At 37.5% G+C, this 72089-nt stretch overlaps 2 protein-coding genes and 1 long non-coding RNA gene across 6 annotated transcripts; 2 read left to right on the top strand and 1 right to left on the bottom strand.

Annotated features, from left to right (window-relative positions):
* Nucleotides 1–16178: 16178 nt before the first annotated feature.
* Nucleotides 16179–28211, top strand: POU1F1 (POU class 1 homeobox 1). 4 transcript variants are annotated; one of them, XM_085239841.1, is made up of 7 exons: nt 16179–16320; nt 18478–18627; nt 19794–19911; nt 21232–21473; nt 23584–23748; nt 25168–25228; nt 27788–28211. In XM_085239841.1, the coding sequence occupies exons 1-7, from the start codon at nt 16179–16181 to the stop codon at nt 27999–28001; spliced, it is 1092 nt and encodes a 363-aa protein (XP_085095967.1). In that variant the 3' UTR covers nt 28002–28211.
* Nucleotides 28212–32548: 4337 nt separating this feature from the next.
* On the bottom strand, nt 32549–44399 carry CHMP2B (charged multivesicular body protein 2B). Its single transcript, XM_085240828.1, has 6 exons — nt 44233–44399; nt 41184–41275; nt 38045–38239; nt 35671–35773; nt 34541–34647; nt 32549–34373 (listed from the first exon to the last, which is right to left on the bottom strand). Exons 1-6 carry the CDS (start codon nt 44264–44266, stop codon nt 34260–34262), a joined length of 645 nt encoding a protein of 214 aa, XP_085096954.1. The 5' UTR covers nt 44267–44399; the 3' UTR covers nt 32549–34259.
* On the top strand, nt 43289–48609 carry LOC146545515 (uncharacterized). The gene is made up of 2 exons (XR_014887567.1): nt 43289–43728; nt 43799–48609. It is a non-coding gene; the product is annotated as an uncharacterized LOC146545515 (long non-coding RNA).
* Nucleotides 48610–72089: the final 23480 nt, after the last annotated feature.

Raw genomic sequence — 72089 nt, forward strand, 5'->3', positions numbered from 1 at the left:
TCAGAACAGGATTCTATTGTTTGTCCTGCCTCCCCTTTCAGGAGGAACAGCTCTCCACAGGACTTAGATATGAGCAATACAAGCAAAGATTACCACTCTGCCTAGAAAAGCAGGTAAGCATGCATAAGGAATATCAGGCAGGAGGGGGCACACTGCCAGCAGAGCTGTGTAGATCAACATAGATGCATTGTGCTGTAGTAGCACCAATCACATGGCTGATGCTGTGGCAGGAATCACAGTACCCTTGTACTTCTCAGCGCTTGGCAGGTAAGAGGTGTCTGCAGCTATAAAATGCTTCTGGTCTGGCTTAGAGCATTCAGCATCTTAATTGATTTAAGAGGAGGGGAGTTAAAAGGAAGGGATAAGGATGACCTAAGGAATGCTGTGCACTCTCACCTGTATTTTAAGAGACCATGGGAAGGCAAATCTCTCTCTCCTGCACTGAATGTGGATGAAGTACCTTTGAAAGTAGTCTAAATAGCTACCACTGAAGGCCTAAAGCTTCTAAAGATTGTATATATCTTAGTGTCCTCCTAAGAAATGCATCTCACCAGTGAAATACAGTCATCCTCAAGATTTGGTCCCAGGCCGCTAAGCTCTGGAAATAAGTGACCCACATTTAAAGGCAATGAATAAGGCTATTCAGAGAGTTGAAGCCCCCAGCAACCCACTCATGGCTCAAGAATTGCCCTTGTAGCTTATTAAATCTAGTAGTGATTTCTCAGCTTTCAGAGCAAGTCAATTGCTCCAGGTGCATGTGCTGCATGTGCTCCCATCTAGATAGGTAGGAGTAAGCCCAAGTGCACTACACTTTCTTGAATGACAATTCATTTGAATTAAAAATCATAGCTTTTCATTCTAGGATCAGAAATAGGAACAAGAGATCATAGTTGTTTAAGATGGTAAAGCTTATGTGGAAAGTGGGGCTGCACAAGAGTGGCAGTGGCATGATTTATTCTTGCTCACTGCTAATATGACGTAATGCTTGTCCCTGCTGTCAGCAGTGAGGCACAAATTGAGAATTACCACTGGATAAGCAGGAGAACCTGAGCTACACCATTAAGCCTCTTTGTTTGTGGCTGAAGTTTGTAACTCCACTTTCAGACTGGATCTCCATGAGAGGAGCATTCACATTGGTATGTGTTATATTGGGATAGAAAAGGTGAGAGACACTGTTAAAACAAGAAGTCGGGAGTTTGGGTGATCCGAGTTACCATTTCTGACTGCCATTTTTTGATGGATGATGATCCAAATTCTGTAGAGAAGCTCGCAACAACTCAGGGCTGCCATTTCAGCTGTGTGGAGTCAGTAGATGCTGGCATGGTTAAAGAAGCTTATTACTTATATCTGAAATATTAAGCTGAAATAAAATTAAAATGAGACCAGCCTGTAACTAAATGTTACATTATCTGATTGGTTTTGAGCACTGCAAATTTACTAATTGTTTTATCCTGTTTTTCTAAAATGAACATGGAAATGTTGCAAACATACAGCTAAAATCTCAGTGGCTCTCTATAAAACAAACAAACAAAAAAAACCAAACACAAATAAACAAACAAAATAAAGCCTACATAGAAGAGAACACTGAATTTTCTATTAATGGATTGATGTATGCAAAGCTTTAATTTGGCTATGGATAAAAAATGCCTCCTCTAACAAAGAAAATGCCTTTGATATTTGGTGTGCCAAAAAACTCAAGCCAATGCTATGAAAAGGGTGCCATGTAGAGACTATAATATCTGATTCATTTTTATGCTATTTTGTTTCATGGAAAAAATTCAGTGTGTTTGTAAAATTTGGTATTCAAGACATACCAAATGATGCCAGCTACTTCACAGTATGAAAGACAGATCTCAAGTCAGTTTTATTGCTCATTTGTTATTCAATTACTAAGAAAAAATACAGGCAATCTTTTTTTAATGCTTCAGTTTACTTAATTCAGCCCTAATTAACACGTGTTTTTGAAGGTATTTGGTGTGAAGGTTTATCTTTTGCACACATCCACTCATCCATAACCTCTGTGAAGATGGCCTTTTACTGTAGTATCTGAGCACCTCCCCTTATTTTATTGACTCTTTTGAATAACTGGTGGTGTTTGTGGCTATTTTATTCAGAATATATATACATATGTATATATAATATAACAATTGAAGATTTGCAGTGTTTCTGAGAGCCTAAATTTAAATACAGGTGCCGTTTACATTAGAAAACTGGAAGTAGGAGGATGCTAAGTAAATATGGTGAGATCTGTGATCATTCAATCAGTAAGGAAATCTTGTATTCTGCACAGTTCATTCAAAGGTTGCACTTGGACACCAAACCAAACTTTACTTTTTCTTTTAAATATACTTGCAGGTATTGTTTTTAAAATATTCAATAGCATTCACTGTCAGAAAACGCAGAAATATGGGTTCAAATCCATATTAACTCTTACAAAGTCTTACATCACATTATATTTTCAAAATTTCTGGTGAGAGAAAGTTGTTGTAGACATATTTAGGCAATATTAATAAAAACAGGAAAATGTTTAAAAGCGGTCACACTGTTCTGCAAAAAAACTTCTGGGCTCTGCAAGACATTTCTTCTCAGTAGGAATCCAGGTTGACATCTGAGGATGGTGGAACTAGCTGATATGTTTGAACCAGACCATTGTCCAGCTTTTACGACATTCACTTTGTTCTAATTGATCCAAGGGGGACCATTTGTTCCATATTTAAATACATGTTCCAGTGTTAACCTCCCCAAAGTTTCCCAAAGTGTAGGATGCTGTTCGAGGTTATGTGAAGTTTGGAACAGACTGTAGACAATCCCACCTGCAACTGGCTAAAATGTGGCAACTTTACAAAATGGAAGATTTTAACAATATTTTTCTGTATAAACAGAAGCGAATGACATTATTTCAAATTGTATTCAAGAAATCCTAATTCTCAAAGAGGCTGTGTGAATACTGAGAAGCTTTTTATTTTAGTCAGTGATAGAAGCATACAATCAGCTCTTTTTTTGCAAAGCAAAGCTGAGAAACGTGTGTATGTATCTGTATATAATCAAATATAATCTATAAAATTTTGCTATTTTTGCCCCAGGATTTTCCATGCTTACTTAATGATTCCTGATCATGGAAAAATTCTTGTCTTGTGGAAGTTCCTTTCTGAAAATTCATACGAAGAAGAAATCAGGTCCACACTCAGCACCAAGAATGTCACTGTAGTTATTATGAGGTCAGTCATCTTACTTTTTAACACGTGGTTTAATGTGGTAAAAACACAGCAAATCATACTGGGTTGTTTATGTTTGTGAATCCAAATAAGTAGCAAAATAATATCTTACCTATTTCTAACTTATACAACAAATAGTTTCCTATCTGCACATCTCCTTTCTATTATCTTTCACTACAGTTGATTCTTTTGAAGCAAACATCACCTGATGTTACGCTGTGATGTTTTATATTATTTTTAACCATTGAGAAAATAGTGAAAATTGAATAAGCAGTCATTAGCTAAGGATGATTATTTAAAGCTAAGCTATTAATAAAATCCTTGGACAGGTGGAGGCAGTTAGTAATATCAATTAGTTCTCTCTTGAGATATGAAGTATTCATTTTATAAATTTATTTATTCTCTATATAAAGTTTATTGCCTCTTGAAAAATGGCTTGGTGTTGGGAATACGTCTTGCTATTCATTTAGAAGAATGTTCTGCTGTTGACATGGACGTGCTTTCAACAGTTTGGGGAAAAAAGAACGAGTGGTTATGTTTTGCAAACATGAAGATGAGCCTGAGTGTTGGATTAAGAAAAAGATTAAGAGATGGCTTTGTGGAGATCTTCTGCTCAGGTATTGTGCTTGCTGTGTGGAGATGATAGGTTAGCATAGATATTAATAGCAAAGTATGTTTTTTCTGTAATGCCATATTTCTTAATTACTTTTCTTTGTTAAAGGTGTTTGTGAACACACAGCTAATTTGTTTCCAGGTACTATAAAACAGTTGCTGAGAGTGATAGAATTTCGTTGTAGAGGGTTAATTCATCACACAGGTTGCTTGTCTGACAGTCTCTATGAAAGCTGTATAGCAGAACAAGTATCAGGAGCTATGACTCATGCAAGGATAGGGATGCTAAAGAAGCAAACCTGTTTTTTTTTCCAATGCTTTTGGAGAGTCGTCTTGTGCTCGGTGCTCTGGGACAGACATGAGCACTCTGATAAAGGCATCTAGGCAGGTGTGCTCAGGCAGTAGTTGGATAAATCACCAGTTTTTCTAAGCAACACCAGCTAGGCTGGAAATTGAGAATTGGTATTTATTCAGATGTACTGAAGCCTGTGGAGAAGGTAGCTATTTGGTTGGGCTGAGACAACCCACAGGAAAGTTCTGGAAGAAATAAATTTATTGTTAATAAAACCAACAATAACTAGATTTTGTGTTGCTATAATATGCTTCTGGTAAATGCCAACTAGCAGAGAAACTGTGGTAAAATTGGCTATCTTTTAGATATGTCAGCTCCTTATTTTATATACTATACTTTTTTGCTTAGCTAATAGCTTTAAACGTTACTGGACAAGAAAATGATGCTGCCCTCTGAGGAAAGTGATTTTGCACAGTGTGCTTGAGTGAACTAAGTGGAGGCAGCTTAGAAAAGCAAATTGTTAGCAGTTCCAAACTAGTGAAACCTTGAAAGATTCAAATTAAATTAAAAAAAATCCACTGTGGAGATGCACAGTCTGAAAAGAGGAGGCAAACAATAAAACAAAGTCACAAGAAAACAGAAAAGGGAAAGATTTCCTCATCCATTTGGTTAACCAAAGGGTGTTGGGAAGATGGACTCAACCAGATTGCATTTTGCAGGGTAACATATTTAACATAGGTTCATGGCTTGTGGTGTTGCTCGTGATGTATACTGGATAATGTTACAAAAAGGTCAACAAAAATTGCATTTTCCATTTCTGTTCTTCGTTTAATTGTTGGAAGTCCACAGCTGTGGCTGTGAATATAATTCATAGTGGGGATGCAGCACTATTATTAGTGTAGTACTCAAGACCATATTAAACTCAGACATGCTGTTTTCGTACCTCCTTTTTTGTGCTTGCTTCAACTTTCCTTCTGAAAGTTTCCATTTCACAGAATCATAGAATCATGTAGTTGGAAGGAACTGTTAAAGGCCATCCAGTGCAACTCCCCTGCAGTGAACAGTGACAACTGTAGCTCGGTCAGGTGCTTAGGTGCTTTGTTACTGCAAGTCCCTAAGCTGTTTTATAGTGCAAACTATGGATATCTTCTGACTTACAGCATCTTTAAGAAGAATGTCCTAATGGAGACTTCCTTAAAAGCTCAGTTCCTGCAGCCACTGTGCAGTCCCAAGATGAGCTTGGCAGGCGAAGAAAAACAACAGCACCTGCGTGGATCCTACAGGTTCCTTGCAAGATTCTTGCAAAAGCTGTGGAATTATAGCCTGGGGAGTGCTTGACTCTTCTGGATGGGGAGAAATCCACCTCTTTTGGCCCAAGCATGAAAGAAAGTATGGATTTCAAACATCAAATATTGATGAGCTAAGCTTAGGTTTACCTTTGCCTGGAGTTATGCTCTATAAGGAAGCACTGCCACTTCTGCAGTCACATACAGGTTTGAGTTACGCTTGTTTAACACTTGGAAAGTGGCTCAGTATTTTGTTTAAATACCTGCTCTTTCAGGCAGCTCACTTGCCAGTACAATGAGAAGCCTCTCTGCAGATGTTATACATATCTACTGTCAGATTAAAATGCAGTACATTGATTTAAGAGGAAATTTTCAAGCCCTGTTGTGGCAGCCTCCCAGCCCAGAAACACTATTCTTCTTGGTGGAGATTTCAAAAGGAAATCTGGGTGATAGTTACCAGAGCAGTGATTTTGTGATAAAGCTGTTAACATAATTCCAACCAGATGCATTAAAATGCTCACCATAAAGAGAAGGAAACATATTTGAACACTTTAAGAGAATAAACAATTCTCATAGTCCCATGCTGTTTGTTTATGCCAATCACTTCACCATTATTGTTTGAGTTTAGTTGTGTTTATTTTGGGAAAATTTTCACTTTCCTACTTTTGCCTGAGCAATAATTAAAGAGGGGCATATGAAGGAGATCATTTTATTCCCCACCTAACAAAAAAAATCAAATTCACACTTACAAGTGAAGGCAGAACAGGCAGACAGATCTCTTCCCTGCCAACTCACGTGGAAACTGAACCAGCCCATAACTTAGATGATGGCTTCTGAATTTGGAGGCTGGACAAACATGGTCCTTTTCCCGCAGTCTCATGGACTACATGGAAAATGTTAATGGAATTTTTGAATACTTGTAATGACTTAGGAAGCCATTTCAGACTTTTCCCTATGGCATGGAACTACATTTAAAAGCTGTACAGTTTTATAAGTAAAGCACAGACCAAAATGTAAGTTGACAGATCTGGCTGCTGTCCCAATGTTGGCCATTGATTTTACTTAACACTTCAGCTTTCTCACCTATAAATTTCAAGCAACACCTCTGGGGACAATAGCTAAGACAATAGACTTTAGATAAGATGAGATATTGAAGGGTGAGGTGGTGTTTTACCATAATGGTTATTCCTTTACCATGAAGGTACACTTTCCAGGTTTATCATATTGGATAATGATTAATCAAGTTGTATGGATTAATTTTTATTGGGGGTTATTATGTATGTTCCAGAAGAGTAATGAATTTTAAACATTATTTGAGATTTCAGAATTAAAACTGTCTCATATTTCAAATAATTTCAAATGACCTTCAAACAGAGCCAGTCGGTGGTTTGAATATGCTAATGAAATCACTTTGCTTGCAGGATGTTTTGTTTGGTAATGAAACTCAAAACTACTGACCATGTTGAGCTGATGATGTTTGTCTATCTAATGCACTAATATTCATCAATGCAGTGTGTGCAGGCAAAGTTCAGATATGAATATAGATGACAAGGATTTTCTGGGAGTTCATATAATAATCTCTTTTAGGTATTGATTTTTTTTAACAACCTGATGTCCTTTATTTTACACTGATATTGAAAGAAAGCAGCATTATTTTATCACTTGGCTCTGTGAATGCAGAGATAATTGAGTTCTCATTACTAATCATTCTAGAAAATTAGAAATTCCAATTTAGAGCAGACCTTTCTGGCTGTACTTGTACTGAGTAGTGTTTCCTGGAGTATTTTGGGAGCATTTACTGCTTAATGTGCTCAGGGAGGATATAAAAATCTGATCCTAATTTTTTCATTTATTTCAGAGTCCAGTTTTGCTTTTTTGACTTACTTGTATCCGTCATTTTAATGAGACTGAACTCAGCTGAATATATATAATAATAATTTTTCGGGATGAAGCATGACCATTATAGCTATCTTAGTACATAAGAGAAAAATGTATTTGTGTAAACTGTGAGCTAAAATGTTAGGGTTGTTTTAAAAAATAAAAGGTAGTACCTTGGAAGATTCAAATTAAATTTAAAAAATCCACAAACTTCACCTTTAATTTGATTTTATGTCTTTACTGCTGTAAGTCTTACTAACACTGGAATCCTATCAAGACTACCCAAATTATCACAAATTTGGATTAATCCCAAAAGTATGAATGTTTGATGTTACAGTTTGTATAGGAAACTTTCCTGCTACACTTCATTCCATTTAAATATATTATTCCATATACTGCTGATTAAAAAGATCTATAAATACATTTTCTAATGCAACTTCCAAAAATGTTAGAAAAAATACAATCTGAAGTATTTATGAAAGATTTTTGCAGATGCCCAGAGCATTAGATGAGGCCTTTAATATAATTGTTTCTGAAACTCTTGGCGACTCTTCATTAAAGCTGATATATTCCACATAAACATACAAATTTCATTATGAGTAATAACTGAAATAAAGGAATTTGTTGTTATATTCAAAAACTGTTGGAATTGAACATGCTATCATTCTGGTTTTAGTTTTGAAATGACTTTATATGTGAAAAGTGTTTATCAGTTTGTTTGTCAGCCATTCAAACGTAATTGGATGTAAGTCATAGGGCACATAGTGAGGAGGGACTGCAGAATAAGAACAGACAGCACAGGGTGGATGAGGGAAATGGGTGAGCATATCAGAGAGGGATTGAAGAAGAAAAAATTGAGACTCATTATTCCACACATTTCCCATTACTTTAAAATTGTACTTGTGCCTGGTGTCCAGCAACACTGAGCAACGGACAGAAATATTAATCAGACTAGCAGAATGTAATTTCAGTTGTTATCTATTACAGTCTTTTCACACTAGAGAGACATGGGTATAGGAGGCACGCCCCTGGCTGTATATCATGTGATATTAATGGTAGCTTACAATAAGCGTCTAGACCACTGAAGTTTGTCTGGAATTTGGTTTAATTTCATTAACTGTAAGGAGTCACAGATGATAACTCATAAAGAAGGTATGCTAAAATACATTCTTTCACTATGTGATGTAAATTAATTGAAGATGATCATGAGAATTGTCTTCCTGTGGCAGAAATATTGCTGCGATCCTCCAACAGCTGCAGTTGGGCCTAAACCACTTCATGGAATACACCATCCCAGGAGAAGAGAGGAAGTTCAAAGAAGGTGAAAGATGTAATGTTGAAGGCATATCGCTTTGAAAAGGCTGCCCGTGGAGGCAATGGAGTCACCATCCCTGGAGGTTCTCAAGAAAAGTATAGATGTGGCACTGAGTGACATGGTCTTGAGTGGTCACAGGCATGGATAGATGGTTAGATTAGATGATGTTATTGATCTTTCCAACATTTATGATACTGTGATAAAAAGCCAGGAAAGAGCATTCAAAGCCTTCGGGATTACTCTGATCTTTTCAGAGTATTTGACTTCTAGATGAAAATTTCTGAAATCCTATCAACAGATAGCGATGCTAGTCTTCAGTTACTTCTCTCATTATTAAAAATACTTAGTTTTGTTTTGGAGATCTGGGAAGTGAAAAATTATTTTGAGATAAATATTTGGGGATTTGTTTGTTTTCATTATTTATTACTCAAAAGCATAATATAATACTAGTTACTGAAAAAAGTTCTCTTCAGTGGATTTGTGCACTTTGGATAGGGGAAAGCTTTGTACTGACAAGTAAACCACAGCTTTTCTAATAGAGGCTGTAATAGTAAAGTGTAAATGGATTAATTTATAGTGAAGCTGCAGAGATTAGATTAGATGACATGATCTTGAGACTTAAGTAATATTTGATGACTTGCAGTACTACATCAGTAGATATTTGAATGAAAGATATGGGGTATATTATGGTTCCAAAGCACTTTCTGGAGAGAGTTTAATTAATTCAGGGATCTGGGCTAGCAGATTTATTCTGGCAAGATTCCTCTGTTACTTCTGACTCATTTAAAATACATAGTTTGCTCAAATGTACTTCAGCTAGCCCTTTTGCACTTAATTGCTTTGTCTCTTCAGGGGATAAAGGGACATGTCTATAACATTTCAAACCTAGACATGATCAATTCTGCATCTTTTATTGTTCTTCTTTGGTGTATTTTTTATTTTGAGTGTGTGTTTTTTTCTTTGTTTGTTACATTGATTTTTTTTTATTTTTTATTTTTTTATTTTCTGCCTTTTTTATTATTAACTTTGTATCTGGGAAGAAACCGTTTTGCTAGTGATATATAAACTAAGAAGCAGGGGACATATAAATGTTTCATTTGTACTAAAGCATTTTGGGATATATGAGGAGACACTAAAGTACAAGTGGTTAGAATTCATTTCTATGCTGTATACCTTTTAAATGTTAGGGTTTTCCAATCATTTTACTATCCAGCAGGCACAGATATAGGTATCTACCATATTCAATGCATGTATTCAAAAAAGCTTTTGTGAAAACAAAGTTTTGTATTTATTTGGATACATATAAAAGTAACATATTTATGTTTAAGTATATATATAAATTACTTATAAATCTAAAAAAGTGTCATACTTAATATATCTTATTTTAAAAGGATAAAATGTTTTGTACTACAAAAAACAACACTGGGAAAAGACTAATGATCTTCATAGTGTAGCAAAGGCCTGGTTTACATGATAAGAGCTTGCTGGTATTACAGGCATGCTTTCCAAAATGATGTAAGAAAATTTGAAAAAAGTCACTTGGAAAAGGAGTGCTCTCTTGAAAATGAAAAACTTATCAAATTAAAAACTACATGGAAAGATAGACTTTTGCTACTGAAAAGGAAGTTGGATGTAGTTCTGAATTAATTGAAAATGAGTCAACCATTATATATCTGAAATCTAAACTTGACCTTTAACAAATGTTAAATTTTTATTAGTGGTAGTACATTAATTATTAAAGATGTTAACTATCTCTTCTTTTGCACATACTTGGCTAAACTGATGGCTGGTATTAGTCCACTGACTGGGCCCAGTCCTGGCTGTTTGTAGCCTGCTGCCACACTGCTTTCACTGAAATTACAGTGTAAGGGACATGGGCTGGCAATATGATTTAGTACTTGATTTAGAGGCTGGCAACCCTGCCTGTAGCAGTGGGGTTGGAACCTGATGATCCCTGAGGTCCCTTCCAACCCAAGTCATTCTACGATTCTATGATTCACTGCCATGCAGCTGCAGGGTTTCTCTCTGCAGTAACCTGTGTGCAATATGTGTAATATTTTAGGTTAACTGGGAGCAGAGAGCATACCAGTGGAACTTGTGAATCTGTGTTATTTAAGTTTGCATGTCTTACCTGCCAGCCTAAATGTAGATTAGGATGCTCCCTAGTAGTGTTCAGTTGTTCTCTGAGAGCCGTGGGAACACCGCCACTCCCCGTAGGTAACAGATCATGCCTGTGCTGCACGTTCAGAAAATCTTTTCAGTGGGGACGAACTAATGTAAGGACAGGTGGCTTGAAGAAACAAATAATCTTACTTTCTTTTTGCTCTTTAGCAAGTCACCTCGCTTGCTTTAAATTGGTCTTCAAGGCTATTGTTTGCTGTAATGCAATTACACATGTTTTTCACTCAGACTCCAGTGAGCCAGAATTTGGCAGCAAGACCTGATAAGCCTTCTATGTATCTTTAGAAGTGAATTGCTTTGTGCTAGTCCCTGGGAAAGTGTCTTCCATGATAATTTGTAATCCTTCCTCCCCATCATCTGTGGATGAAACCATCCATGGCGTGTACACTGACAGTCAATTGACATTTTAGAAGATCTTTTTTTTCTATGCACAGGGTTTGTACTTTCTCATTTACTGTGTGGGAAGTAAGCCTCGAATCTATGATAGCCTTCTTTCTATTTTGTATTTTAACGGCATGTATATATAGTGATTTCACTAAAAGATCTTTCTGGATAGTAAAATTCTGGGGAAGAGCTGTGTAAACTTGTAGAACTGTAGAGCAGTTGTAAACTATTGAAAGTATAAAAATATTTCAAAAATGCTGAAGTATACATGATTATATCAATGAAGTTTGTTTGTATTCTGATATATTAAATGCTTATAGTCCAAGGTATGCTGAAATCTATTACAGGCTCTCCTTTCTGGTGATGCTCAGTACTTCCATCTCCCACTGACACTACCTACCATTGGCATTGCTCATTCCACAAGCAGAAAGCTCAGAGGTCAGGTGATCACAGTTCCCGAGTGGACGCAGGGATAGGAGGAGATGTGCCTATGCTGTCCCAGTATGGATCTTTCAGAATCTATGTGCACATAGAATGGCCTCCATTATGATGTGCTCTTGCACAACATTTTGTGCAGGCAGAGTTTGAGTGCAGAACAGTTACACCAGATTTTTCATCTTAGCATGACTGCTGAGCAGTTCAGTGATTTAAGGAAATACCCTATACAGGGATAGGATACAACTGAAAGTTCCAGAAGAGTTGGAATTCTCTGAAAATCTGGAACACAACCAGAGAATGCCCAATGCAATTTTTTTATTGCATATATGCAATAGATTGTTACTGGCAAAATAGAAACGAGTCAGAAAGTATTTTGCATTATAATTTTATCCAACTCATTGGAAACTAAACATGACATTATGGAATTTAAAGCCAGGAAGTTACATACTCTGCATAAAAATGACAGCAATTTTTGCATACAAGTACATTGTGAAAAAACATGCAGGGCGAGAAGGATGAAAATTGTTATAGCACTAAAATAGAAAGAGTTAAATTGTTCTCCCACCAGATGTGCATTAAAAGCAGAAGTGAAGGTTACTTCCCAAAGAAACGGAGTTTCTCAGGAATGCATTGTTGATATGTGTACATGTATGCCTCTCCATAGTGTAAATATGCATATGGGTGATTATTTGAAAGGATCATGTTTCAAGTCTGGGATATTGTCATTAAAATCTTTATTTTCTCTAGTGCTCCTTACAGAAATAATAGCCACTCGGAAGACCAGTTTCAACTGCAGATTCAGAATAGGGCAGATGGGCTTTACTGGAATACGTACCAACATCTTACCAAAATCCTGTTGGAGAATGAGGTCTGTATCTCAGGACATAGACTCTTGGTTGGTGGCTGCAGGTCTGAAACAGCTGAATGATAACTCTTTCATTTTTAAATCCTTGATGACAACTCATAAATGAAGGCCTCTCTGGGTGATAATGACTTCCAGGTGTATTATGTAGTCCATTTTGGGGTGTCCAGAGAAGCCTTTCTTATTTATTAAGCACTCTCTCACCAGAAAAGGACACATTCATTTAGTTTCCATAATCTTCCCAAACTTAGGTTGCTGAGTGCTGAGATTCAAATGCTGCTTCAGATTTATGAGGATAATAGTAATTCATACAGTTCTATCTTTCACCTTGAGATCAGTCCAAAAAATGCAGTTTGGAGAGCAGACAGATGTGAGTGATATAATGAAGTGAGATGAGGTGTTTCTGCTCTAAGACTGTCACATTCTGATGATTCTGAGAAGAAAAGAAAGTGCTTTGGGAAGTTTTTACAGTCCTGTGAGATTAAGATTGAAAAACAAACTAAAAACCATGACTCTGTGTCTTTGATTTGTGTTCTACCAACCTGGAAGAGCTTGGGTCTTCCATGAGTGTAGTCAGAGGGGAGAAACTGCTCTCAGTTGAATCTTGGTACTTCCCTAGCCTCAAACTTTTCTTCCTTCTTGACACAGGAGAGAAGCCCTGTATCATGCCTTTTGCTTATTATTAGCATGTTCAAGGAACATTTAGATGTTGTGTTGAGGAACATGTTTTAGTGAGAACTGTTGGTGATAATTGGATGGTTGATCTGGATGATTCTGGATCTTTTCTAACCTTGATGATTCTATGATTCTTCTGGCCAGAACTGACTATCATAGAATCACAGAGTGGTTTGTGTTGGAAGAGACCTTGAAGACTATCTTTTTCTTATCTCCCTGCCATGAGCAGAAACACTTCCACTAGACCATGTTACTCAGAGCATCACCCAGTCTGGTCTTGGACACTTCCAGTGGTGATGTCATTGGGCAAAACCCTGGCACAGTTTTCTGAAATGTCATTGTGGCAGTCAGGAGGCCCTTTTCAGATCCAAGTGATCCCATAACCTCCTTAAACTATCAGAAGAATATCTGTTACTGCAGATCCAGATAGGAGATGGACTAGGAACAGCAAATACTGGCAAAACACATCTCCTGTCAGAGAGAATTTAAAGCTGACCATGAAATTACAGAGTCATAGAATAATTTTGTTTAAGTGAGTTTGAAATTCAACCAAACAGCTGAGCATAGCCAACATGTTAGGGCTTCACCATCAAGGGATTCTTCTTGGCAGAACAAAAATAGTAACAGACTTCACAGCTACAACGGCAGAGAATTGTAGCAAAGCTTTAAGAGAGGTTCTATTTTTGTTGGAAGTGACTTCTATTGCTCTGTGTGATGAATGTAAAATTTGTCAAATACCTAGTCTAGCTATTCAGGAATCTCAAAAATGCCATCAAATAACTAAAGAAAATATGATTAACGGCACAATCTTAATGAAGAAATTAAAATAAAAATAAGGAAGATGTTGGATGTAGCGAGAAGTAGGCAATATGATATGAACACATTATAGAAATCCAAGTAATTCCACATTATGGAACACAACACTGTGGTGAAATGGCAAATTTATTTGAGAAGGTGTTTGGGTTGATGTTACAAAACAACTCTTTACTGTGCTCTAATGGTAAGTTCAGTTTCTCAAAATTGCTGGTTGCGTATACTTCCTCTTTCCAGGTTTGAGTGGGTCAATACCTCTCATGAACCTGCTGACATCTCTTCTAACAAGCTCTGCATGTCTCTAAAGATCAAAGACTAAGTAGGTTTCCTAATCTCAGGAAGAAATGGAAATCTGGCAGTGAGTTCCATCTTACACCTGGCTACAAGCCACAGCTTCTCTGCATCTATCTGTGAGTTTCCAGCAGAAATTTTACAGTTTATAGACTTTCTGTTATGTATAGCATTTCAGTAAGTGTGCCAAGATCTACCATTGGAGCTAAGAAATTATTTATGTCATAATAGGAAAATACTACTTCAGAACTGTTTGTAAGGTGTTAAAAACAATGTCTGCTCTGGTTGACTTTGCCTTAGTTTCCTTCTGTGCAATGCCCTGATCTGAAAATTTCATGTGTTTTAAATACATGCTCTGCTGAATGAAATGCTAGACTTTAAGGCTCAGTTCTCCTTCACTAGTCAATGTGCTCATCAGTCCACAGACTTTACTATACATAGAGCCAAGCCCAAACTAATACAAATGGCATTTCATTTCTTGGCATTATCTTCCATAATGTCATTATTATTACTTCAGAGTTTTTGTAAATTTTGAAATGTAGAAGTGCATATGTGAATAGTAGTTATAAACTTAGAGCTTCACCATTGCTAAATCACTTATGTGATTTGCTATATGCTGTAATTCTGAAATTTCTCAACACTCATAAACACAGTCTTTCCAAAAATACATTTAAAGATAATATCAAGAATTCTACCCGAAAAACAATAAAATATATTTTCTCTCCTATGCAATATATGTGAAGTCTGTTCCATTCTGTTCATTCTGTTCCACAAGAATCCTAATTCAGGTATTTGAACCAGTTTGGAATACTAAAGAAGACTTACACTCAAAGTATTGCCATCTTTATGTTCCAACTATCTTTAGTTTAAAAAAAAAAAAAAAGGTACAAGAAAATAATTCAAATCAATGCATTTTACCTCCTAAACAATAAAATAAATGAAATGGACCATCTGCTTCATTTTTTTAGCCTGTCATACACATAGAATATGTGACTCTGGGGTACTGCAGTGATTTTTCATCATTTGCAGATTAATATGAATGCTCTTTACTACTCTGAAGTCATTCCAGTCTCATGACATCAAATTACTGAAACAGTGATTTATTTTTAAAAAAATATTCTGCTTTTACTCATTATCTAGTACAATAAAGGCCAGAACACTCTGGATGAGACTGTAGATGCTGTGGCAATATAAATTAACAATAGGAGCTGTGAATGAATTTTATGTATTACTATGGGCTTTTTCAAGAGTTTATGTTAGATAAATATTTAGCAGACCTTGCTTAAGTAAAGCTATCTTCTCAGAAGCTTTCTCTTGCCCCATATTGTGCATCTCTTGTTTATACTTGTATGACAAGACAAGTGATCACTTTGTAACTGTTGGGAATAAAGTTAACTTGGAGTGTTTTGCTATCACTCTTGACTTCTGCAGACTTTTGATTGAGCTCTCAGCCAGGTTGTCTTCCACACAATTGTATGGATGAGATTCCGGGGGCAGGTGTTAACTGTGGAAACCTACTTAGTATTAAACGTACCTGTCTGATGGCTACCGACTTTGGAGACAAAGTTTTTATATATTTTTTTTCTGGTCATTGTTCTTTACAAAAGACCTAATTGAATATATTTGTCAAATCATGTCTCTGGTTTCCCTCTTCTTCTCCCCCTGCTAATTGGACATGTATTGTGTTTGTGTGGGAAGGAAGGAGGCTCTATAGCAGGACAGCAATATTGCTGGGAAAAGAACATTAAAATGGATAAAGGGATTTTCTAGTGGTATAAATACCTGCACACGACCTCCCTGTTCTCTGGAGTCCTTCTGTATATGTATATACAAGTGCAAATACTGGAATAGAGTTGGAGCTGCCATTAATCGCTCAGGACCTGATCAGTTAGAAAACAGGGAAGGGTGGCTCTTTGCCTTTCACCTGTTTGAGGGCATGACTTGCCAAGCATTTGCTTCATCCGACAATTTTGTACCCTTGAATTCTGACTCTTCTCCCTCCCTGCCTCTGATAATGCATCACAGCGCAGCAGAGTGCCTGCCCGTTTCTAACCATGCGACCAGTGTTGTCTCCACAGGTACTTTTTAAAAATAATATTGCTCTCTATAACGCTCATTTGTAGTGCTTTTAGATGATATGTGTGCAACGAGTTTTACAATATTTAAAGTGTTTGATATCAGTGTTATGTGAGTGTTATGTGAGAAACTACTTCAGAGTGGAAGCATTTTCATAAAGCTGCATCATGCGTAAATCAGGAACACTCTAAATGATTGCATTTCAGTCAAATTTTAGCATTCTCCCAGCTTATTAAAATATTAGGCTAAAGTCAGCTGTCACTAAAATAACTCAGAACAGGTTTAATGCTGACATTTTTTTTTGTGCCTACATAGTCTTCAGTAGTGTCATGTAAATAATTAAAAGTTTGTTTTCTGCGCAACCACAGACTTTGATAATATAAATTACTTTAGACAGAAAATAGATTCAAAACAGGTGTAATATTAATTGTGAGAGCTTCCAAGAAGAGGGGAAAAAAAAAGCAAATTACCTCCTGAATAAAATAACATCTAATGTTCAAAACTGGTGACAGAAATCTCATCTACATTTTGGAAATTTTTCTTTGTGTGTGTAATCCAAATAATTGCATTTAAACAATAAACTGTCAGAGATAGGGAGACAGTTTTTTTGCAGCCTCAGATCTTCAGAAGTGGTATTCTGCAATACAGAAGCTACTGAAAACTTCCAGGAATATAAATAGCTTTGTTTTATTTGAATCTACATAAAGGTAAGGTAAGAGCTTTACTCGAAATCCCAAAAAGAATCTGTTTGCTGAAGCGCATTGGAAATAAAATATTTTAACAATATGAAAAAGCATGTAAATAGTGAAAACTGTGCATCAGTAATACATAATACAATCTCATTTTCCAGGCAGGAAGCTCAAAATATCCTAACACAATTGCTGGGCAGCGGTTGCAGTAGGGAATAACAGAATTAAAATTTTGTTTGAGGCCATAATAATTTATCTGTATCACAGCAGTATTTTGTAGATTGTTTATTTATTCATCTTGTTCTCATCTACAAAAAATATATGTGGTGACTGGCAGAGCTACAAAAAGCACTCACAGGTGTGTTTTAGGTTTTCCGTACTTTGTAGTTAAAACTCAGGGACCACTGTTATCAGTGGAATTCTCTTCACAGCCTCACATCTAGCGGTGACCATCTAAGAACAGAAGTGATGGAAGGTGCTGTTTACAATGAATAAGCTTACAGAATTTCATATGTGGATCCAGAAATTGCATTAAATAATGCCATTCTGGTGGAAACAGATAAAGAAAACTTGTGCAAAACAGTAGAAACAGAAGAATTTTGAATAATGACATAACGTACATGTAAAAATTTATTAAACAGCGTGCAATAATCCTGTATTCTTAAATAAGGATGAGTATACTTCTGTTCAAGAAGTATACTGTATCATATAGCTAATATTCTGCGGTATCCTCTGCAGTTAAGTTGATATTATTTAATTCAAATAGCATCTTCCTCCCTACCTTGTATTAAATCTTTATTAGTCAGTTGAAAATGGGAATTTTTAAGCATAAAAATTGTATTGATTATGGATTATGAAATAATAATAGAAAAACAAACACCTACAAGTAAACTCCTAGATATTATTTCAACAGAAAAGTTGTGTTGCTCAACATGCATGGGTATTATTAATTCAATCTCTCTTTTGGATGAACTTACAGTTGTACAGGTATGACTGTTCCAGTAGCATTTGTATGCGTAAATGTGTAAATGGCATTTTACAGTTCTGATCACTGTTCTGAAAAACAGATACTTACCCCTAATTAATCATATTGTTCTGAAAAACTAGAATGTGTGCTCTAAAGTTCAGCTTTTCACGTTCACAAATATGAATTTACAATATTACTCTTTACAACAGTTGTTAGAGGGTACTGTACGTTTCTGCTGCCTACTTACACAAGGAAAACAACCATGTACCTTGCATTGAACAAAAAATTGCCTGATTCTTCAGGCACTGGGAGGTTACTGAGCAAAGACCTGAAATACCTATCTCTTCATCTTACTGATCTACACACTACTGACTTTTGCTTCCCAGAGATTGCCAGATGGTTATATCCTAGAGTTAATATTTGCAGGAGAACTAGATACGAGGATACTGTCTACCTCTGAACTGAAAGGATGTATCTTGAATCCTCATGCGTTTTCTTACCAGTCCCGTCTGTTTTGTCTTTGATACAAACTCCTAAATGTTCCCATCTCCATTTTGCCATGATGACTTCGGGAAATGTGTCAGCAGGACTTCACTACTCTGTGCCCTCCTGTCACTATGGAAATCAAACCTCTACCTATGGAGTGATGACAGGTAAGAGGTAGCCTCATCTGAATGAGCTATTAGCATAATGAGTTTGGTCAGCTTTCCTTTAGAGGAATAAATTCAAAAGAGTTGCATAAAGACAGAACTGGAGTTAAGGCGCTACAAAAGAAGTTAGCAAAGCAAGGTTCAGTGCCTTAAACTCTCCATCTCTCAGCACATCACTCTGTGTCTTTCTTCTTTCTTTAAGATGGGGCAGTGCTGCTCTTTTTGCTTACCTATGTCTACTTTTCCTTTTGAGGGATTAGAAATGACTTATCTAATATATGGGGGTATTACCAATATCTAGGGTCCTGGAGCCTACTATTTCTTTTGTCTCCAAATACCAGCATCATATGAGAAAAGGCAAAGCAATGAATGTACATAGTGTTTACTGAAGCTACTGTTAGCTGCCATATTTCTGTCATGAAGATGTCAAAGCAAATATTCTGTACCTAAGATGGCTTAGTGTGCATAGAATCATAGTGTAAGTAGTATCAATGAGTATTAACCTTGTATTTAATTCCAACAAAATTTAGGGTCAAGGTTAGAAACAGAGAGCTACAATCAAAAGTTCTTTTCTTATTCTTATACTTTTTACCAGTTTAAAGACATTGGGATAGCCTTTAAGGCCAGAAACACTTTCAGTATGATTTTCCAAATCCTATAAGGAAATATAAATTACTTTCATACAGATGATCATGTGTTTTTACATTTAAAGTTTTTACACATATGTAGCATCCCAGTCACATCCTAGGCTAAATTAAGTTACTCTGTGCAATTTTAAGTAGCCTTCAGTGAAACAGTGTCAAGAGCCAAATTAACATGCAACCCAGAAGATAAATGTTACTCAAAGATAATCCAGATCAAACTCCACGTTTGATTTCACTTAAGATTGATGACAATACTACAGTAAATCAGCATGAATGAATATATCTGCATAGAGACTTCTTAGAGACAGAGAGTAGTGCAAATATTCAAATGTTCTCATCTCATGGATAAATTCACATCTGTTGCAATGTTCCTGGCATTGTTCAGATCCCCAGGTAAAATCCATAGGTGTTAAACAATAGATATTAAAAACAGGTATTGCTCAGAAGTTTATTTTGTTTTGTTCCAAAATAAATGCATCTTCATCTCACTCCTTTCTTTCCTTTAATATGCTTCTTTTGCTCTAGGCATCAAGCCTGCAACTCCAGAGATGCTATCAGCAAGTCTCTCCCAGAGTCGTATCTTACAGACATGCAGCATGCCACATCCCAATGTGGTAAATGGTGTCAGCACATTGCAAAGCAAGTCTTTCTCTTTTTCTTGTATTTTCTCTTATTCCTTGGGAAAATCTCTTTTGTGGTTTTCCTGTGTGAAATGTATAATACATTTCAATGGGGTAGAACTTCTAATACTAAAGACAGCTACCAGAGCAGTAAAGAAAACAAGTAGAAGAGGAAAGTGGAGGGGTTGCTAATGAAGCTCTGGGTTCTGCTGCTAATGTTTGTGTCATTTAGAAAACTGAGGATTTCCTGGGGACTTAGAGATTATCATTCACTTCAGGTAACACTAAGGAGGGTTCATACTTCTAGTTTCTTCTTAATAAGTATGCTTTATCTCCTTTAAGTTAGAAATTCTTTTTACATAGGTGCAATACCTAGCAAAAAAGGAGCTTTCACTCTTACTGAATCTCCTTGTTAAGACTGATAAACATGAACAAAAAGTAGCACAAGATAGCTTTATCCTTAAGCAATATATTTTTAAGCTTGAATGGTCATTGTTTTTCTCTGGGTTTTCCTCAAAAAAAATCTTATATTAAACCTTAACCAAGACATAAAGGCTGTTCTGAAAGTAATGTCTCCTGTTTTATTATGTTGGCCCATGATGTTAGAGGCAGATGTTGATGGTATGGCAGTAGAGGCTGAACTTTCCCACCATGTGGTAGATGGCAGCAGAGGGAAAGTATAACATAATGATGTCCGTCTTCTCCGAACATTTAGTCTGCATTTGGAATCTTTTGACTTCCATCTGTTTGGGTTGATGGAAGATGGGCTGCATAGACAACATTTTCCTAGCAATGACATCATCAGAGCAGCTGTGAAACAGTGGGTCACTTCTGCTGGTGCAGATTTCTATTAGTTTGACATAGAGGCTATTGATCAGCACTGGAGAAAATGCATAGCTAATGGAGGTGACTATGCTGAAAACTAGTATCTTGTAGCTGAGAATCTGCTCTACCAAGTAGTGTTATTGTGCTCTGTTACAGTGTCTGTGGAAATAAATAGGAGGCATTTCATTCAGTTTGACCTACATAGTATCTGGTCTGGACGTCTTGTCTGGATTAGTATTTGTTGGAGTCTGGACTGCCATCTAGTTTGATTATGTCACAATTTGCCCATGCAATGGAATGGCTGTGGGATGAGAAAGTAGATGTTGTTCTGCTTTTGTATAGGGGGACAAGAGAAAGACTGGGTCTTCTCGAAGATCCTTACCCTCTCTCTTGAGTAGCCTTTCACACGTGTTACAAAAAAAATATTACAAGCTTTGGCTATGAGATTACAAAGGTACTTTTTTTATAGTGTTGCAAAATAACTATATTTAGTTTTCTTTTTGGTTCTGCTCAGGTAGCCTGACTCCTTGCCTCTATAAGTTCCCTGAGCATGCCCTGAGTGCCAGCTCTTGTGCCCTGGGCCACAGCTTCACACCAATGCACCAGACGCTCCTCAGTGATGATCCCACAGCTGCAGACTTCAAGCAGGAATTCCGCAGGAAAAGCAAGTCTGTGGAAGAGCCTGTCGACATGGATTCCCCTGAAATCAGGGAACTGGAGAAATTCGCTAATGAATTCAAACTGCGGAGAATTAAACTAGGTATGTGCTTTTAGCCAGCCAGCAAAAGGCTGAAAATTTCCAAGGAGATCCCTATTATTTTTAATTATTTTATGGTCTGGGCCAAGCACTTGTCTCATCATAACTTTAATCCTCCTGGTCTGACTAACTTTCTCTATTCCTAGAAAACTTGCAAAGAATTAATAAATTTCAGCTTTTAGCATCTTAGTGTGCCAAAGGTAACTTTAAATATTCCTTCTTTATGAATTATTTGTCTTGCTCACAAAAGCAAACAAAATTTATTCTTGTTCATTAAGTTCCATTCAGTAGCAGGTATGTTATTTCATATAGTTTCAGATTTTCTGCAGCTGAGAGCAGCCCGTGAGCTAATCTTTCATACCCGTTCCTTTCTCCATGAAGAGCTCCATCACACAAGGTGGTGCAATGTCACTTCAGTATGCAAGACAGATGACATCCATGGCAAATATTTCACACCAGCAGGGAACTTTTCTTCCTGTTTTATTTTCTGGTGCCACAGCGTATGTACAGCAGCAATAGATTTCTTTGTTGCTGCCTGATAACTAGCAAGGATGATGTGAGATGAACTGCATCGGTGGGTCTCTGGTGACTGAATACTGGGTAGTCCAAACAAAATGCTGCAATTTTGATGTTATTGCTTATAAAATTATATTGTATCATTACAATTTTAGGGCATCCTTCTACAAAAAATTACCTTTATAAATGTGAAAAAAAGTTTACACATTTGTTACAGATATCTATGCGCTATCTCAGCCACCAGAAATCTCTTGTGTTCCACTTTGCAGTATAAAAATAAGGATTAAAGCAGAAATTTATGTTTTAAAATAAAATCTGTAACCTAGGTAGTTTTGTTGTGTATCATGTATTTAGTGTCAAATGCAATACAGGTAAGATTATCTGGGCCCCACACTATTAATCACTATAATTATTACTGCATCTTGATGCAGTAATTTGTGAGGGAGCAAAAGTTGCTCTGATGTAAACAAACGGCTCTGAGGTGGTGAGGCTGAGCTTAACGTGTTAGTGGGAAAAATGTAATTTGCAGAGGAAAACTGATCTGAGGTTGAACTTTATGAGAGAAGACAGAGTTAAAATGGGCTGTGGATCTGGGACCGAGAAACACGGTTAGTGCCCTCAAACGGGAAGCAAAAAGGAACCCTGTGAGAGACATTTGGCATCTAAAGAGATTGTGTCCATCCTGGCTCAGATGTAGGCAGGCAGAAAGACAAGACAGATTGATCGGTGCGCTGAATGGGGTCCTCAGTGCCTATGAGTAACGTATAACAGGAGACCAGCAGGGCTGACAAGGAGTTGCTTAATGCCACACCGCATGACCTACAGAAATATATGGGATCTGGATATTTCTGAGATCGCTAATCACAGAGATGTAAAACTTATGAAATCAGCAGAAGGCTGGGCACAGCCTAAGGTGAGATGAAAGTCAGCCCAAGACCTCTACAAAATGATCACAGAATCACAGAATCGCTAAGGCTGGAAATACCAAGATCACCCAGTTCAAGCACCAACCCATCCCCACTGTGCCCTCTAAGTCTCTCAGTGCCACATCCACATGGTTCTTGGTTGCTTCCAGAGATGTTGACTCCACCACCTCCCTGAGCAGCCTGTGTCATCACCTGATCTCTCTGAGAATAGATTTTCCATAACAGCCAACCTGAACCTTACCTGGTGCAACTTGAGAACATTGCCTCTTGTCCTGTTGTTGTTACCTGTGAGAAGAGGCTGACTCCCATCTTGCCACCACCTCCTTTCAAGCAGCTGTAGAGAGTGATAAGGTCTCCCCTGAGCCTCCTCTTCTCCAGACTGAACAATCCCAGTTCCCTCAGCTGCTCCCCATAAGACTTGTGCTGCAAAAACCACCCCACCCCACACCATCTTTGCTGCCCTTCTCTGGACACACTCCAGGGCCTCAAAGACTTGTAGTGAAGGGTCCAAAACGGTACACAATATTTGAAGTGTGACCTTATCAGTGCTGAGTGCATACACCACAGGAACACCAGGTTCCTAAGAGTCCACAATGAAGGACTCAGTGGCTCAAGAACAGTCACTGTCTGTAGAAAGATCCAGAGTGACTTTTTCCTCTTAATTTTGACAGGTTATACACAAACCAACGTTGGTGAAGCACTGGCTGCTGTGCACGGCTCCGAATTCAGTCAAACTACCATTTGCCGCTTTGAGAACTTGCAGCTAAGCTTTAAGAATGCATGCAAACTGAAATCAATACTGTCCAAGTGGCTGGAAGAAGCAGAACAAGTGGGAGGTAGAATTGAAATCCTCTACGTATTTACTGCAAGTAGATCACAATCCTATAAATACTTTGAAGGACTAATATCTGCCTTCCATAAACTGAGAGTTTTGCTTTACTAGCTTTAGATATTAGGATATGTTGATGGCATGTATTAAATTTTGGTGTCTTTTTTGGGTGAGCAAAAAATATTTGGAGGGGCAAACTGTAAGGAATGGAGACTACAGAACAGCAGAAACACCACTTGCTTGCTGGAAGTCATTTCCTTCAGTCTCACTGCAGTGAGCTAGTTCCATTCCTGTACTCATAGTCATTACCTCTACTTTAGGATCTGCAGGGCAGCCCATGCAGCACTGAGCTGGATTTCTTCACTAGCAGAGGACTTCCTGTAAGTGCCTAGCACTTAAGATGTGGCCATGGGTTACAGAATTCATGTTCAGCTGAGGCAGTGCTCTTTAAAGCCCTGAAGAAGAATAGTATGGCATAGAGATATTTTTTTTTTATGTGATCTTTTTGCTACTAGAGGACTCCCTTCCTTTTGCCCAGTTAATTTCCACGAGTAGAGAGTGTTCTGAGGTTCCCAGGGCTAAGCTGATTGAGAACAGGTTGGCTGATATAAAGGAAACAGGTCATTTTAAGGGACAGTGCCTTTTCATCTGAATTCATTCAGACTGAATTGAGATGCGGGGAAGTGTCATGACTAGAGGTGACCGTGAAAGCCAGGGCTGCCGCTGTGCAGCACTCACCCAGAACAGGAAGAAAGAGATTTAATACTGCCTTTTGGATTTGCCATTATATTCAGCAGTAGGAAACATTGTTAAGCAGCTGCTTCTGCCATGCAGTTCAGTTTTCTTTGAACCAAATGAAACCAGAAACTCTCCTAATGTGGTCAGCACACTGTAAAGATTACCTGTAAGGTGTTTGCAGTGTGTAGCAGCTGCTGACTCTGTTAGCAGTGGTGAAGGCGTAAGTTGCACAGTAAGGAAGTGGCTTCTGGAAAGCAAGGGTGGGGAGGATGAATAAATGGGATGGAAGGCAGAGCTGTATTTCTGAAGACAGTGGGATAGCTGAGGGGTATGGAAATGGATCCAGGTTTCATCCTGCTGATGATGATCAGGAAAGTATGCAAAATCAGTGGTGTGACACGTCTCTCCATGTACGTGGGCATAGAAGCAGAGCCAGTGCTATTGCAGCTTTACCACTGGCATGCTGTTTTTGCTTATAACCATTTTCAGCTGGAGTTAAAATGACCAAGACTCTTAAAGAAAAAAGTATAGCTCTGTGGTGCACTCTCCTTATTCAGTAGTATTATCTGTTACACTTTCTTCTGTCTTCAAACAAAGGCAAACTTTTTTTTCTAGTGATGACTGCAAACAGTTTCCATCCCCTGTGGAAGTTAACTGCTCTTTTGGTTTTGTTTTGTTTTTAATACAGCTTTATACAATGAAAAAGTTGGCGTGAATGAGAGGAAGAGGAAGCGCAGAACCACCATAAGGTTATACATATTTATGGGGTTACATGTTAGAAATGCTTCTAGCTAAGAAGTTTTATTTTGGGGGGTTGAAATCAAAGTGTTGTTTTCTATTTGTGAATAGTTAATGAAGGATAAACTATTTTGAAACATTTCAGTGAAAAATAAAAACACACCTACCTCCCTATGAAACTCCAATGGGCTTCGAGTACAATACATTTCCCAATTAGAGATTTTCAAAATATGACAACATACTTCCATGTGAAAAAACATTCAGTTTCTGACCCAATTTTACAATTTTGGTATAGTAAATAAGTACAGGCCATCCTTATTTTTTTATTTATGGAAAGTTCTACATTATATCAAATGAAATTGCATAATTTTTCCGGGAAATTAATATCTGGGACATCTGAGGGCATATTTTACAGGTAATAGTGGATCTCCACCTCTGTTCTCTGCTGCTGGATTCCTTAGAATTCCTAAGTTCTTGAGCTGTATCAAAAAAAAATAAAAAAAAAAATAAAAAAAAAAAAAAGAAAGAAAAGAGAGAGTTGAGTTGCTAGGGAACTTCCTTCTCCCGTTATTTTTTTCATCTCAGGTAGCCGACACCTACCACCTGTCTAGCCTCAAATCCATACAGAAATTAAGTAGGTTGGTAATTCATCATAGAAAAACAATTACCAAATAAGAAAAACAAAGAACATGATGCAAGAGATGGTGAGGTACACCATTTTCTTTTCAGTATCCTAGACTCTTGTAATTGTTGGTGAAGAAGAATTCACTCAAGGGGGGGCCTCCAAGTAGCTGCAGCATTCTTCCACAGAAAGGGGATTTGGCCACTTTAGGGTGCAAACTGTCAGGCCCTACCTCTCACAGAAAAGTGCCACTTCTTTGAATAGCAATCATGTCCTCTGTGCAATGCCATCTCCCAGAGATATAGGCTGCTCTATGGCCACTCAATCTGAGCCCCACAGTGACAACTCATACCTTCTCCTCTCACACATTCAACTTGAGCTTTGCTTTTTTGAATTATATTGCCTTTGATATAAGAAATAAAATGAAGATATGAATTCTTTCTGTCTTTCAAACTCAATATTCCTCTAAAAGGATGCTTCTCAGCTAGGAGTGAACAGGGAATGTAAAATGCTTCATTGCTCATTTACTAATCACTGCACCTCACTATGGACAAAACTTTACTCATGGAAGGCCATTCTTTTTTTCCTCAGTTTCTCTTCAAGTGAGAAAAGACTGTGCCAGATCCTTACCCACTATGACCTACATAGCTGTGATTTTAGAGCAACTCTGTTCAGGTGTTTCCCAAGATCTAGAGAAGCCTCCTGAAGATTGTTCCACTAATGTTATAGGATTTGCTGTTCTTGATTTATCATAACTGCTGAGGAAATCAAGCTTATTATTATTCTGCTTTTATATCTACCCTCATTACACTAAGGCTATTAAATATGGCAGACTGTCAAGGGCACAGATCACTGAGTGGAAGCTCAGGACTATACCCAATATATTAAAACATATAAAATGTTTACTATTCCTTTGAAGGCATGTAGGACATCAGTTTGAAGACTTGAAGGACCTGGTAATTTACAGTTGTGGAAGCTATTTAATTTTCTATTGTTATTAGGAAGTTTAAAAAACTTCTAGTAAAAAAATAATCATAGAATCACAGAATGGTTTGAGTTGGAAAGGACCCTTAAAGGCCATCCAGTGCAACTCTCCTGCAATGAACAGCTTGATCAGGGCACTCAGAGCCCCACCCAGCTTGACCTTGAGTGTCTTCATGGATGGGGCATCCACCTTCTCACTGGGCAACTTGTTTCAGTGGCTCACAACCCTTACTATAAAACACCTTTTCCTTACGTACAGTCTAAATCTCTGCTCTTTTAGTTTGAAACCATTTCCTCTTGTCGTATCGCAACAGACCCTGCTAAAGAGTCTGCCTCCTTCTTTCTTACAATCCTGCTTTAGATAATGAAAAGCTGCTACCAGGTCTCCCCAGAACCTTCTCCAGGCTCTCCCAGTAGGGTATCTATACATCTATACATCTGTGTGTGTAGAACATTATGCTATTAATTAGGTGGTTTTGGTAATATTGCTAAATATTGTAAAATGCACACACAAATGAAAGACCACCAATGTACTACAGTTGAAATAACAGGAACTCCAGCAGGTATTTCACACGTTTGTGCATTATTTCCAGTATAATGCATAAAGCGCCCTCTTGTGTCTGAAGAAATTACAGCTACTGCTTAAGCCAGCTTTGGTTGCATTCTGTTGTGGTTATGTAAAAATGTTGCAGATACTTTCATTTCTGAGAACACGTTAACAAAAATAGGAAGCAAATTCCATCTGGCACTACGCAAAGATAATAGTCTGACCTTTTTTTTGGTACTATTCAACTTTAGTAATTGCTGATTGAGAAGAACAGGTTATGGCAGATATTTGATTTTTAGAAAACATGATAACTGCTAAAACACTGCTGTTGTCATCTCTGATTTCCAGAAGTACAACAGAAAAAGCCTGAATGTATCAGAAATGTTCCTAAAAGTGATACTTTGTCTCTTTATCCAGTATTGCTGCCAAAGAAGCCCTGGAGAGGCACTTTGGAGAACAAAGCAAACCTTCTTCTCAGGAAATCATGAGGATGGCTGAGGGGCTTAATCTTGAGAAGGAAGTTGTGAGAGTTTGGTTTTGCAACAGAAGACAAAGGGAAAAAAGAGTGAAGACAAGTCTGCATCAGAACGCCTTTAGCTCTATTATCAAGGAGCACCACGAGTGCCGGTAAAGCTTTTTCATGTGTAGCTGTGGGTTCCTGTTTTGCTTTATTTTAAGTGCTTTGTTGTTTAAAAAAACAAAACAAAACAAAACAAAAAAAATGGTAAAACACTTGATTCCTTTACAAGCTAGCCAGCTTCAGATGCAATTTGGTATAGAAGGCCTGATTTCATTGTAAAATATTGGGGGAAAAAATGCTATTGCATATATCTGAACTTTTGAAGGCCTAACTTCAAGGAACCTATTAGGCATCACTCAACCAGAAATGCTTTAGAAATAGCACATGTAGTTGCAGTTTCCCTGTGCTATGCCTTCATAGTCCAAATTGTACTGAATGGTTAACAGAGAATCCCTGTTGTAGGTACAGGCATGAGGAAACAAATTCTTTGTGTTACTCGTGAAGAAAGGTTACAAAGCTTGGTGTCAGCAGCTGTAGTTCATGAAAGATTTTTGCCTCAGCCTGTCTACACATGTGCCATACCCCTAGCCCTTCTATCTTCATGGTAGCTATCTAACTGAACTAATCTTTATGAGATGATGAGCCATTAGGCACATTACATGGTGCCACCCCCAGCATTGAACACTGAGTTCACTAAATTAAACGTTGAAAAGAAATTAGAACTTTGAGGAAGAGGAGAACATGAAGAAGTGATCTTAAGCTCGCAGTGTTGATAATGTTGAGTATCTATCTATGGCCAAAGATGGGATCCTGGAGGACTGTCACTGGATGTGAGTGATCCAGGAAGGCAGTAGAGGAATGCGAGCTGAGGACTGAAAAGCTGCCTTCCAAAAACTGGCTGATATTCAGGGACAAGCTCACAGCTGCTGTACATCTCCGAACTGAACTACTGCAGGTAGTCTTGGGTCTTTTCAAGGTGAAGATATGAAAGATGTGCCATAGCTACTGTCTTTATTTATGGTAGAATAAGCTTACCAACACTGAAGTGTCAACATGGCTCCTCACGTGTTCTCGGTTTCAGTGTACCACTGCCTTAAACAGGTGGCAAGTTGAAGTAACATTTTCCAATGCTAGTTTATCAAAGGTATTTTCTGCCAATTCACTGCATGCCTTAAGGTCTGATTTGGGTAGGTTTAGCTATTACCTTAAGAGTTTATGGCTAGATGGGAAAAAGTAGTTAATTATTACTTCAGGCTTTCTCTGCTTTATATTTTTTTAAGATTAAATCCTTTTGTGGACACACTTAAATGAGAGAGTGTATTAAGTGAAAAAACAAGGCTCTTTTGCTTTGAAACAAGTAGCCAAAGCATTTATTGCACTGTACGTTCCCACTCTCTTACACCCCAACAACTGAGAATAACCCCTTTTCATCCTGTAGCCTGGAGAGAAAATAAGGCAAAAAAGAACAATAAAAACTAACAAAACAATCCCACAACAATAAGCTAACAAACAAAAACCAATGACAGTGCCAGAGCTCCACCTATCAGAAAGCCAGACACCAAGAAACCAAATTAAGGACTTTAGTACTCACCAGGGACAGATTATCAAGCCATCTCATCAACCCTACTTCTTGTTATTAAATAGCCCATTATCATATATGTGTTTTACACTTTTCCCAGGACTGGAATTAAGTGAGTACAAGCAAGCAGTAATGGCCTGATAAATTTTATTTTTCCATTAAATAGACCTGATGATTTAGAAAACGTCTAAATAATAGGCCCACAGAAAGCAAAGAGGTTTACTGTTCAAGATCACTTAGAATCAGCATGGACAAATCGTGTTTTCACACTCCTGCATATTAAATTGTCTCTGACACCTATTACTGTGACCATAAGCTTATTCAACTGTGGAAGTTTGGCCTCCGGATTAAGGAAATATATTTTTATGGATTAAAAGCACTGCTACAACCCCTTAATTTAAAAGCATATGCTAATCTAACCATTCAAATTGGAGAAATTATGCTATATACCCTATTCGGTTAGTTCTCAATGCTAGCATAGCTCACCCACAGCAGCAAAGACCACGCCTCTGCCTTTACCAGTTGTGTGTGTGTTGACAGATCATGAGCTTTCCAACAGGATAAAAGATAAACACATTTGAGAAGATTGGCACTCAACAGCATGCATTTTTGTACTCCTGACATTACATAGTCTAGTGTTGTATGTATGTTGAAACTACTGACAAATATGAATTTTATTTATATTGTAAGTTATTTTATTGATTATAAAAGGCTTCCTAGTGATGCTGTAAGACTCTGTGTTCTCTTTCTCCCCAAATAAAGTAATCTTACACATAATTGTTTGTAGTTCTCTTTCTGTAATACTTAACTTTTTTAGCTGTGAGTTGTACAGATTTGTTTATTCACTTTAGCATGCTGTAAGTCAATTCAAGAGAAATTCATGAAACTGTAATTTCTTGTCTTTCACAAAGTCTCACAAGTGAACACTAATTGCAGAAACTTAGCAAAATAAAATGAAAATTGACACATAATGCCATTTATTACGGAAGAGTGGCAAAAAAACTAAGTGGAAGAAGCAGTCACCACCCAAACACATCTAGCTGTCACCATGGAAATACTAACATCTCAGAGCAGAATTGATTTAAAAAAAGGAAAAAAACAAAAAAAAAAAAAGCCTGGATGAAATCAATTTAATGTGCTGCAGCTGTTAGACTTGGAGAAAGTGGCAAGTCAAGAGTTTTCTCTAGGAACAACTCATTCACTGGCTAATTGCCATCAACTATTCTTGATTGAGGGAAAAGGCCCTAGATCAGGTGCCTGAGAGTTAGTTAGTCTTATAAGCCTGCAAGTAAGTTTAGGTAGCTCCTTAACAAATATGTGTTGTGCCATTTTTCTTTGAAGTTTTGAGGTGTTTTTTTTTCTTTTTGCTTTGCCAATGGTAACTGTAGGTAACTTGTTAGAAGTATTAGAACAGAAAACAAAACAAGACTTTCTGCTAATGCCTAAATCTGTGGTTCACCTGTCTCCTGAGTGATGTACGCTCTTATCACCCTTATCTGAAGTAGACAGTATACTTAGAAAAGGACCCAGTACCAACAAAGCTATCAAAAGTAAGTAGAATAATTAAGCTAGATTTTTATCTCTCTTTGAGATGTAACATACATTGACTGTTACAGTGATCTACTGAATTACAAGCTGTACAGAAAAGATGGAGACAGGTTCTTCACCACCTTGCAAAATATAAGAAATAAGTCAACGTGTAAAGTTAAAAAGAAAACATAAAACAGTGATTCTCAGTGTGGTAAGGACTAGATTGTGAAATTCCTCTACAAGAAAATGTGAATGCCAAAATTCATTCCTGTGACTAAGCCTGCAGAAGAGAAAGCCACTCAAACTGCCATATACAGTAAAATTATGTACCCTCTGGAAATAACCTAACTTCAATAGATAACTCCTAATCTCTCTTCCAACCTTTATTTTCTTTATCTTGTTCATTTTCTTGGTCTTACAGGCACCAGCAGAGTGCGATTCTGTGTGACATGGACTGTGGTCTGCCTCAGTATAGCTGTTTTTAAGTGCATCAAGCAATTGTGTTGTTCTTTCTGGATAGAAGACTTTCAGTTCCTGTTAAGGTGTAAGCGAGGATAAAGGAGTATGAGGGACTGAGTTGGTTTCTTTGTCATTTTAGTCTACTCAAAATAATATTAAAAAAACTTGTTTCTTAGTAGGGAGATATAATTTGGTTACAGAGTGCTACAAAACATGTAACTATAGAATTGAAATAAATGTAACTAAACCTGCAAACACTTTATTCTGCTACTGAAAGATTTTCATGTTAATTAGGGCTGCAGAACTTTAGATAACTGTCTCCAGAAACACTGCACAGATCTTGATGACTTCAGATAAGCAATCTTTCTGATGCCAAATAGTAATGCCTTCATTACTGTACTTCACGGACCCTAAAGATACAGGAAAAAGCTCATCACTGAAGTTTTAACATCACCCAGTTTTAACAACTGCTGAAAGAATAAAGTATGCACTTCACTCAGAAGGGACACAAGTCTTGGTCTTCAACCAAAATACAATCACTAACACTTTATACCTAACTTTGCAGTACAGTCTCTCCTTCAATGCCTAGGAGTAGAAACTCCTTTTCAAGAAGGAAATGCAAACTTAGTCAAAATCTATACTTAATGTTGAGCCAAAGGCCCACAGACAACTTCTGAAAATGCTCAATAAATGTTATGCTTCTTTATTGCTTGGGTGAAAGGTAAACTTATGTTTAAGAATGGGGCTATTAAAAAAAAAAAAAGTTGTGTAATTTGGATAGCAGGTCAGTCAAAAGCTTTGGACCTTACCTGCTGTCTTTGTGACAGTAAGCTTGGATTTTAACACTTTAAAAGGCAAGAAAAGGAGAGATACTGAGAAAGAAAACAGAGCTGGCACTGCATCAGTGGTTTTTGCTTTTGTAGCTGTCGATCCCAAAGAGCTCCCCAAACACCCCAAAACCAAAAGTAGCAATGGTATCAGAAATCTTACAGGTGCTGAAAAGTCAGGGGCAAGTTAACTGATCTAACAATGCAAAGAAAGCCCACCAAGAGAAGGATGTTTAGGACTAACTTCTAGAGGAAAGAACCACTGTGGAATAAAAAAAACTTTTATTAGATTTTTACAAAATAACTTGTTTAAAAAAAAAATTATTTCAGAGAGATAGGCAATATATAAACTTAAACGTTCATATCCACTGCCTCACAAATTAATATCATGTCCCTTACTTTCCCTAGTTGTTATCAACATCCATGTTAAAAAAAAAAAAAAACATATGAAGATTCACCTATGCTTTTTTTCTCTGCTGATTTCAAACGTAAAGCAGATGGTGTGACAACAGTAGTTTCACAGAAGTTAATGTTTCCTCCTGCACTTTCTCTAGCAGCAAAGTGTTTTTAAGAAACTTGTACCTCAAAGTTTTTCTGTTTTCAATCTTAAGAGGTATTTTACTTTCTTCTTTGTAACAACAGTGCTTTTGTTGTTTCTGTTTGCTGAACAGCCCCACTATACCAGCACAACCAGGCAAATAATATACAGCAGAGTAAGGGCCTGAGGAACTTTATGCTATCTGGAAAGCTGTGACTGGGAACTGCATTCTCAGACTTAGTCATCTACGAAAAATGTCAAGTTTTTATTTCATTAGTCAAACGTATTCCACCTAAAGCCAGAATCATGCTGATACAGCTAAGAGACCATAGAAAAAAAAAAAACCTTAATGGAAACAGAATACTTTTATTGTAGTGTTTTGACAAGTAATTATCATGTATCATTCAAAATTGTCCTCATAACTGAGAATTAGATTTAGCTTATCATCAGTGTACTCAATTGTATCTTAGTAAACTCAACTATGCACAGTTATCTCCCATTAAGAAATACTGTAAAATATATATACAAATGTTTCAGGCAAATGTCCTTTTTGCAGATGCAGAAGTAGCATTTCTGAAAAGATGCATCTCTAAACATCACTGAGCATAATCAGAGCTCTTGCCATAAAGTTTTGTGAAAACTATCCTTCTTATGGTTTACCCTCCTTTCAAAGACTCATCCTAGAAAAAAAAAAAATCAAGAGTACTAGATTTATATACATAAAGGCACAGAAATACTGTTAGGTTACAGTACAATAGAGTTCAATCAGTGCCTTTCATGCATTGAAGTTCACTAACATCTAAATCCCTTTCCAGTAGAATTAACTGCACGACTGTATCCTCCTTTGATAAAAAGAATAATCAGCTATTTAGTCAACTAAAAGTTATTGCAGAAACTTGAAAGAAGTGCATAAACTGCTTTTTCTTTCTGCCTAAATTGCTGGACTTTCAAGGCTATTTCTCATCAAAACAAAATAATTTCAGCTAAGAGTAAAGGTGAAGTTTCCTTTCTGCCAAGATGACAGATTAATAATTCTTCTATAGGAATAGATTTATAAAAATGATATATTTTATACAGGTGCTATCCTAGGAGATAACACCACCAGCTACAGAACTGCCAATTCTAAGGACAGAAAAGGAACTGAGAAGAAAACTTTGAATTCAACAGAGAATGAATTCAGACTGTGTATAAATTTATCATTAGAGCTACATCCCTCTTCAGTCCACTGCTCAAGACAATGGCATGCAACGAACACAGCAAGTGTAATTCTCCCATCAGTTGATTCAAAGTGGTCTCCTCCCTCCAGAGTATCAGTTTGAAGATGTCATTTCTGCAGCTTCAGAGTTTTCATAGGCATCAGTTGCATTGAAAAAGTATTTGCACTTTTTACATTTGTCTGCAGCTGAATAATTAGAAGACAGACTATTGCCATCAAGTTAATCAACTCCCAAAGCTTTGAGCTGCCGTTCAATCTCTTCATCTGATATGGTAGCAGCTTTTGATGTTGATGTAGATGGCAAACCTCTGGCAGCAGATGGAGCTTTGGCCATCTAGGAAGAGACAGAAACTTTCTTTAATCAAATGAATACAATTTATGAGAACCTGACTACTAGAACAGGACTTTAAAATAAAGGATGTTAGAAAAAAATACCTGGGGCGGGTGGGTGGAAATCAACAAAAGGGAAGAAATATGTGAAATAATTCAAAATACCCATACCTTTCCAGAGATTTCAATTCCTATCTCATCAAGCACTTGGTTAACAATATCCTGGCTTTCCTCCTCTTCATCAGAAGCATCAAAAATATCATCTAAAGTATCATTAACTTAGAAGAAAAAAAAAAAACACCACATTATATTATGCAAAGAGACTACAAAAATCTACTGCTGTTTTTCTACCCTCCAAAAATACCACTGAATAAGATACCAGGAAAAAGCAACAGTATATTAGAGATGGTTTTCTTATTTCTGCCTTGCAAAGCCTGCAAATGTGGGGAGGTATAACATGATACAATTATGACTGCTTTTGCAAAAATGTTTGGTTTCAGTGAAATAGCTCAGTTGCTCTATTACTACTCCACTATGTTTTAAGATATTTTTTTTTCAAAAACACCATCTACAGTTCCCTAAAAATCCCTTCCCTCTTCCAAGTAAGTTGCAGAATTGTTACCTAATTTTGGCATTGCAACAATACAATTCTGGGAAAGTGAAGTGTTGATATCCTGCTCAACAATGTTCTTTTGAGTTCATGCTATGGTATTAGGACCAATACAGTGACAAGGATTAGCATGGCAAAGAAAATGTGCTAGCAACACTGAGAAGTTCTGTAGTCTAGTTGGTAAAGGACAAAAACAATCAGAAACAAAAACTTGCTTTATCTATCACCCTCCAAAATGAAGTTTGTGGCTTAAAATCAGTATAGGCTGATAAAATACATCTCATAACAGCATGTACAGTTAAATTTGAATTGCTAACAGTCCAAAACAAAAATCATATACAGAATGATCAACTACAGGTAAAACAGTTTTCCAATGACCTCCTATAGGTTATGCCAACAAAGCCTTGTAGTGGTCTCGAACCCCTTCCCCTTCCAGGATGTTCCTATTGGAAGTATGATGAGCATTTCACATGAAGAAGGAATGGATTTATGTGCTACTGAAGTAGTGCTACTAAAAAGCCTAAGGCAGCCTCTCTGCTCAGACATTCATTGTTTTGTTTGCTTTTCACTTGCTATCACTCTCTTTGTTTGGAGAAATGAAACCTCAAACATCTGTATTTCTACACTGGTTTAAACTCTTGCAGAGAACTATGGGATGCAGCTAGCTATTTTCCCTAAATGCAGAACTTACTCATTTCTTCAGTCATTTCCATCTTCATATTTTCCTTCTGGAAATTCTGCATAGTTTGTAGTGTCTTTTGTGGATCCATTTTCTTATTAACTGCTTGCATTGTCTAATAATATGGGGGGAAAAGTCACCATTATCATACAGTTAGACAGTAATAAAGGCCAATATATGCATTAAGAAGGAATAAAACTTCTCTAATAAAATAAACAATTTAGTCAAAATTTCGCATGTTTTGGTTCTTTTACATGCCAGGAGAACTGCAGATATATAGATCAATAGTACAGTCTGCACCTAGTAAGAAATACTGCTTTCTACTAACCTAATAGATAAACTTTTTTAAATGTATATGCCTTTCTTGCACCTTTACACTTCGAAAAATCTGCCTGATCTGAATGAAAAGAAAGGGAAAACATTTTCTTCCTTGCAGGCCATACAATTTTAGAGGTAAATGGCTGTAGGTTTTTTATTTGGTTGAAGAACACTTATTTCAACCACCACTAGAGGACAGAACTAAATTGCAATCATTTCCTTATGATACAATTTCATGGAAAAATGATTTTTTTTTTTTCTGAAAAGCAAATACGTAAGTGCTCACATTAGCTTACAGTGAAACTCTTGTACTGAGTACAGATCAACTGTTTTACCAGAAGTACACAGCTGTTTTTGCTTATATATGCTTCTACATCTCTCATGGGATGCCTAAACTCAAATATAGGTGTGAGCAATATAAGTGAAAAAGTATATCCAAGAAGGTAACAGTTGGCTTGATAGCATCCCTTTAATTATCCAGTACAGCCACTACTAGCTCCATAGAAGCACTGCTTCTTTCACTTCTGATTTTGCTTGCAGTGACTACAGAAAATCTCAAGCTGGAAGGGATCTGTAAGGATCATCAAGTCCAACCTCTGACTCCACACAGGATCACCCCCAAAAATCAGACCATATGACTCAGAGCGTTGTCCAGACGCTTCTTGGATTCTGGCAAACTCGGTGCCACAACCACCATCCTGGGGAGCCCGTTCCAGTGCCTGATCACCATCTCAATAATGATAAAACAGTATGCTTCAGACATTACCTGACTTTCAAAGGTGGTGTTCCTATTCTTATTATTTTAATTGAAGAATTTGTTCTGGACTTGTAGGGTGTTAGTTCTTTAGAATTCTTCTACTCACAGATGAATATAAAAAATATTTGTACTACATTGATTTATGTATCTTTAGCAAGTAGAGGTCAGACCCATGATTAAAAAACAAGTGACTACTCACTGGACTTTATAAAAAATTAGTGCCACACAAGGCTAAAAAGCATTTTGAGGATATTTTGGAAGTTTTGCATTCATGTATTTGTTATGCCTCTTGAGGCAACTGATTGCATATATTTTTCCACTGATGTAATAATTAATTAAAAAGCAAGATCAATTTGTTCCCATGCAAGACTGTTATAGGAATACATTCAGTAAACTGTTCAGCCTGATTGGTGGTGTAGTCGGACACACCACTCTTTGTGAGTTAGTCCTGCAAAATAAAGTTTGCTGCAGAGCTACAACTTCATCACTGGATGAGTTCGTTTCTGCCAACATACTCCTCTAAATATTTTTTCACGGCAATAATTACTTTCTGCATTAGCTGCAAGGCACATAACTGGATTTATCTCAGACTGACAGAAGTACTAGTTATCTGCAATTATGCGTGCATCTTCTGTTTTCTACATTTCAAGCTGAACAATCCTGCTGCCAAAAGCAAGTTCCTTATTTATCAGTTCAAGGAAATGGGAAAAAGTTCATAAGATTAAGGTAACTGAGATTTTTCAGAGTCTTTTATGACCTAAGATTTGTGAGAAAACTTAATGCAATACTGGTTCCTTAGAGCATGGAGAGTGAAAATGACAGGGAATCCCAGATTAAATTTCCTTAGAAATGTATCATCTCAAGTAATAACCTACCTCACACAAGCTATAAAGCTGCTGTTATACACTGCCTTGATTTCCAAATGAAGCATTCCCCACCTTTTCCCCACTAAAAACTGCTTGTGACATGACATACAAGCAAGAAATTACAATTGCATGGTTGCCTGTCGCTTTTCTGGTTGTGGTGGTGGTTTATTTTTGTCCACTGGAAAAGCCCTTCCACTGGTCTTAAAGTTGAATTTTATCATGCAAACATTTAACAGATGTCTGGACCAAGAAGATACTCCTAGTTAGGCTTTAACTGGCAGGACTACCTGGACAAAGAATTCATAATACAAATCAAGTTATATTCCCCTACTGTATCCTCAGCACAGCTCATGGTAGTAAGCACTACGCTCGATTCCTTTAGTTACCCTATGCAAAATAACTCCACGTTTACATTAAAACGCAGCATATGCTTGTAACACCTTACTTTTGCTGTAGTTGACATAGCTCCAGCCATCTTCATCTGAGAGTTCATGACTTTTGTTTGAGTTGACATAGAAGTGACTTTAGAGCTAACAGCATACGTTCGATTCTTCTGTTTCCGCAGTTGTACGAGCTGTTTTGCCAGCACTTTGCAGGCTTCCTTATTACCAGTCTTAGCCATTTTCTTTATCTCCAATTCCTATTTAAAAACAAACAAACAAACAACAAAAACAAACATTCAAATAATATAATAAAGTCTCAAGTTCAGGAATTTTTAGTGTTAACTATTCCTACTGCTTTTCTTTTTTCCAGGATTTTTTAAGTTATATCAACAGTTAACTGATTTTTTACTGAGGTTATTCAAGGTTATTTCATAGAATAAATACAAAGCTGTCATGCTTTGTATTTAAAACCCAAACTGAATCATGTAGTATGGTGGCACGGTTCCCCAAAAGGTTTCACTTCAACTTTTACATAACGTCACATTAATTTCTATGTGAATATTCAATTCTATGTCTGGGTATGGAGTAACACTTCAAAAAAAAAAAAGTGAAGAAATAATTATGTCCAGCCAATTATTAGTGCCATGACTAATCTTTTTTGATTTCTTGCATTTACTAGCACTCCTGCTGCACTGCTCATGGAAGAGGCCATAGGCTCTGCTAGTTTTTCAGCTCAGAGATAATCTGATAAATTTTGGGGGAATAAGTAAATAAATATAGGAGACAAAGGCTCTATTTGACCACATCACTTACCTGAACTTACCACATAACAAAAGCACTGTAATTTGTCTACAACAACATGCACTTAATGTAGACACTACTGGCTAACAAGAAACAAACTTATTTATCAGCTCAGAGAACCTGCAGGTATAGAAATATCAGGGAAAAGTTTGGCACAAATAATTCTGTTAGCAGGGATTTTTTTCAAATTATGCCTTTTGATTTGTGTTTTTGTTAATACAGACTTTCCAAACAACTTTCTTCTTCAGCCTTAAGAAGATCTTGCCATAATAACTTAGTTCTTCTTACGAGGCCAGTTGTGCATTTTGACTTCTGCCATTAAGCAAAAGCAGCTTTAAGACCAGCACTGTAATTCTTCATCAAAATATACCTTCTACAGGAATACAAATACTTCACTGTATGTACACTAGTAGTCCAGAAAAATGTACTAATAAGAAGATATGTTGCCCTGAAAAAGTAAACACTGGTTACTACAATATGAAAACAGTCATGTTTAAAGGCAAATATAAACTGTCTCATTGCATTAGCTTTACAACTAGGAAGGACCATGGTTAAGTTTACTATAGAGATGACACTAGCACAAGGACTTCCCTGAAAACCTGTGTTATAAATACTATTTTCAACTCAAAATGCAGGTCAGCAAGTAAGGAACATAAGACTATTCAAATATTAGAGGCCAGAAATAAATGCAAAGATATCTTCTTCCTATACAGATGTTAGGTAGTAGGAGGATGTTTTTCACACAGAGGGTGGTGAAGCACCGGAACATGTTGCCCAAGGAGGTTGTGGATGCCCCATTCCTGGAGGCATTCAAGGCCAGGCTGGATGTGGCTCTGGGCAGCCTGGTCTAGTGGCTGGTGACCCTGCACATAGCAGGGGGTTGAAAACTAAATGATCATTGTGGTTCTTTTCAACCCAGGCCATTCTATGATTCTATGATAAGTAGCTCACAGAGACCACAAAAACAAAATTCCATAGTAGGCCCAGAATTTTGTTTTTTTCCATACCTCAAATATTGCAAATGATTAAAGTGATTAGTTTAGACTGAATTCTTTAATAGCAAACAGCTGCAAATAAAGATTCTCTCAATGAGAGTACTAAGTAGCATTTATTACTTGACTTTTTTGAAAGATAAACCAAAATCAATCACTGCTACATCACTACAAATAATCCAGATAATAAATCAATATATAATATTGATAATATATATATGATTTCATTCTTAACTTAGCAGAATTGGATAGCAAGCTGCAATACGGTATTGGCTTTTTTTCAGTGGTTTGGGGCTAGCTTATCCAACTCAGTTAGGTTCTTCTAAAAAAAATAAAATCAAATTAATATAGTCATATTGGGTTCCTGAACTGAAATAGAACTGTCTGCATAGTATCAGGGATTCCCTTTCAGAGGAAAGAACATAATAAAATGTTCTGAGATTGACTGATAGATAAATCGGATCTGACTCTTAAAAAGCAGTGTTTGTTCTCCATTAATTGTCTTAACTGAAAAACATTTTAACTTTTTTTGAAGACATAATTAATTTCATTTTTATCTCCCCAAATATCAAAAAAATTTCTGATAGAATTTAATGTCACAAATAATTATGAAAATTAAGGTATTTCTAGAATCAGAATATTTCCTACTGAAAAAGCCTTATCAGTGAGTCATCTATTACAACCTACCTGTTGTAAAGCTTCAAGAAACAACCTGTGACCTCATTTTAGCTCTCAAGGCCTGCTGTCATGAAACACCACCTCAGCAGCTACTGAAACATTGCCTGGATTTACATAGCTTTTCCCAGTCAGAGCATGTCTTCATGCATCAAACCACACCATCTGTCACATCCATTTATCTAATTATGCTGCCACACAGCTGCAGCATCCATTCATTGAATACATGATAGCTCCCACACATGAAGTTTTAAAGAAGTTTTAATTTAGGCAAATATTTTTAACATTATTGGCTAGTTTTATGAAACTTCTAGCTGAACAAGAAGAATAATGCTAGAGGAGTTATTCATAATACCTACAGTCATAAAAACTGTCAGCATAAACACCTTTCAGTCTTTCCATTATTATACCATTGATTGAAAGCCTAGTATGAAAAAAAATCACATTCTGAAGCATAGAGGATGCTAAAAATGGAGAGAAAAAATTTGAATGTAGTGATTAAATCCAAATGTATTGTTTCTTTCTCTACCTGATTTCTTTCTCTTTCTGATTGAGCATCAGAATCACTTCTAAATTGTTTTCCAACAAAATTTTAATAACTGAAAAGTCAAAAAGGAGAAGCCAATTTTTTCAGCGTTCAACTGTTACCCATTGAGTACTATCTTTAGCACTTTACAAGTTGTTACGTTAGGCAGCTGTTTGTTTTTAAAATGAAATTCTCTGCTCTACTTACCAGCTGTTTTTCCTGTTTTTCAAGTGCTGCTCTATCTCTGGTTATAGTCCTCTGTGTACCTCTTAGCTCTCGGTTTTGCTCCTTTATTATATCTGGAAAGAAAATATTTACAGTTAGGAAAACTTTTCAGTAGTACATAAACATCTTGTCTGACAAGCACTCTGCACGCGTGCTGTATGTTGGACAGCTTTTTGTTCAAAACAAAGTCAGCTACCAGAACTATGAGCATCATCTCAAATACATGAAATACAGACAAAATACAATTTGATGTACACAGTGTAACTATAGCATAGTTTCAACAGCATAGGCCATATAACTTAGCGTAACCTTTGCACCACAGCAAGATCCTTAATCACCCAGTAAGGATGAGATACAAACACTTTTCTGCAAGTTTCAGCTGTAACACAGGATTAACACATTCAATGTTGACAAAATCTGAGCTCACAAGTCAGACCTGCAACAGGGAAGTCAGCTGAAGAAACCTAATACAGATGATTCCAGAGAAGTTATGGAGTTCTCAGGTCCACGAAAGCAGTGAAGATGCTTTTAAATGCAAGTCCAGGATCCTGCTTCTGACCTTATTCTGGCTCAATAGAGATGATTATTTTCCTCCATAAATATATCACATCTCTACAACTCAACTACAAGTCAGACCAAGAAGCAAGAATTCTCACACTCTTCCCAAAAGTTAATAAGTGTCTAAGAGTATTTCAGTACAAAAGTGGAGGACTTTATAGCATAGAGTTTTCTGACAACTGATGAAGTAAGCAGATGCTTGAACACTATCACATGAAATGTAACATCCTCCACAGATGTTTTGTCCATTCTGCTTACTAACTGGTAATATCCATTTACGAAAAGCAAGAATTTCTTACAATATGGGCATCAGTCATGCCAATTGCAGTGAACTTTTGTTAGAATTTACAGCAGGTGCATAGGTGTGATTCACCTGGGCAAAGGTAAGAGGCCTGCATCTGACTCAGAATCCTCTGACCTTTATAAAGGAAATTAACTGGTGCTTTTAGGAGGAGATTCATCTACTTCTAATGAATATATCTACTACTAGATAAACTTTGCATGGAAATTTAAAAGGAGCACACTGTCACTTAAATTTTGTGTCTAATCCACGGAAAGAAATAGGGTTCTGCTATTGTACTGAAAAATGTTTAGGCATGAGAAAAATCAGTGTAAATGGATAGTTACAAACAGAAATAAAGCCATAAAGGATATAAAAGATCAATTGCTGATACACAGTCACTTTTTTTTTTTTTTTTTTTTTTAAGGCTGGCAGCAATTTTTCTAGATACAAAGAAGCACTCAGATTCTGTTTTCTCCCATTAAGAAATATTGTAAAACATCCAGGGCTGAAATTAATTCAACCTTGAATAGGTTCTAATTAAAAAAAAAAAAAAAAAAAAAAAAAGTTTTCAGTAGCAGGTACATATACATTGCCCACTCCCACCAAATGTTTTCAACCAAATAAACATATATTGCAAACAAACTCTGTGAAAACAGACTCCCTTCTGCAGTGCTACCACTACTCCCAGAATTACATAAAGATCATCCTCAGGAAACAGAGTTTTCAATGGACATTAACAAAGAGCTGAAAGATGATACAAAACATAACGCTACATTGTACACATGAGCAAAGCAGCAGTGAGAATTATTGTGAATACAATGCTACAGGCAAGTAATTTGAAAGGCAGACAAACTGATTTTACTTGGACAGCTGCAAGCGTGAAAATGAAAGAAAAAGGTTTAATAGCTACATACAAGACTACCTGCTCTAACTATAGTATCTCAAATTCCTTTAGAACAGAAAACTTAAGAAATAGGAACTTCAGGACAATAAGAAATAAAATTGTCTTGAGACCATATGGGCTAGAACAATGCTAGTTTTCTTCCTCTCTTGATCTCACAGCATGGCTTAAACTAAAGACAGCAACACACTAAAAACAATGGTTGCTTGCAATTATAAGCCCTTCCATTTGTTTTTGCAAATGAGGGACAAGAAGAGAACTTGTATCGGCTACACAGCAAAGTGGGAAGCAAGTTCCTAGCTTTGTTCCTTTTGCTGATGGCCATCCCTAGGAGGCACCTGCCCTCACACACCTCTGTGGGCAAGGAGGCCACACCTCTGTTCCTGCAAACCGGCTGGACCAGAGATGGCTGGCAGGGCCTGACCTGGTGCTGTCATGGGAATGTAGCGTCATCTCCTGCTTCCTCCCCACAGACTGTGCACCAGAAATGGGAAGGAACAAGCAGCAGATACGTATTCTTCCTGTGTGAAGTACAATTGGCTGGCACACAGCGTCACTTTTAGCACGCAGCTTTCAAATGAAGACCCAAATGATCCGGCAAGGAACATCACAGAATCATAGAGGTTGAGAGGAACCTCTGGGGATCATCAAGTCCAGCTCCTTGCTAAAGCATCCACAAAACCATGCAGCCAGCCTGGGGGCTTGTGCCCCTGCCCCGGGTGTTGGCTACATGAGGCAACGCTTTTTGCGAGGGCTGACAGCTGCGCGCTGGACTTCCTTGTGAGGTAAGCAATCTTTTCTGGCTTTACTCTCGAGAAGGTCACTGCTGCGACTGTTTGAACACTCTGCCCACAGACTGGCTGTGGAAATGACGAGACCAACTTGTCGGAAGGCCCGCACAACACAAGTGCAGCAGCGAGCTCAGTGACCGTAGCCTTGTGCTGGTGAGCACGGCGGTGCTCGGCCGCCCACCAAGCCACCACAGACAACCCTCGTTCCCCGGACCGGCACGACTCGTCTCTCTGTTTATTCCGGCTCCACCAACTCCCCACAGCTCGTTTTGTTCCCTCGCTGACAACGAACGGCGTTTCTTCTCTTTTCCCCAGCACCCACAGAAAGAGGATCGCCAGGGTCCGGCTCCCACCGCCGCCCCCAGCCCAGCACGGCGTCTTTCGCCACCGCCCCCAGGTGCCTCCCGTTGAGTCCCCCCGAGTTTCCGAAACGCAGGGCCCGGGCCTCCCCGAGGGCACCGTCACCGCCCTCCCCTGGGCGCCGTCAGCCGCGCTCACCGTCCACAGTCTTCTTCTTAAAAAGCGAAGCCATGCTGGCGGCCAGTCCCGAGCCCGCCGGAGCCCCCTGAGCCTCAGTGGGCTCCTTCCTCCTCCTCAGGTGACCAGGAAGCGGCCCGACCGCGCACAGCGCCCGGCTCCTCCTCCCCAAGGCAAGGGGCGGGCCAGGGCCGGGCTGCGGCGCTTCTCCGCCTCCCTCCTCTGCTGCTGCGGCGGCGGCTTGGGTCGGCCGCTGCCTTCTGCAGCCCGAGCTGTCGGTGTTCACGGTGTGCGGGAAGCGGGCATCTGCTGCCTATTCGTAGCTACCGTGGGGCACAAGAGAGAAGAGTGTAAAAAGTAATAATGTTTCTGGCTTTCAGAGTCTAATTACAATCCTCAATTTTTAATAAGGTAGTCATAGCGTAGCTGTTGTTAATGTCTACACCAACTAATATAAGAAAAAAAAATCATAGCTGAAGAACGTACATGAATATTTAATACTCATTTAAAGTTTTTTGTTTTTTTTTTTTTAGTGTGTTTTGTAAGGAAAAGCAAACAATTGTAACATAGAAGTGTATTTTGAGATCTAGCCATAATGCCTTCCCAGATTGTCTTTGTGCTTATGGTCCCTGATCAGCCCTCTTTTATAACCTCGCATGGAAAAGCAATCTCTTGGAATAGCATAGCAACAGTGTAAAGATTTATGTGGATTTTACGACAGTGATACTTAAAATCTGTATTTCTGGAAAATCAATTCCAAGTAGCTAGTTGCTACACTGAAATCTAGGTCATGCGTGATGACATCGAATGTTGTGAGTTTTAACAGTTCACTGTAAGGTGAACACATACACATTTTGCAAGTTTATTTCTGTATGTCTGCTATTATCTGTTCCATCAGATTGGTTGGAGATGAGTTAGCCAGCACAACTGAAATTCTGGCATTAAAAATGCACAGATGAAGGGGAGGAGAGAGCTTGTGATGGACATTCAGTTTCCCACTTTTCTGAGGGAAAGACTGAGCAATTTACACTATTCTTCAAATGAGCTAATTAGCTGTGCGTCCAGAAAATCATTTTTCCACAAAATTTCTTCCTGAATGTTGTCTTGTGATGAGGGAAACAATGATCACAGAATCACAGAATATCTCAAGCTGGAAGGGACTCACAGTGATTACTGAGTTCAATTCCCAGCTCCACACAGGACCACAAAATCCAAACCCTATGGCTGGCAGTGATGTCAAAGTGCTTCCTGAACTCCAGCACTCATGGCCGTGCCCATTGCCCTGGGGAGGCTGTTCCATGCCCACCACCCTCTGGTGCAGCACCTGTCCCCAACCCCAGCTGCCCTTCCCCTGACACAGCTCCATGCCGTTCCCTCAGGCCTTATCGCTGTCAAGAGAGCAGAGCTCAGCCCTGCACCTCCGCTCCGCTCCCTGTGAAGGGCTGCAGCCATCATGCCACCTCCCCTCAACTCCTCTGCTCTGCACCAACCAGGGGACCCCAGATGCTTCTTATACACTTTGCCCTCCAGGCCCTGCTCTCTGTGCTGCTTTTGTTGAACTCCATGTAAGTGGCAATTGTCCAGCCCTCTGATTTGTCACCATCTCTCCACAAGGCCTCTCTGCTCTTGAAGGAGTCAACAGTTCCTCCTACCTTTGTCATCTGCATACTTCTTTAGTATACCTTTGACTCCTGTATTCAACTCATTGATGAAAACATTCAAGAGAACTGGCTGGGAGCCAACTCTCTAGTTGGTTGGGAACTGATATACTGGAGATGTGAAAAACTTAATTTCTTCAGATTTATTATTGCTTGTTTATTGGGTGTAGGTGGCAAGGTTTGGCTAGTGGGGGTGGCCTCTGTAGGAAGGGTCCATGTGCTGTCCTGTTCCAGGCACAGCTGATGCCAGCTGGCTTCCATTGCCCTAGCCCACTCTATCATTACAGATATGATCAACACAAGTAGTATTAGTGCATTTATGAGGGCCAAAGCGCTCTCTTCTGCAGAGATGAAGTCCATGTGGTAGTCTGAATCACAGTGTATTTGTGGGTGAGTGCAGTGTGGTGAAGGAAGGAACAATTGTCACTGTAGACCTTAGTCCCTGCTGTGGGGGTTTGGAAGGATGGTGTGATTCTGTATGAACTCAAAATTGAGCAGATTCAAATGAAAGTACAAAAAATTATAACTGTGTATGTGTGCATACATAAGCTACTCTGCGATCCATTTAAATATTTAAGCGTATTTTTAATTTAAACCACGTGACTAGGTTCAGTTTACTTAAAACTAAATGAGTTCAGGTTCTCAGACAAAATGACTGATATGGAGATACCCTTGCAAGTCATACCTTTTCCATACTTTTGATACAAAGGCTGATGCAGAAAAATGCTTTTCTGACACACCTGGAAGAAAAAAAATAGAGGTGAATATGAGTCTTAAGATTACTCTCAAGGTTGTGCTTTAAACCTTTGAAGCTTTCTGACTGTATCAGTTAGTCTAATGAAAATTATTAGACCTCCATATCTTCATTTCTAGTGTGAGGGAAACTTTACAAGTGAACTTTATCCGACAAGCTAAGACAGGCTGTCTTGGGATGTTTTGTGAATAATGACCCAAATTCAGCACTCTGTTTGATCTATTCTTGGCCTTCATCTGCAGATACAAAAAAAAATTAAATGGGGCCATGTGTAGTAAAGAATGAAGTGGGTAAGCTGAAAATTAGATGAACCTGACAGATAAACGATCAAAGAACTGTATAAATGTATTGTTATATGAAATGCTTAAAGCATAAAATAAGTTTGTAAAAAGTGTCTTTGGGGCCTCGATAACTGGGTATGTGCCAAGTCCCACAGAGGCTTGCACACGCTTTATCATGGAGAAGCTCCATTGAAAACAGGCACATCAGCTACATGTCTAACTAGGATTTTGTAAGATCATGCTGTAAAGGCTTATGTGCCTTACACCTTGAAATACAAAGCTAGTTTGAGTTGAGAAAGGGAGTAAAAGCAAACATCAGGAAGAGAACTGTAGTGCCTGTAGAAATTTAAGTTGCATCTCAATTAAACGCTTGAATTTTTTTTTCCTGTGCAAGAATCAACTATTTCATAGGCTGAAAGTTATGGTTGGATTTATGTGTTTGACTCACTTGAAGCCTGTTTGCATGTATCACGATGTTATCTCTAATTGTGCTCATTGGTAATGCGGAAAACAGCATCCTTTCCAGAGCAGGGAGGTGATGGCAAGGTATTCAGTGAGAACAGGCTCTGAGCAGCTAGGAAGAAGGTGATCTGAAAAACTGCAAGAGAGGATGAGTGACCATTGTATAAGGTGTGTGTGGAGCAAAAAGTCTGCATAAAAAGTTTGGGAAAAATAATTAAAAAGGCAGAAACAGTAGGACTAAATGAAGAAGGTCCTAGAGGATGGAGAGGATTGAGAGAAGTAGTGGAAATGATGCAGCTGTGAGATGCTGGAGGTTCTCTCTGGTATTATTGCTCTGAAATTCTTTCCTCTTCTTTGGTCAAATTTAAAAAAAAATTATGTATGCAAGAAAAAAAGTTTTACATCGTGCATCTTACTCCCGTCTTAAAAGTCTTGCAACTTTTCAATAATTTTTCTGCAAAACTCACAAGAACTGGAAAGTACCTCATTCACTGGAAGAGAGAAGGAGTTGCATCTGGCAAATATACAGGTATGAAAGTTTCAGAAACACTGAAATTAAATTTAAAGGTAAATTTTGTAACAAAAAGTATTTAATGGCCTACAATGTGCAGGGTAGAGAAGGTATACATATTTAGGTATGGAATCATAATTTGATTTATTTTGCTCTTGTGAGGTCTGTGTGACATCTGTGGAGACTGAATTTGTCTGTTTATATGAGGGATTCTGTAATGTCAATATTTTGCCTGGTAGTTCACTAAATTTGCTTTACAGGCTTCTGATGAAATTAAAAAAAAAGTGAGAAACTGCAGTTTATTCAACATGAGATGTTACTGTATAGATTGAAGCCTTTTTTGGTCAGCTGGATCTCTGAGCATTTAAAGGATGTTGTCTTCATCTTAACTTTTTACTCCTGGATATATTTGCAAATAATTTTGGCTGCGGTTGGAGGATTAGCAAGGAGGTGAGAAAATAAATTCTTAATATAGTAACCAGGCAAATAAGTTTTGCATTGTATGAAAACACAGTGTATCAAAATATAGAGAGATATTTACATATGCAAGGTTATACTTCAGTTTTTTTGAATTTCAGCATCATCTTAATACAGCATAAGTACTTTGCACCATTCAGCACGTGGATAACATTCAGTACTTTGTAAAACCCATTAAATGTCTAGCTCCTCCTTAGAGAAATCTGGTTTTAATTATTACCTTGATTGGTGATAATAAAATGCTCTTGAGTTGCAGAGTGCATCCTTTTTAACCTTCACATCTGATTGCAAGGTTCTTCCTTGGTGAAAGAAGAAACTTCATTATAAAATATGCAAGCAGATTTAGTTTTGCTTCAATAATCAAGTGCAGTAGGACATCCTTTTTCTGTAGGGCATTTTTGAAATCAAGGGTTATACTTTTAAAAGCATTTACTTGCGAATACTGTATTTTTAAATGTTTTTGCCCAAGGAGAAACGGCAACCCAAGCTATCAACAAAACAGGTAAATACTGTTGGTATTTTATCATAAGCTTCAAACACTCCTCAAGGCATCAAGTTAAAGGGGACGGGGGGAGGGAAGTGAGAGATTACGGAGAGAATATTTATATTTATTATAAAGTGTGAACTCAATGGGGACTGCTAAATGTTCTTACAGTCATAATAGTCTATCTCATGTTAATTCTAGCCTAAAGCTCTGTAGCTCCTTATGTATGGAGATAATGGGGGAGTAAAACTGTATTTTTAGTTTAGCAGCAGATTCCTCCCAACCGTGGAAAATAAATTAGAGAGCTCTGCAAACTAAAAATGATTTGGGCTTTGAAAGAATTCCCAGTAATAATATACAAGACTTATTACCCTGGGTAGTTGGAGGGTCCCATAAATTTATGGCTGAGTATAGTCATTTTGATTCAATATTGCTCAGTAACTTGTTTCCAAATAATCTGCCTTTAACACAAATATGTTGGTCCTAAATCAAAGCCCTTTTTGCTAATGCTTTTCTTACTTGTATGTGCATCTTAGATAAAATTTAGTGTAAATTCAGGAAAAAATGCTACATTTCGGTGAGGTTGTTATATTTAAATTAGCTGTAACCAACCATACATAAAGATTTAATGCATCAAGACTTAGAATCATAGAATCACTAAGGTTGGGAAAGACCCACAGGATCACTCAGTCCAACCATCCACTGATCACCAGTAGTTCTCACTAAACCATGTCCCTCAACACAACGTCCATATATTCCTTGAAAATCTCCAGGGTCGGTGACTCCACAACCTCCCTGGGCAGCCCATTCCAGTGCCTGACCACTCTTTCAGAAAAGTAGTATTTCCTAACGTCCAACCTGAATCTCCCCTGGCGCAGCTTGAAGCCATTCCCTCTAATTCTCACTAGTTACATGAGAGAAGAGGCCGACCCCCAGCTCACTACAACCTCCCTTCAGGTAGTTATAGAGAGCAATAAGGTCTCCTCTGAGCCTTCTCCAGACTGAACAATCCCAGCTCCTTCAGCCACTCCTCATAAGGCCTGTGCTCCAGACCCCTCACCAGCTTTGTTGCCCTTCAATGAACATGTTCAAGGGCCTCAATGTCTTTCTTGCAGTGAGGGGCCCAAAACTGGACACAGTACTCAAGGTGCGACCTCATCAGCACTGAGTACAGGGGGACAATCACTTCCCTGTTCCTGCTGGCAACACTGTTTCTGATACAAACCAGGATGCCATTGGCCTTCTTGGCCACCTGGGCACACCGCTGGCTCATGTTTAGCCAAGCATCAATCAATACCCCCAGATCCATTTCCTCTACACAGTCTTCCAGCAACTCTGCCCCAAGCCTGTAGCACTGCCTGGGGTTGTTGTGGCCAAAGTGCAGGACTCGACATTTGGTCTTGTTGAACCTCATCCCATTGGCTTCAGCCCAGCTATCCAGCCTGTACAGATTCCTCTGTAGGGCCTCGCTACTCCCAGCAGATCGACACTTCCAGCCAACTTGGTATAATCTGCAAACTTACTGAGGATGCACTCAATGCCCTCATCCAGGTCATCAATAAAAATACTGAAGAGGACAGGCCCCAGCACCGACCCCTGGGAAGCACCACTTGTGACAGGTCACCAGCTGGATTTAGCTCCATCCACTACCACTTTCTGGGCCTGGCCCTCCAGCCAGTTCCTTGCCCAGCCAAGAGTGTACCTGTCCAAGCCATGGGCTACTAACTTCTGCAGGAGAATACTGTGGGCGACAGTGTCAAAGGCTTTGCTGAAGTCTAGGTAGACTACATCAACAGCCTTTCCCTCATCCATCAGATGGGTCACTAGATCATAGAGGACTAGGTTGGTGAAGCAGGACCTGCCCTTTGTGAACCCATGCTGGCTAGGCCTGATTCCCCGGTTGCCCCGCACATGCTGTGTGATCTCCCTCAAGACAATCTGCTCCATAACCTTCCCTGGCACTGAGGTTGGGCTAACAGGCCTGTAGTTCCCCAGATCCTCACTGCAACCCTTCTTGTAGATGGGAGTCACATTGGCAAGCCTCCAGTCTTCATAATTCAATTAGGCTCAGGTATGAGAACATATGTCTGTCTGTTCAAGTGCATAATGTTTAGAACACTACAAGTGGTTCTAAAATCATGCATTACAAACCTGGGAAATTCAGTATGATGTTACTGCCATTCATTATTTGCATTACATTATTATCTAGGAACAGAACTGCTTTTGCTTAGGAGTTAAACATGAAACATAAACACACGTTCCCTTTATAATAAGAAATAATGCATGAATATCAGCAGTCTGGCCTGTGCAAAGAAACAAGAAGCCTCACATACTGTCCATGCTAAGGTGTCAAGACAAAAAGAACCTAAGAAGGCATTTGAAAGATCTTTTTAACAGCATGTCTTTTCAACAGCAATAAGAGCAAAGATGACAAATGATATGTGTCAGTAGCAAACTTAAGAACAAAGAATCACAGAATGGCCTGGGTTGGAAGGGACCTCAAGGATCACGAATCTCCAACCCTCATGCCACATGCAGGGCCACTAACCTCCCCATTTAATACTAGACCGGGTTGCCCAGGGCCCCATCCAATCTGGCCTTGAACACCTCCAGGGATGGGGCATCTACAACCTCTCTGGGCAGCCTGTTCCAGCACCTCACCACTCTCTCTGTAAAGAACTTCCCCCTGACATCCAACCTAAATCTTCCCTCCCTCAACTTAAAACCATTTCCTCTCATCCCGCTGTTATCTACCCTTTCAAAGAGTTAATTCCCCTCCTGTTTGTAGGCTCCCTTTAGGTAATGAGAGGCTGCAATGAGGTCACCCTGCAGCCTTCTTTTCTCCAGGCTGAACAAGCCCAGCTCACTCAGCCTGTCCTTGTGAGGGAGATGCTCCAGTCCCCTGATCATCTTCATGGCTCTCTTCTGGACCCTTTCCAACAGCTCCCTGTCTTTCTTGTACTGGGGGCTCCAGACCTGGACACAGTACTCCAACTGGGGCCTCACAAGAGCAGAATAAAGAGGAACAATCATCTCCCTGTCCCTGCTGGCCACCCCTCTTCTGATGGAGCCCAGGATACCATTTGCTTTCCGAGCTGCAAAAGCCTATAAAAAGAACCGATTGTAGAAAGCTAGCATTCATGAGAACTGAAGGAAGGAGGCAGTGTGGGTAGTGTGTGAGGTAGTATGGAGATTGACACAGGATAGGGAAGGCCCTGAATGGAGACACATCGTCTGTGGTGAATAAACAAAAGAACTATTTTGAAAATGGCAACAAAAATGGTGGTGTAACCAAAGCAATGAATTGAGAATACTGTCTCCTGCAAAGAATTAAGAAGGAGCCAGGTTGGAGTCATCAGAGACATGAAGATGTTGCAGTCATCTATCATTGTAACAGTGAACATCTGGACCAAAGCTGATGAATCCAACAGCAGAGGTTTTGTATGAAGGCCTTAAGGAGATGAAAGGGTGCATCCTTAATAGGTGTGGTTCAATTAATTTAACATTTTTATAATTATTTTTTGAAAAGTAGATAAAGTAGAAATACTTTTAATATTTCTTTTTTTCTAAGTTCATGATATTTTTCATGCCTTAAGGCAGTAATTCTTTTTACTTGTGATGATTCTACTGTACTATAAAATATTTAATATTTTATCTCTTGATAGCTATGAGAAGAAGAAAGCATATTTAGAAAAGTTATGTTTGTCCTTTTATAGATGAAAGAATGCCAAGTAATATTTTAGAAACATTAATGTTTCTTTAAAGTATGTGAGAAGTAGTGGAAATGTCAAATAAAGGATTTCTCATCCTGGTCTTTTTGTCAGTGATTTATATTTTCACTGTGGTTCAGAATGCTTGTTACTTATGCTGTCCTTTGAGAATAGCTCTAGCTACCTAATGGTCCAATCCAACAAAAAATATGTTCGGGTTCTATATCACAAAAGCCTATATAAAACTCAAATTCACTAGAATCTACTCCCAAAACATATACTACCAGAAAGCCAGATCTATTTTCTATTGCACAGGGCTCTGAAGTGTTATAAAAAATAACATATTCGTGTTTTTTTTTTCATGACTTTATGACCAACAAGACAGCATTAAGCAGTTTATTGCAGACGCTGTTTATGCCTTGTGAGAGTGCTAACTAGTGGGCCCATGTGCATGCTTTGTTTTCAGCACCAACTCTGGAAGCGATTTTGAATCTCATTTTGTTTTATTTGAATCTATGTTCTCTTTGTTGTTTGTCTGTGAATCAGTATTGGAAAAAAATAAATCTGGACCAATGCTTTTTTTCACTGTTTGAAAAGACACTGGATTTATTTTAGATTATTTTAAGCGTGATGTAAAAATGCAGTTTAACAATTTATTTCTTAACCCTTTGATGCTGTTAGGGTAGTACGTGCCATTTATAGGAAAGAGAGGAAGAAAACTCAGCCATATGCAAATGAAGATTTTTTTCTGCAAAGCCAGGAAATGCATTTGCCATATTAACTTCAGTGAGAATTCACATAAATAATCCCTTTATGTCTTAACTGAGGTGTTTGATTGGTAAATGAGGTCACTAGGATGAACATGCAAGTATCTCTATCAGTGTGAGAGATTCAGATACTACTAACAGGAGCAGTGTTGGTTGAGCTGCCTCTCCTTTCTTCCTCTGCCTGTACAACTTCAAGTCTCTTGAGCTGAGCCTTTTGATCAGATTAGATCCCTATTCTAAGGGCTTGTCTGGCTTAACCTTTAAATTATATATGAAAAAATGTGTTCTTCTTTTCTTAACTTTTATCAAGTTGTTGGAAGGGACTAGCTTGACAACTGTTAGCTTGCAAAACAGCATCACTAGGTTTACTCCTTGATTTTGATATGGCTATATTTGCCAAAAGCCTTTGTGTAGTGATCTATGTATGATTTAACTTTTTTTCTACGATGACAGTTTCTGATTGTACCTGTTTCTGGGAATTACTGAGGTTTGCTTTTTAAGAACAGTTCTTGAACAAGCAGGTGTTTTATGTGATGTGATGGAATTCTGAAACCATTTTCTTCAAAGGTCTGCTATCTTCATTGTTTAATAAGTTAGATAATTTATTAACTGCCTTATTGGAACATCAGAAATCTAATGTTAGGCAAATCCATCATTGTGTAATTTTGCTTTCACTGCAATACCAATTACAGCAGCTTCATGTATTCATTGTTGTTGCAATTCATGTTCATGGAGTGCTTTAATAAGGGGAATAAAAAAAAAAGTTTACCACGCGCTTTCCTGTTGTTCAGAAATAGATGACACAAGTACACCAATTTTGTCTCACTTATAAATAGCTTCCGGAAATAGTGTCCTGTGAGGGAATAGGACTGATTGACTCATTCATTGTGAATAATTTATCCTGAAGAATTTGCATTTTTATACATGTATTATCCGTGGATAAATGAATTTACATTCATCTATTTGCTATTCATAATCTTTCATTTAATAGTTTATGAATTGCTGTCTGCATTTTTTGTGAAGTGCTCAATTCAGAGTTTTGTTACATGTGATAGGTGCTGGTCATCAAAGTAATCTTGACAATTTCTGGGTCCTCACTGAAAGACTGATGCTTTGAAATAGAGATCACTTATTGCTATCTGTGATTCTTTGTGGCCACATGAGAACATGGTTCCCTCTCCATAAAGAGGGCTCACATACCATCATTTCTTAGGAAATGAACATGGCCAAGTAGGGGCAGCTGTTTAGACTTGCTGTGATTGTGAGTTCACTTCAGTGTTTGTAAATCAGTACTTGTGACAGACAAGTAGCTTTCTTGTCTGTGCGCACTTCTCTTTCTTTTGTAAGGAGGGGACATAGTATGTGATCAGTTTTGGACTAGAAAATGGGATGTCCAATGGCTTCCAAACACGAAGCAGTGCACGTAGAGATGATGGAGATTCATTTAGCAAGGTAGTGCAGGTGACAGAAAGAGTGTGTGTACCTTACTATGGTATTCCACCTATGAAGATACATATACATTAGGCTTGTATTTCAGGAGTTCCTTGGATACTTTTGACATCTCTACTGAATATTTTTTTTTTTATGTTTGTGTATATATGTTTATGTTTATGCCTGTATGTCCACTGTATATATACAGATGATATATATGCACCTCAGTTTCACTCTTATCCATTTCTGCTGTTGTGTTTGCAAATGGCTTTGCTCTGACTGTTTCCTTTCTTATCTGCAAATAGAAATAAGAAACACTTCCCATTTCTTTCTCAGGAAATTTTTTTAGCCAGTATTTTTGAGGTGCTGTGAGTGTGTTGACAGTTTGCATGGGAGACCCAATAGTTCTGGATTTTTTGGGTTCATTAATGATTGCTGGGAAAATTAATAACATAATCACACAAGCAAATATACAGAATCCTTGAATGTTAGTTTTATGCATGGTTACAATCAATGTCAAAACCATAGGATGTTGTATAATCAAATAATTTATTAGGCACAGCTGGTTAACTGCTTACAGCAAAGCAACCTGTAGCTTAATTGCTCCTTCTAAATCACTGGTTTTATGCATGTCGTTCTGGCCCCAGTGCCCAAAGTGGAAAACTCTGCCTTGGGCTTCTTGAGGGTTGTGCAAGAAACAGTGGATCATAACTCATCCATGTCAAATTAATGTTGCTGTCATGGGACATCAGTGACACAATGAAGGGAGAATAAGGGCATTAAGGAGAGTTACTCCTTTGGTAGGACTTCCCATCTGATTTCACTGAAATGCTAAATGGAATCTTTTTTTTTTTTCCTAGGGAATCATGAAAATGTCTTAAAGTAATTTCCCCGAGGAAGAAATATGAACCTTGTTGTTTGTGAATATTAATAAGTTGTTTCGATTAAATATATGAAACAAACCGTTTTTAGGGATGCAGTAAGGATAGTTGTCACATGCCGTCAATGCTAACGTCTTTCACTGAGGTAGTTTTTGGCTAGTTCAAGTTTTTTATTCTGTAAAGTATGAAGTTAAATGTCCTGCTCCACCCCATATTTTAAAATGGCAATTCACTATTTTGATTTTGTTTTCAAGATGCCCACTTCCATAGCCAGGTAGTGCAGCATGTTCATTCTCAATTGTTCATATATGTGGAAATCAATTTTAAGAAAATCAGGTAAGTTCTGTGGGTTGTTGATTGTAAGCAAGATAGTCTGATAAGTATTCCTCATTTAAGCACTGAAGTCTTTTACTTGATATGTTGAATTTTCAAAATAAGCTTGATTTAGGGGCATGAACCTGTTGGAGTGTGTGTTCAGTCATATGAGACTTGTCTGTGTTGAAGTCGTTCATTTATCAGCACAGCTGTTCAGTCCTATGGAGTAATGACAGATGCTTATCTGTTTTGAAGGGAAATCAGATGCTTTTTACAGCTTTATGTCCATATTAAAAGACTGTAGCAGTTAACTGTAACTTTCACTGTTAAATGCATCCAATTTTGTTAACAGTTATTGTGCTAGGTGCTGTTGAAAATGTATTCATATGCCTTCATACTTTGTCATCTTGTTTAGAACCGGCAATTTCTTTGAGTAAATAAATACAAGAGGTTAAAAATAAAGCATAACAAAATGGAGTTACTGGTATGAGTTAGTGTATCAGATGAAAACACTATACTTTTCATAACTGTTTGGCTTTTTCCTTTTGCACTGCTCAATCCAAGGAGTCCACGATAATTCAGTGGAACTGTGAGGTCTTAATTCTTTACAAAGAAAGAAACACACAAATTAGAGTAGCAACATCTTTTGCTGTTCAACATTACAATTGGACATGAGCAGGTCTCCACTTTTCTTGCGTATTTTGTATTGCCTATTCTTCCTTACGGGTCTTTTGACGGCATTTAATACAGAAACTTATACTCTCTGTGGATCATTTAGCACATTATTTCATGTTCTTCAGCTAGCATGTGTCATGGCAGGGGACCCAGTTTCATTTTCAAATTATAAATCACCATCTGCTTTTTTTTCCATAGATCTAGTGGTGACAAGCTGTAAACTCTGTCTTAGCATTTGTGCCGACAAAACTAGAATTCTATTTCATTCTGATTGCTTTGAAAGAGATGTTTGCCTTGGTAAAGTTTAATTATCTCCTTGAACATTCACTGAATTTTTAGTTTTAACTTGTGCATTTGAATGAGAGGAAGAATGATTGAGCTTTTCATTTGTGTTTTTGACCATCTTGTTTAAGTTATGGAATGGGACTGATACAGGCTGTCATGTATTTCTTTCTCCTGAGGCAAGTAACAAGGTTCTTTTATTCCTGGCAATTTTATTTATGTACTTAAAAAAATACATATATTTCTTGGGTCTTGGAAGGCTGGATACAAATCTTTTCCTTTTGCTTACTTGCATGATAAGCTATCACTGCAGTGATCTTGTAAGAGAAATTTGGGTACTCTTACTGTAAAAGTTTCCAACTTATTCTGATGTCTTTCAATGTAAGGTCTGTCTCAATTCATCCATGAAAAGTCAAGCAGTCATCAAAATATAAGTTGGGTGTTGTTGCACACACATGAATCGTATGTATAACATTTATCTACATATTTTTAATTTAACTTAATGACACACTCAAACAGGTTTCCTCCATATTGGTTTTTCTTTAATTTTGAGCCTTCCTTCCTTTGAAGTTGTATGTGTTTGTATAAGGTCTAAATGAAATTTTAATAAAATGTAACCCTTTAAGGTGCTCCACAGTCTTCTGTGATTACTAATATCTCATACTTTCCCCCAGTTCTTGAAATTCATAGATAGTTTTTATCTTCAATTGGACATGATCCTCATTCAAATAACACTGGATATGAAATTCTGGATAATAACTGGGTTTAGATGTTGTCTTCATTCATTATATGACTTTTTTCAGTTACAGTGATATTGCAGAAGATTCTGGTTTTCTCTGAAAGGATAAAATTAGTTACTAATTGCTGCAGGTCCTTGATCAGCTTTCTCAGGTTTTAGGTTTTTCTTATACCATTCCTTATTGAAATATATGTTGTGATTTCTCTTCCATTTCCGTCCATCCTCCCGTCCTCCCTTCCTCTTTCCCTTTTCCATGATGATCTTCAAGAACTTGATGTTCTTGGAGGATTTTTATATTTCCCCAGTGATGTCACATGTAATTATTTTGTGTTATTTCCTTGTCAGTGTTTTCATTTTCATTACTTCTGTGTGTATTTATTACTCAGACTAGATTTACTTCTCAGGGGAAAAAAACAAACAAACAAAAAAATTCCAAACAATAGATAGTTAGAGCATTTCTTGCCACATGAAGAAAACATATCTATTAGTGCTGATTCTTATTACAAATATATCTTATAATGCTTGAAATCTTCTCAGCTTGAAGTTGCTCTTTTGTTTTGTGTTGGTTAGTCTTTCACAAACTGTGTTGTTCACGCTTTCAGGTGTTTTACTTTTCTTATAAACGAATAACACTGCAAATAATCACAAGCTATGAAAAACCTTTCTTTATAGGAGAGGTACTCTAGCCCTTTGATCATCTTCATGGCCTTCTCTGGACCTCCTCCAGCAACTCCAGATCCTTCTTCTGCTGGGGGCCCCAGGCTTGGACACAGTACTCCAGATACGGCCTCACAAGGGCAGAGCAGAGGGGGAAACCTCTTCCCACTCCCTGCTAGCCTCCCCTCTTCTGGTGAAGCTCAGGGTACAGTTGGCCTTCCAGGCTGCAAGCGCACACATTGCTGGCTCACGTCCAGCTTTTCATTCACCAGGACCTCCAAGCCCTTCTCTGTTGTTTGTTCTCAAGGAATTCTTTTAGTCTGTGCGTATATCAGATTGCCCTGACCCAAGTCCAATGCTTCGCACCTAAGCTTTTTTTTTTCTTTTTTTTTCCTCATGTCACATTCTCCACTGTGTTTTGTACAGACACTGGGGTTTAAATATTGAAGTATTTTTTTGAAAAATATAGGAGCACGTGATACTCTGAAATTTTACCTGCCTTTGAAGGGTCAGACCTAAATATTTAGTGGTCTGACTGCTAACTGGCACACATTCTTGCGAGGTGGTTCATCTTCACTGGGCATCTTCACTACATACATCAACCTGCTATATGCTGGAGAGGAGGGACAAGGCTAACAAATACTATAATGAGTCCTGAACAGCAATCTCTGTGCTTAGTGATACTTTAAAACTAGATGACAGAAAACACTAGAAAGTAAATGAGCTGAAGGCTCAATGAGCAATCTGCTGCTGCTAGGGAGATGGGGCTGCATGATTTTTTCGCTCCCTCCTATGAATGAGTATAGAAACAGTGCCATATATTCAGTGCACTAACATTTGCATTACAATTGCCTGTACTGCGTTTAGAAAAGAGCTAACAGATTGTCATTGCCTAGAGCACTGGCATTACAATGATTGCTCCAATACAACGTTGCCATTAAACTTTCTTAACCCTTGTGCTACCTTAACTCAACTTGAAAGTTACTTACCTAGAGTTAGCCTTCCTAGACATACCCATTTTAATACCTATGGTGAGATGGACAAAAGAGTTAGCTTTTTGAATAACTTCTATCTGAGATATGTGTCAAGATATATGGATTTTCTAAAGTTCTAAAGTAACGGATAACGTACAGTTTACCCAGCAGAGCGTTGCTGAAATTAAACACTTGGCTGATGGGGAAAATGAAGGATTATGCAACATGTTGTTATTTTTTGTATTTTCTACAGTTTCATGAAAACTGTGAGCAACAAATTTAACACCCTTTAGACATTTATGCAATTGTTATAATGCTGTCATTAAGTTCAGTGGTTGTAGTTTAGGTCAGTGGAAGATGAAAGGAAGTCTTGTTGTCTGGTTACATAGCAAATCTTCTATGAATAAGTAGATCTAGAAAGTGGTGAGGGCTTGTCTTGTAAACAAGTTATTAAAAAAGTAAAAAAGTGTTAATCAGCAACATCCTAAGTTTTCCCTGTTTTTCCATCTCACTAAAGAAAAGCAGATCTGTGGTCATGTCTGTGAGATCCAAGTGTGTTTATAAAAGTTATTCATTATCTCAGGAAAGCATAGCTGGCAAATGCCAAAATTTTCCTATCAGTGCAAAAATGTCCAAAAACATGCTCTTGCTGAAGTTTTAAATATATAAATATTCAATCTAAGCATTAAAAAATCCCCTTCTCTCTCTCAGTAATAGTGTGTCAATGGGGAAAGGTGTTGATCTTAATTAAAGCCTGCAAAAGTATTTAATCTTGTTGCTTGAAAATAACTCCTCAGAGTCTAGTAGTGAAACAAGAAAACAATTGGCATTAATACATTTGCATTCAAATTCAAGTCTACTGTTTTTTGCCTTTTAGCAAGGTCAGTTCACATCTATCTCTCAGGAAAACTGCCTAAACAATCTGGTCTTTGCTGGGGTTAGCATTTTAAATTTTAACAAAAATTTAAAATAAATAAAAATCACTGAAAATTTTGTCTTACAATTGTCTCTGTATTATTATCCTGTAGAATGGATAATAATGAAATGTCTCTGTTAACTAAATGTATATTCTTCTAAGGTTTCTAAGGTTTTACAGGAGATAGAAGACCATTTCTTTCAAACTTGGTTTAAAAGCTACTGCCATAATTTCTTTGGCTAAAAGTTGTCATAGGATGGTTTTATTGGTGACTGCAGCTCATGTAAAGGGCATATAAAAAGTCTGCAGCTCTTCAACTTTCCAGTCACTTATCTTTTGGCAACAAAGATGTAAAAACATCTTTAATAGTTTAAAATATCTTTGTCATTAACAAAAATATATCATTAATGTTATGTCTTATCTTTTACTTAACAACTGACAATGCTTTCTTAAACTGTGGTGTGAAACGAAAGTGTATCACTTAGCATTTAGTGGGCAACAACAATGTGTACTTTGAATCAGAGATATAAAAAAAGCCATTAGAATCTGGAAAGTATTACTGTTATATGAAGGATCTGCATGGCCTTTGATGAATGAGAACTTAAGAAAATATACAAAATACAACAATTTTCATGCAGATACATGAAACTGAAGTGACGCTTCTTGCTAAAAATGAAGGCATATTGTCTAGTTTTATGATCAGTGAACATTTCAAATTAATGCTTTTTTATTACTATTCAAATAGCTTGAACTGGATGATTCTTTTGAGTCCCTTCCAACCTAAGATATTCTATGATTCTACAAAGCACATCATCACTTTGAGGAAACTTGATGGATAAAATCATATGTCGATATTCTAAGTGATTTCTTTGGCATAAAAATATTGTCTCCGATAGGCTGATGCCTGGTATTCTCCAATTCTTGGAGAATATAGTATTTTTTGTGGACTGCTTTTTGGCTATTGGTGTTACAAACTACTGCTATTAATTCATGTGTAACTTGCAGTTTAAATATTCCATAAATATTCTATGTAAATCACAGAAATGTTCAAAACATGCATGTGTTTTGAAACTGTTAAAGAGGATACAATGGTAAAAATAAAACATAGAGATTCTAAAGCTGCATTCCAAAATTTATGCAAATGTCTTCAGAAATAAGAATTTGTGGTTGTGGAATGCTTGACATATATTTATTTTATGATATGGGAGAGAAAAGAACTGTTCATGCAATGATCTTTTCTGCAATCATTCTTATAGGATGATTAGATAGTTTTGTCTGAATTTTGAGAACAGTTTTTGGCTGAACAAAAATAGCAGACTTGTTATTATCAAAATTATAAAGAGACATTTTATTAGCAGTTTTGGCAGCTGCACTCGCATACTCTAGCACAACCTACAGTATTTACTACAGTAAAATCTAATTAAAATTTAGGCTAATGGCATTGGAATGGGGAAGGAAGATCACACCCTATGGGTCTCTTTTCTTCCTTTTTTTAATTTTCCTCTCATACACGTGCATTTGCCATTTGGTTCATTCATAGCCAAATAGCCCCTTCCTATGCTCAAAATGTGTCAGAATCTGCTTTTGTTCTGTGTACCACTGTCAGAAAGCAAACTCATAGCCTGATATTTGTCATAGTTTTGTGTGTTCTTTGTTGACTTCTCTGTCCAGATGTTTTCAGCTATCAAGAGCACTGTTTTGGTATGCAGTTTTACTCAGTGTCATTATAATAAAGATTTAGATGAACAAACTTGGTTTTACATGAGTTTATTAGATAACAATTAAGTCAAAATAGTTAACCACCCACTTTAGTGATTTTACTTCGGTGACAGTAGCAAATCTTGTTTTTGTTGTTTTGTTAGGTTTTTTCTTGTATGGAGAATGACAGCTCAGCAGTACTGATTATGTGTTAGTCAGACTTCTGTGTTGTTTTGTTGTTTTTTTTTCCTTGTGTGTACCAAAGGCTTGAAACAGGATTATAGGAGCTGAACAAGAATCTAATGTGTTATGGCTTGTGTTTATGGATGAATATGGCTTGGGATAGCTATCAGCAGGGCTTGGAGAAAGCTGCCTTTTACATTTGGACTGTACCACATACCTAGTGAGTTGCTTGCTCTCCTGAAAAGAAACTTATTTTAAGAAAAGTATGCACCGCTGTATTATTGGATCCAGCTCCTCCTGTTGCAACTGGTTGTGATCAGCAAATTTCCCTTGTGTTTTTTTTTTCTTTTTTTTTCTTTTTTCTTTTTTTTTTTTTTTCTTTTTTTTTTTTTCCTAGTGTTTGTTGTGGAAAGCATACCGGTAATGGTAGAAGGTATGTTTTTTGTGATGTTTGTTCCTCCTCTTTGGTACTCAACAATGGGAGACTAATCCAAATGTGTCAGTTGGTAAATTCCAAGTATTACAAATAAACGGAGGGGAAAGAAAAATTATAAAAGATCAATTGCTCAAATATTTTAGGTAGATGCATAAGAGAAAAAGCTCTTAAGCTTTCAGGATTAATAGCATGAAATGCTGCAATAAGATCTGTAACATCACTTGATTCAGTAACTCAGATTTCAGTACATGCAGAGGTGTGGAAAAAGATAGGATGTTTCTGTAGTTGATAGCAAAGTTTTTTCAGTCTCTACTACTTTATGTTTGAACTTACTCAGTTCCCATGTTTCAACTGGTTATAACCTGCTAAGACAGCATCTGAGCTTGTTCCTCTTTGCCTTTCTTCTCAAGACCTAATTTCTTGAAGAGGTAGCCTCATTTTGACTTTTGGAATGTTGGAAAAGTGAATACTAAAGAAAGAGTTGAAGATTTCATGGTGTAGATCTGAGAGAAAATTTGTACAGAAAGAAGTAATAGAAGCATCTCTTATTACTGATTTTTTTTTCAGAGCAATCCTTATTTGTCTCCACCTCAAAAAGGTTTTCACACTACAAAATACTTAAAATGCTTTCATTCAGAGGGATTTTGTGTTAATGTATAATATTTTCCTCTTTAATGAACAGTTCATTCTGTTATGATTATCTGAATATAGAATAATTGAATGAAGGAATGGAATATTAATGAAATTATGGTGTAATCTGAAATTTATTTTCAAGTAAAATTTCTTTTCAAATATGGTGAAGCTCTCTTGCTGTCCCTCAAGAACATTTCTCTCTCTGTAAGTGTGAGGGCTGCTCTGAAAGTAATGCCTCCAATTTTATTATGTTGGCCCATGACATCAGAGGTAGGTGTTGGTGGTATAGCAGTAGAGGTTAAACCTTCCTACCAGTATTGCAGTACACATTGTTGCTGTGCAACAGACGGCTCCAGCAGGGCAATCTGGCAAAATGGTGTCTGACATGGGAAGTGCATATGAGGCAAAGGTGTGTCATTGAATTCCTCCATGTGGAGACAATTGCCCATTGATATTCATCAATGCTTGCTGAATGTTCATGGAGACCAAACAGTGGATGTGAGCACAGAGGCAGTGGGTGCTGTGTTTAAGCACTGGTGGCAGCGACAGTGGGTCACCTCTGCTGGTGCAGAATTTGATGGGCATGGCATGGAGGCTCTTGTTCATTGCTGGTGAAAATGTGTAGCTAGTGATGGTGACTAAGCTGAAAAATATTGTTTCATAGCTGAGAATTTGCTCTACCTAGTAGTGTCATTGTGTTCTTTGTATCTGTTTTTTGTATCTGTTTTAATTTCCATGGAAATAAATTGGAGACATTACTTTCAGAGGTATGTGCGCATGAGATTTTTACATCTGTTAAGGCTATTGATGCTATTTTCTATACATTTTTCACTTATCTCTGCAAACACTTTTGAAAATCCAATTGCCCGAAACTCTTTCTCTCTTTTTGTCTCTTCTCCAAGTTATGACATTAATCATGTAAGTTAAATGAAATAAATATTTAGTTACAGAGCATACCTTTGCTGTATCAGAAGTTGTATCCTTTTTCAGAGTGAATGGGATTCAGTGAAACTATGTGAATAAAAGTGCAGTAATTTATGTCCTTAGATCTGACTAAATGCAATTACAGGGTGTAATATGTTGCTGTACTCTGTACGGTGAAATTAATACTTTGTCACAATAGAGTGCACTAAAAATTTTATGGAAGATCTCATATATATGGAATATATGAACTTGAGATATGATAGTATCTTTAATTCTCTACTCAAAATATATGCGATGAAGGGAAACATTTACAGTGTTTTCTCTCTGTTCCTGCAAAGTCTTCATTATAAAAGGACAAGCCTGCTAATAGTCACTGAAATATTGTTCTTGGAATTGAAGATATAGAGTCAGGATTCTTAGGCACTGAGGAGTTAAAGCTACTTTTTTTTGTAGATGGATGTAAAATTCATAATTTGCTAATGTCTGGTTCGTTCCCCTCCTGCCACATCTTCCTTGGTTGATGGCTTAGCTGAAATAAATAAATAAATAAATAAATAAATAAATAAATAAATAAATAAATGGCAGTGAATGTACTCTCTTTTTTTCATCTCTATTTGTAAATTGTAAATGTGTTTCAGAAGTGATATCCTTGATGTTAAGTATTTAAAAGACCCTCACCCTGTCTTCATATCATGCTGTTTTCCAGCATCCTGTCTAAGCTTGTTACAGCTCCTACTTGCTTCAAGCATATTCATTAGCTACCAATATTTAATTCCCGTGTGAGGATTCATAGAGAAAACAAGTTTAATTTCTGTTCTCTCTTGTGTCCTTTCTTCAATCCCTTCATATTTACAAATGGCATAATGTTGTCTACTATTCAACCTGCTTCTGATGCTGAATCTTGCCGTTAGACAGAAAAATTAATATGTTGTTTGGTAAAATTATTCTTTCTTCTGAGACTTTGGCAGCTTTTCTGAAGACTGACAGTTTGGGAGACCTTGTAAACAGCCTCCTCTATGTCCTCATTTGAAAGGAAACCGTGGTCCTTGGCAATAAGTTTAGTCCTGGAGGACCATGTAATCCTTACGGTGCAGGGAAAATGCTAGCAAAGATACAAGAGCACAGTCAAGGCCTGCTCCTGTGAACTGGCACCACACTTGAAGCATCATCAGCAGCAGTGTAAAAACTGTCTTCCTGTATTTGAAAGACAGATCCTAAGAGGTATTGTGAGCCACTCTTTCCAGTAGTCTCTTGATACACCAATTTGTGATTGGCAACTGTATTATACAAAAGTCCTGATCAATGGCTCTAGAGTTATCCACAAGTCCTCTTGTGTTTAGGTATTATGAGAGAAAAGCTGAAATGATTTTTCTGGCCTTTTTTTCCCATGATATTCATGGAGTTGTGTAGGACATTCTGAAATTATCCAAAATTTTGTTTGATGGCTAGCTCAGGGTGACAATGATGAGGTAAGCATGGTCACTATATGAGATTTTCCTACAGTCCATGATATGCTAATAAGGCAGGGTCATGGATATCTTGGGAAGATGTAAAAACTCTGACGACTGTGTTTTAGTCTTTGAGCAGAAAAGGGTCTCCTGCACCTTCTTTCCAAGTAGGGACAGGGTCAATTGCACCATTTGGGTGCTTGTATAATTTGTCAGAGTTGCTACATGCCTCATGGCCCACTGGGCTTATGAGTCTGTGCATGATGACTTATGCCTTTATGACCAATAAAGTTGGGTTTTTTTTATGTCATTCTGAATTGCAATCAGCTTGTAGTTGCCTGACTGTTAGACAGCATGTCTGATGACATGTCAACAGCCTATGTGAATAGCTGAATATGACTTTTCCTTTACTGACCAAGCTCTTTGCACCTTTCTTCTATAAACGGGTTAAAAATACCAGCTTGGAAAGTGATTGTCCCCTGTCATTTGCATGATGGGACACCCTGAATTCCTGCTGTTCAGTCCAAGGAAGACACATATCTGGTAGTAAGCAATGTCAAAAAAAATGGTATTGGGAGAAACAACAACTAAAAATTCCTATAAGAATCAACATGATTCATAACAAATCTGGAAATTAATAGAGATGGGGTACAGAAAGTAATGGGTTGTATGGAGAGACGCTAATGGTATGAGAAGCAAACAGCCAAAACACAAACTTTTCTATATATGCTACCATGGTCAATTGATTTAACAGGACAGAAACATCCACTACACTCAAAGTTGAGTGGAGTATGAGGAAAGAGCTCAGAAGTAGCTGTCATAATGTGCTTCTCGGCTGGCCTGGGAAGATAAGGGAGACATGGCATCTGATGTTGTGAAGAAGACTGGAAGAGAGAGATATCAGGGAGCTGCAAAACAGATAAGTACAGAAAATGGAAACAGTTAAGTTACAGAATGTAAAAAGGAGAGGACTTCAAGGCTTAAAAAAAACAGCTGGGAGAAATACTGAACATAGTAGTGGTGCACAGACATCAGAGCTGGAAGCCAACATCAAATTTAAAGACCTAGATGCCACCTTGAACAACATGAGAATTACTTTGAGATATCATATGAGTTCTAGGTCGGTTGAGAACTGTCTTTTGCATATCGTGCAAGCTGGGAACATGCTGGAGGACTTTATGGTTATATAGCTTGGTTGTTAGTTCAATCTTCCTTCCCCTTTAGCCACTGGAATGTGCTTTGTGTACATCTAGAGCAGATTGCAAACCATAATCTAGTTTTTGTTCTCCAACTATCTGAACGTATGTGCTGTTAGTGCATACAGTCAGGGGGATTTGCCTCTGTGAACTAAAATTATAATGAAACTCTGCTGTGAGCAACTGGCTTCCAGCATATGTCAATTAGAAGAAGCCATCATTTAAGGTCACCTATCTACATTTGTATACATCTTAGTAGAATGAGCAGAACTCCCCACCTCAGTAATTTGGAGTTATGTGCCCCAGTGTGCTCTCTATACATCACTGTGAATTGAGTACAATGTGGTCCACAATTAAGACTGCTATTAAGGTAGCTAATCGAGGTATTAGCTTGATGATGTTATAGTGAGCATAGTAGATAATTACTCATATCACAAGCCTCCAGTGAATAATGTCCATTTTAAATTGACCAACAGATGGCACCATCAGTCTCCTTTTCTCTTGTGGATTGGCAACAAATCCTAAGCGACTGTTACTTGAATCTCTCTGCTGCTAAAATCAGTAATCTATTCCTAATTAATATTACATTTGAACTCCTAATGTCTCATAATAACACTTAAAATCTGTGCATGCATACATGTGCAGTGAAACAAATTATACAGATACATATTCATAAATTTAACCTATAATGTTCCTTCTAGTATATTAAATGGCTCATTTTGAGGGGTTTATAACTATAGCCCAAATTTGAATAATTTAAGTAGAAAATACATTGAATATGATCCTCCTAGTAAAAGCAAACAGTAACAGAGAGCTGAAGAGCAGTTTGAAAATTGATAGAACAAGCTAAATTGCATCTAAAAAAATACTGCAATGTTTGTGAACTCTCTCTTTTCTCAGACTTAAATTAAGATTTGGTAATATTCTGTAACATTAAGATGCCTTTTCAAGGCCCACAGAAAACACCATCAAATGGTATAGATGGTGATTTATAGTAGCTATTATTCTCTTACGTTATTTTAATTGTTATTGAGATTTTTGGAATGAGATACGAATGAGAAAGTTTCAGGGACAGCACTTGCCTGTGAAGATAAAGTCACAAGGGAAGAGTGCAATGTAGAGTTTAATGGAATTGTTAAATGGTTTTGAAGGGATAAATCCAATGCAATGTAGGCATCTATGATTAGCTACAATGGAAGAGAGAGACAGCTGAGGCTGTATTGGGTGTTATCTTACATTTACTGTAGTTCAGTTGGGATCCAATGTTCTTTGTCCTTTCAGCAGGCACCACTGAGATGAGTTAGGCTCCACCTAAGCTCCTTTGCTTTTGAGTTTTAACATTTTAGAGGTGTTCTTTTTTTTTTTTTTTTTTTTTTTTAGCCTTAAAGATGTTAACTGCTTGTAGTGTATTATATAGCCTACTGTATAGCACTACTCTGTCATTCTATAGTATTGGCAGAAAAATGTTTGAGCCCAAATGCTCTGGACATCCCTAGGGCAACTTCTCCACAGTTGTTCTCCTTGGATGGTCTGAATTATCTTGTGTAAATCATATCTGAAAGACTGATACTCTAAATCACTTGTTTTTATCCACTAAGTATGTGACTAAAAAAAAAGTTGGTAAGGTTTGGAACCAAGTTTTATTTCTCAGTAAGAGAATAACACTGTTATTCCAGTTTCCTTGTGGTGTCTGAAAACAAATATACGTTTACCCAACGGAGGACCAAGATAAGCTCTTCCGTGAGGATAGAAGAAGGCAGAGACACAGCCTAGTAGCAAATGTAAAGTCAGCTTCCTTTATACATGAGGCTTTTACTTTTCCCCAGAGGTACTTTTATCACCACAGGTATTTCAATTATGTTTTAATTAAACTGTGATTATAGAGAGTCACTGAGAACATCTATCTGCATAATTAGAATGATAGTATAAGAGATAATTACAGAATATAAAGATAGCTAAAAATTTAACTGCAGTGCTGTTAAATCCTGCACAGCCACTCTACTTTATTTGCCTCACTTGACTTTGTGCTTAAGTCACTGACTTGCAGTCTGTGCACACTACATAACTTTAAACTGAATTAGGGAAGTGTGTAATGTGAAAACTTAGTAAAATGGAAAGGAAGAATAATCAACATGCTACCCATAGCCTCTCCTGTATCTTAATATACTGTGTTCCGCAATAGATAGAGATCCTTTTTCAGCAGATGCTTAGTAAGTGCATGTCCCACAATAAATTCTGTTTAGACATCCCCAAGGCCCATGTTCTCACACTATTTAAGCACATGTTCAAAATAATTTCGATTTCATTAAGTACTTAGGCTCTATTCAGACTGCGTTACGAACAAGAAGACTGCAAAATCAAAGTGCATTAATAAATACCTACTTCATTGAGCTAGGATTTGTTACCATTAGTGCTTTGCTTAGGTAGGGCTTAATTTTAGGTGTAGATTTCTTTTTCCTTTTTGATTGGCTTTAAGTTGCTGGAAATCAACAGTAACATGAGCAAATTATTATTTGTTCTAGATCTAATTTCAAAGGAGCAATGGGAGTTAATGGACTTTCCCCATAATGTTTAGAATGAGCAGAACCAGGCCTTTGCATTCTTAAGATGCTTTCCAGAAAGCTTTACTTTTCACTCAGCACATGTGTATTTATTTCACAGTCTTCGAGAAAACATCTGAAGAAGTCCAAAATGAAGGAATGAATATGAATGTATTTTTTAATGCGAAATACTAAAATCCATTACCTCTTTTTGTTACCTATGGAATAAAACCCTAAGGGTTAGAATGAAAGCTTCATAAAAGAAAACATTTCATAATAATAAAAAAAAACCTAACACACTATGTAACTTCTCATTTAGTTTACAGGTTTTTTAGGAGTCCTTGATTTTTCACACCATAATTATTTTCTTTAACTTGACTTTTTGAAAAGAGAAGATGCCAGTGGATCTCTCTTATGCCTTTCTTTATTCAAGAAAACAACAGGAGAAAAAAAATGCAGCTACTCTTTTTTTTTCCAAAACTAAAGGAAAATTCTTTGTTAAGAACTTGGTCCACAGCCTTGAGAAAGCAGCAGTAGCTTTTTGTTTAGCTTTGCTAGGCTTTGAAAGAGGTTCGTGTTCTGTTGATTTATGGTGAGCAGGGGTAATTCAATAAGATACAAAGTACTGTGTCTTAATTTGTGTGTTGGAACCTCACTGTAAATTTATTGTCCAAGATGTTTCCCTTTCATAATTAAATTGCACTAGCTAGTTTTATTGCCATTCTCAGGGATAAATCTTTGATGTGAGAGCTTTCATGCACTATATCTCTATTGCTCACCTTTTTATTACAGGTATGGGATTATTATTATTTTTTTTTTTTACTGTCGTCATGGGGGTCTTGACAGAAACTTTACTTCCATAGGTCTGAGCATTCTAATTTATTTGTTGACTGGAGAAACCTTGTATTAATAAGCTTTTTACGTATTGCACATACTGATGTTCTCCTTAGTGTACATGCAGGCACATTTCAATTTCCCATGGAATTTTTTAACCTCATTGGTTTCTATTCTTTAGGACATCTATCACATCCTCAGGCAGCGTGCATAACTTCTACTACTATTAAAGGAATTCGTGTGACATGAGTAATAAACACAGAAATTCAGAAAAGCAAAGCATCAAGCTTGTATTCAGCTAGAGCAATAAAACCAGGAAAACCTTGTGGAGTTGTTGTCGAGTCCATTTGAGGTTTTCCTGGAAGACAGACAATACATTCATAATTGCTATTTGGTACAGGGCTTTTCTAAAGAAGAGTTTGAATGGCTGAAACACTTGTGGAAATGCAACTGATGCACTTTTCTGTCAAATAAAACCTGAACTTCCAGGCATGAATGCTAGAGCACAAAGCTAAACTGATTCACAAGAATAATAAACAGTGTAAAATATTATTTTAAATATTACTTTACACTGTTTAACATTTAGCACTCTTGTTGTAATGTCATAAATGTTAGCCAATGTTGCATTCAGTAGAGACTAAGCTGCTTTACCTCCCCAACATGATGGGTAGATGTAGCAGTGGTTGTATTTGTTTCTTATGCACAGCTGTCCTAAGTTCTCTCACGGTAAATGGTGTACTCTTTGTAGATTGATTCTCTTATTTTGGAAGCTCTTGGGGTTTTAGCCAATATTTATGATAATTGGAGAGCCAAACTCAATTGTTTTACATTATAGCTTTTTGATACGTATGCACTATTCGTTGTATCTCTGCTTCTAAAAATTCTGTGAGATGTGTTAGGAGTGGGTAAATACAAAATGCACTCTGTTACCTTCGTGATTTTTATAGGAAAGAAAAAAGAGAATTTGATCAGACTTCATCTCCTTCGCTTTAAATTATGTATACAAAGGTCAGAGTGAAATCTGGCTGGCACTTTGAATTCTGCAGCTCTCTGCATTAAGCTATGTTAATGTTTGAGTGTATTTGTTTAGTCTTCGCTAACTTTCTGAAACCGGAGGTGCTCCCTCTAGTGGCTTGTTTGTCGCTTTTACATTTAAAAAGCTTATCTCTATAGTCTGGTGGATAAAATACTGGCAAGCACAACGCGTTGGCTCAAATATTGTTGGAAATATAGAAGTATTTTTCAATTTACAGTCAGCAAAGAGTGATTGGTGGGTACTAATAGGGCTGCTATGTCAAGAACGGCCAAACCTTATTACAGTCTTACATGCACATCTCAATCATGACGTTTAACTCCTGAAATATTAATTCAGCCCTTTCTTGACAGCTGACATTGCTAAAGCTTAGGAAATCTTTAAGACTTGCTAAATTCAAAGGCTATCTTCCCCAGCCTAGCTGCTATATATTCGTGTAAATTTAATGATTACTTAACAAATACTGCTTTCTCTTTGCTGTGTTGTGAAAGAAAGTAATAACAGATTTAATATTTTTTTTAATTAGAATATGATTTATTATACCATTTTTTTTGTTGAGGGTTGTTTTGTTAAATTATGCAAGTAATTAAACAAATACACTTACGTAACAGCAATTAACATCATCTCTGGACTAGAATGTTATGGAGCTTAGTGTCCCTTTTTTTTTTCTTTCTTTCTTTCTTCTTCTTCTTCTTTTTTTTTTTTCCTAAGTAACTTCTTAAAACAGTTACTGGGCACTTAGCAGTATACAGGGCATCTTTTAGAATGACAAAATCATTTTCCCTTCCCTATTCCAAACAATTGGATTCGAGATACATATATTATTTCTTTAGATGGTGCAACTTATAAAGCAAAAGCGTAACAGCTTAGATAACTCATTTAATACTGAGAATATTTTCAAGGATGTTTGAGTTACTTTGAAAGAAGCCTTAACTTCATATCCAAGTTCAAGTGTTTCTGAGCCAGTTTCAAGGATCAG

The sequence above is a fragment of the Meleagris gallopavo genome, chromosome 1 (assembly GCF_905368555.1).
Source record: "Meleagris gallopavo chromosome 1, MGAL_WU_HG_1.1, whole genome shotgun sequence".
NCBI classification, from domain to species: Eukaryota; Metazoa; Chordata; class Aves; order Galliformes; family Phasianidae; genus Meleagris; species Meleagris gallopavo.

What these genes read in the sequence shown, in the direction of transcription:
- CHMP2B (XM_085240828.1), bottom strand. Translation starts at nt 44,266, where the DNA reads ATGGCTTCGCTTTTTAAGAAGAAGACTGTGGACG. An exon ending in GGAAATGACTGAAGAAATGA is followed by an intron (nt 34,648 to 35,670) that starts GTAAGTTCTGCA and finishes TTTTCTTCTAAG; the next exon opens with TTAATGATACTTTAGATGAT. An exon ending in GAATTGAAATCTCTGGAAAG is followed by an intron (nt 34,374 to 34,540) that starts GTATGGGTATTT and finishes GTCTCTTCCTAG; the next exon opens with ATGGCCAAAGCTCCATCTGC.
- POU1F1 (XM_085239841.1), top strand. Translation starts at nt 16,179, where the DNA reads ATGACTTGCCAAGCATTTGCTTCATCCGACAATTTTGTACCCTTGAAT. An exon ending in ACTGCGGAGAATTAAACTAG is followed by an intron (nt 21,474 to 23,583) that starts GTATGTGCTTTT and finishes TAATTTTGACAG; the next exon opens with GTTATACACAAACCAACGTT. An exon ending in AAGCGCAGAACCACCATAAG is followed by an intron (nt 25,229 to 27,787) that starts GTTATACATATT and finishes CTCTTTATCCAG; the next exon opens with TATTGCTGCCAAAGAAGCCC.